The 72,089-nt window shown below is 43.1% G+C and overlaps 1 protein-coding gene across 1 annotated transcript; it reads left to right on the forward strand.

Annotated features, from left to right (window-relative positions):
* The first annotated feature begins 6,931 nt into the window (after positions 1 to 6,931).
* RfC4 (replication factor C subunit RfC4) lies at positions 6,932 to 44,698 on the forward strand. The gene is made up of 8 exons (XM_080279069.1): positions 6,932 to 7,023; positions 10,023 to 10,134; positions 20,964 to 21,172; positions 26,941 to 27,097; positions 27,572 to 27,739; positions 31,766 to 31,846; positions 35,757 to 35,870; positions 44,570 to 44,698. Exons 1-8 carry the CDS (start codon positions 6,932 to 6,934, stop codon positions 44,675 to 44,677), a joined length of 1,041 nt encoding a protein of 346 aa, XP_080135195.1. The 3' UTR covers positions 44,678 to 44,698.
* The last annotated feature ends 27,391 nt before the right edge of the window (positions 44,699 to 72,089 follow it).

Below are 72,089 nucleotides of genomic sequence, written 5' to 3' on the forward strand. Positions count from 1 at the left end.
CCTCCTTGAGCTCGGGTGCACTCCAACGCACCAATCAGCTACTGCCAGGGTAGCATGCATAAAGGTATCCCCTCGCTCAACAGATTCAGTGACAGTACTGAGTACTTCAAACCGGGTCGAGACTGCCACTGCATACTCAGTAAGCACACTCCTCATCCCTGGGTTTCTCAAGATATAACTGATTTTTGTAGACTCGTGAGCTTATTTCAGTACCGGTACTGATTTGTATCCTCAGAGTAGTAACAACACATCTGTGATCAGTAGCAAAGAACTCTGCACTCTTGAAAACTCTGCAGCTCTGAAGGGTCCTCCAGTGAGTACTAATAACGATGAGGTCATTCTCCTTTGCAACCCCTGTGGTACTGGAATACTAAGTCCAGCAGTGAAGATCTGGCCACTGGAACAAGAATCCAGCAATTCTCAACTTACAGGACTTTGTGCAGTCCAGAAAAATAAGAACTATTGTAATTCTTGCTCCAGAGCCATGAGAAACTACTGTACATATTCCTCGAAGCCTTCCTTGTCAGTGCCAGTAATTGCACTTAAGTCACGCAGGACCGAGACGGTAATCCCGCTAGGTGCACTGTTCCACTGGTGAGTCACATTTAGCATAGAATAACTCTTTCTCTTCAAGATAACTCGACACAGTTGGAGCATACACAGTATTTAGATGAAGCCCAACGAATTCTTCAACCTCACCAGCGTTATAGACTCATCAAATGGAGTAACACTGTCGACACAAGAGACAGAGTGAGCACTCTACACGAAGCATCATCATCACAACCAGATGAATAATATGTATAACCATCGCTACTGATCTTCCCATGCCTGGGCCGCCCTACATCACACAGTGCAGCTATGCACTCGTGACAACAAAGGCAATCATCTTTTGAAAGGCTTAGAACGTTCCAGGTCCCCACTTGGAAAGCCTTCCGAAGATTAAATCCGCTTGTGGTTTATGGGTTCCTGTGTCCTCTGCGCCACGTGATCAAGCTGAAAACATGATTGGGGCTAGGGGGCCCATCCCGTTATCCAGCTGCTGGTGTCTCATAGGCTTTTCCCAGCAACCATCATAATTGGTCTCAGCATTACAGGGCCCCAAAAGCCCTGTCAAGCTGGTACCCGAGGGAGAACCTCCCAGCAAAGCTGGGACAGGGTCAGGCAACATACAGTGACCCTGATCTCACTTCCTCTTCCTAAGTAGCACGAGATGTAAGTTTTTACAGGGAGGGGATCCAAGCCCCACCCAAACCTCCCATGCCAGGGGAGGAATTAAGAATTTGCATATGGACAGAGGCGTGGGATCCCTGATAAGGGCTATCCTGGTTTGATTCAGAATTTTCTCTTTCCTAGGTGGACTGCTAACAATGGCTGTCGAGCTCCACTCACCCAGCTAGATTGTCTTTGACATAAGTAACTCATCTTCCCTTTGACAGGTCTTGTTTTTCGTCCACTGGAGTGTCCAACCACCCTTCTCACTGGCCTAAGCCAGTGGAGTTGCCATTTTAGTCGCCGACGATCCGATCATTCAATGCACTATTGTGTCTTTAGCTCTTTTCTGTCGCTTCTTCGATGGTAACTGCTCTTCCGAACTGTCTTCTTGCATTCCTCCTCCATTACGATGGGCGCATAACACCAGCTTGGCAGTGACCCCTCACCCATTTTCTGTCTAGCTTTCAAATGTAAGAGTTAACCAATACTCCTTGGCCTTCATGTATGCTACAGGTCAACAGGTCAGTATTGAACTGTCTTCCTCTGTTCGTATTTCCTTCTGCGTATGACCTCGAGTCTTTAAATGCAATGTGTCCCGACGTCTCAGAATGAACAGGTTTTGAATTTGGATTTCTATTTTTTTTTTTTTTCTATGGCAGGAGCAATTTTGTGGGCTTGTAGCATTTAGCTCCACTTTTGTTGTATTAGAAATTATCACAATTTTGATGAACTTAGATAACATTGTTGTTTGTGATTTCCAACTCCCAGTACCTTGAGACCCTAGAGAAAAATCTTCGGCCCATCTAAAAAAAAAAAAAAAAAAAAAAAAAAAAAAAAGCTCGGAGAGGATCTAATATGGGACAGGTGAGAATTTATGGAATGAGCTTTTGCTGGTGTAAGAAAGCAGCGGAACACGATAGATAGGCATATGTTGAAAGGTGGTACTAATGGGAGTGGGTAGTGATGACCAAAGGATGGGCTTAACTGCCTGGTTGTTTAAAGAGGCCACTGACCTCAGTGGCACACGATCTTGAAAGAATCTTGGGAAGGATGGACGGTAGCAAAATGGTCTGACTGCACAATGGCATGTGACTGGAAACCTTGTGTAAATGTGTCGTTGCTGAACAACACGTTCTGTCTCCTCTGGATGGAATACCGAAACCCCAAGCAGGCTGTCTTGCAGATTGCAGAACTATACTCGGATCTGCACTGCGGGGCAGTAACCACTCGGCCACATTATAGCTCAAAACCACGTGTGGAGGCTGACATTGTGCCCACTCACACATACTGCATATGCGCGCACCCTGTCGGTTTTATCGATGACACATACTGTAAAGGCACACACACAACTACATTCATACAATACTTCGATTTTTTATCATTTTAACATGCATCACTTTCGCCACAGATATCCCTTCCCCCCAGTACATTATTATCATGGGGAAGGGCTACTTCTGGCTACTACTCCCTCTCCTTAGAGGAGGCACAGCACTGCGGTGGACCTTATAGCCATAGGTCACGGCTAAACCTCAGAAAATATTTCTTCTCAAAGGACTTGTTTTTACAATATCTGTGAAGGCTGTTTAATTCAAATCAATGATGGCAAAGATAGAAGCATTGTTCAGGCACTTGGAAGTGAAGGCAAAGATAGAAGCATTGTTCAGGCACTTGGAAGTGAAGGCAGAGATAGAAGCATTGTTCAGGCACTTGGAAGTGAAGGCAAAGATAGAATCATTGTTCAGGCATTCGGAGGGGCAACAAATGACCAGTGTAGGCTTACCGTCCCAGCAGATCTCAATTCCCAGTCCTAACCAGTAGAGTGGCACTCATAAGAACTGTTAAAGACACTTTATAGGTGAGCAGAGGCGGAGCACGCCGAAAGATTCCACAGCCTGGGCCTCTGTCAGATTTCAGATGGCTCACTGAAAGTAAGGCGGGCTGTGGGTTGGGTGGTTAGGGTGACGGGTCTTGAGTGAAGATGAGCAGGAGCTCTCGTACTGCACGTCACGGTGTCGGCGCGCACTCAACACATATTTACAGATAAACATCCGGATGGAAGGCTATTCAGCCTGTGAGGCCCGGCTCATAATATGCTTCCGAGCTTATCATCGTTGGTTCGGTTCGGTTTGGCTGAAATAAATCTCTATTCCGTAAATGAATTATGACTTGGGTTATAACGTGGCAGTTTTTCTGTTTTTGCCCCAAAATCAAATTTTTGTTCCTGGCCACTCCATACCCTATCTAACTCCTTTTCAAACTTCATCTCACTCACCTCGCTTACAACCTCATTTGGGAGGCTATTTCAATGTTCCACTATTCTGTTGCAGAAGAAACTCTAATGTTCAGTCTACTTTTTTTTTTTTTTTTGTACACCTTCTTGCTATGTCCCCTGGTGCGTTCATTTCCCTGTAAATGTAAACAACCTGCAACAGACCTTATCATACACTCCTTGTAATATACGTTTCAGTCATCTCCCCCCTTGATCGTCTATATTCCAGGGTTGGTAGATTTGATTTTTCTTTAACCTTCCTCAGTATGACAATTCCTTCAATGATGGAATCAATTTTGTGGCCCGCCTTTGCACATTTTCAGTGACAATAATATCTTGCATTTTATATGGGCACCACACTTGGCTTGCATATTCCAGAATGGGTCTTACCAAGGCCGTGAACAATGGTTTAAATGTTTCCTCATTTAGATTCACAAATGCTCTCCTTATAAGACCTACTACTCCGTTTGCTTGGTTAATTTTTTCTGCAATATGCTTTTTAAAGCACAGTTCATCATCAATTATTATCCCAAGTCTTTTTCTGCCCTTACTTGCTCCATTCTTTCCTGCATCGTGTAATTTCCCTGTTACCAAAGTTTTACGTATCCTCATTGATTTACATTTATCAGGATTAAACTTCAGAGGCCACTTTTCTGACCATATTTTCAAGGCCATGATGTCCTCCTGTAACTTTCTACAGTCATCATTGTTCTGAATTTTCCTAAATATTTTTGCATTATCAGCATAAAGCAACATTTCACCGTTGTTCACCACTACATGAGGCAAACAGTTAATAAACATGACAAATAGAAGAGGACCAAGAACAGAACCTTGAGGCACACCACTCGTCACATCTTTCCACACAGACATTTCCCCATTTACAACCACTCTCTGTTGTCTGCCTCTCAGAAATGACTTAATCCATTCAATGTATCCTGGTTCCAAATTGTATATCTTTAGTTTTTCTATGAGCCTTCTGTGAGGAACCTTGTCAAATGCCTTCATAAAATCACAGTATGCTACATCAACTGAATACCCCTCATCCAATGCCTCAGTCCAGTCTCCCAGCGCCCTAACCATTTGCAGTACTATAGATCGACCTCATATAAATCCAAACTGATTTGTGCTGAACAAGTTATGCCTCTTCATATGTGCCATTACATGATCTTTAATAATAGATTTCATTATCTTTCCAATAAAACAGGTCAAACTGACAGGTTTATAATTGCTCGGATCACTTCGGTCCCCCTTCTTAAAAATTGCCCTTATATTGGCCATTTTCCACTCCATTGGTACAAAATGCGTAGTGAAAGATGTTTCATACATAATTTTAAGTCGTACCGCTATCTTGTCTTTTACTTTTTTTTTTATGATTCTTGAATGGAAACCATCTAGCCCAGGGGATTTATTTCTTCAAATCTGCAATCTTACTTTTAATCACATCCTCCTACCATTCAATTTCCAATTGCAATGGCACCGGTTTTGTCTCAACCACTGGTACATCTCCCTCAGGTTCATCAGTGAAAACGCTACAATAAAAATTGGATAATGTTTCAGCCTTTTCCTTTACCGGTATCACCTTTAGTCTTACCTGTCCTTTCCTCACTCATATATATTCTGGTATACTGAACATATATCCTAGATAATTTTGGATTTCCCTTAACATACTTTGCTTCACCTTTTTTCACATACATCAACAACCCTCTTCCTCCATCGTCCCTATCCATATTTTTTGCTATAGCCTCATAGCCTTCAATATTATATTCAACCAATTCTCTCTCATATCTGAAATTTTTAGGCTTCACCTCCTGAATAGCCAATATCTGAGGGAACTGCTTCATAGTTGCAATCCTTGCTTTCAACTCCATAATTTTGTCCTGGGAAAATACATCCACATTATATACTGGATAAAACACACAAACTCTCCATATCACTGGCTGATGAGGCTACTTTTTGCTGCACCACTGTGTCATCTACAGCTGCCCCTGCATGGGACTCATCCCGTGAACCCCCACATTCTCAGCGTTCTCCCTTACTTTTGCAGGATGTTTGTCCATTTTTATAGCACTGTGCGTCATCCCTCCTCCTGCTGCCATCTTTCTCCTCACTTGTACTATTACTCTTTCCCATGGTGCCCTCTGACCACGTAAAAAAACTCTGTCCCCCGAGCTTCCAAGTTTTTTCTCCTAGCTTTACTCCTCAGCTCCTTAACCATGTGCCTTTCTTCCTTGTTCATGTCATGGGAGGGTCCTGTTCCCTTTATCACTTGGATAGTACAGGTCTTCAACTTATACGCATTTTTCATAACTCTTTCTTTCAGTATTGGCCTAGGTTTGACATCCATGTTTGTTGCCGTCGTTGTTTCATACTTGTCAAGCCTCATTGTGTTAGACATGTTCTCGTCATGACAATCCACACCAATCTCAGCACAGATATTTCTAAAAACCAATTTATCGTGTCTGATTTTCTCAGCCCTGATACTCAATTTAATGCCCTCAATCATCTGTTCTGGCACATTGTACAGCACCATCTTCTTCATTCTATCCAGCCTAGCCTGTACCTTGCAAGTAGTTTCTGCAATGATTTCCTTTCCTGGTGTTTGTTGAACCCTACTTATGTTCTCATTAGCTTTCTTTACCTTTGCCAGCAATACATCCCTAAATGAACTACCAAACTGTTCTCTTACCTCCTCGGAAACCCTTGCTTTCAGATTATCAATATCCTCCTGAACTTTCCCTATGCTCCCTTGACTGAGCTTTGCTCTCACTTCATCCAGCCCTTTTTCCAGGTTGCAAAACTGCTCATGACAGTTCACTTCCATAGCATCCATCCTCTTTTCCATAATGTCCTGCCTTTATTACAGTTCGGCAACATAAGACAGAATCCACCACTACGTTGCACTTGATGCAATATCAATGGATCGAGCTGGCATCACTCCTCATCAAAAACTTATAGGCCTACACCTCCTTTGTTGCCTTTTCACATCTAATATGATGCCAAAATATCAGAGGCCACACATAAGAACGACGGAAAGAAGAATTCCAGAAACAACAAAAACAAAAACAAAGGGCAGACACCATAAGGCGCTTACCTACGGTGTTCGTCTTCTTAACAGGCCTTTGACCCTATGGTGGAATATTCATATGATATTCAGGGATACATTGCCACTGCATCATACAGCTTACCTCACCTACGGTACTCATTTTGCATGCAGTATCAGTGGCACCAGCTTCTCGCACCAGTCAAATGATAATACCCATTTATCCCACTTAGACAACTATACAAAAAACAAAGCTATCAACTGTAACAATCTAAAAAAAAAAAAAAACTAAGCTATTAGCTGAGTGTCAAAGTGCATTTTCAGCAAGGCGTCGGCTGCAATTTTTAAATCTGGCGCGCAAGTAGACATTCATTTGTTTCATTTTCCCGCCGTCGTGTTATTTTGTAAACATGGCAGGCACGGAGGGGACGATGGAGGTAGATACGGCTACTACTTCTGGCCATAGTACTTCTTCTGGCTCAAAATCGTCACATATACCCTGGTAAGTAAGCGTCAGGAAGTTCATGGAAGAAGTATTTCGATATTCTTGTCTGTCAGTTAACAGAGGACAAGTACGGACAATTAATAGAAGACACGTACGGTACGGACAATTTTTATTGTTGAAATTGCAGGTAGGCTTAAACATAGTATTAAACAGTGTTTTCGTTCACCATCACTATTGATACAGCTGAGGTGGGCCTTTTTTAATACCAGGTAATTTTGCTGCTTATGACTATACATACTGGTTTTGGGCTTAGCTTTGGGTAGATATGGCACTGTTCAAACTGTGCTGTTTCATGTTAGACATATTGGTGAATTTAGTCACACATGTCGGTTTTTATTTGCTTCTATATGTATTGGCTGATTTACAGTAGAAAGTTTGCATTAACTTTCTATGACAAGTCCATTTAACATGGTATTTACGATACACATACCGGTACGCTTTATTTAACTTAAGGCAGTAGAGGCACCTTACCAAATCAGCTCTTCTTCTTCCTGTAGTCTGTTATAGTTTTCTTATTATTTCTGTGGTGGTAAATAAATGTTTCATGCAAAACCTGTTTTCCCATTGTTTTTAGCTAAGGTATGTTCCAGTGTGGAAAGTTTCTAGAGAAGGGAAAGTAGTTGTATGCAACCTTCATGGATTTGGAGAAAGCATATAACAGGGTGGATAGACAAGGATTGTGGAAAGTATTAAGAATATATGGAGTAGATGGGAAGTTGCTGAATGCTGCGAAGAGTATGTATGATGGTGCTAAGGCTGCAGTGTGTGTGGATGGTGAACTGAGTGAATTTTTTTCTTTGTAAGTTGGGTTGAAACAGGGATGTGTTATGTCTCCATGGTTGTTCAATCTGTACATGGATGGGGTAATAAAAGAGATACAAGGTAGGGAAGTGGATGTTGGAGTGGCCCTAGTGAGAGAGGTTAGTGTTTGGAAACTCCCTGTACTGTTGTTTGCAGATGATACTGTGTTGTTAAGTGAAGACAAAGGGGAGCTGCAAGGCTTGATGGATGAGTTTGGGAGAGTGCGTAAGAAACGGAATCTAAAGGTGAATGTAGGGAAGAGTAAAGTGAGAGGTGAAGTCAGTGAATGTACAGTACAGTGAGGTTGGCTGGTGAGGAAATGGAAAATGTGAGTACGTTTAAGTACTTGGGGAGTGTGATGAGTAAGGATGGAAGTTTGGAGGGTGAAGTGTTTGAAAGGGTACAACAAGGAAGAAAGGTTGCTGGTTCCTTGAAAGCAGTGATAAGAAACAGGGAAGTGAGCATGGAAGTGAAAAAGTTACTACATGACAGTATTGTGATACCAACTATAACATATGGAAGTGAAGCTTGGATGTTCTTGGAAGGACACAAGTCAAGAGTGAGAGCAGTGGAATGAGTTAAGAGGAGCCTGTAGAGTCACATGGAGAGTCAGGCTGACAAATGAGGATATAAAGGAGCGTTGTGGTGTGGACATGATAGGAAGCGTTAGGAGGAACATACTGAGGTGGTTTGGCCATGTGGAGAGGATGGAGGGTGAGAGACTGATGAGGAGAGTGTATGTGAATGAGGTGGAGGGGGGAAGAGGGAGGGGGAGGCCGAGGATGGGATGGAGTGGAGAGGAATATGAGAGAGGGGAGTTTGAGTTGGGAGCAGGGCAGTGAAATGGCAGGGGACAGGGTGACGTGGAGGTGATTTGTTAGTGGCCACCCCGTACGGGATTAAGGCATCTGGCAATAGATAGATAGGTGGATGTTCCACTGTGACAACTCATTTGATTCATTACTGTATAGGAGGAAGGGCTGTTCTAACCTAAGTGTTTAAATAAACTTAGCTTAACTGTACCTAAGAATCATATTTAACCTAACCTAGCATCAAGTTGGGAAATGAAATCCACCTGAGTACTTTTAGTAAGATTCTTCCATTGCACTGGAAACAAACAACCGTAAGTACTGGTACGGCTTAATGAACATGATGTAAAGACAGTAGGATTTTTTTCAGCAGGAAAAGACACCTTACCACCTGAAAATAAGCAGAAAAATACAGAAATCAAACTGGAGGGATATGAATTGAATTGTCAAGGTCCTTCTACTGCCTCAAGTAAAATGTAAATTTACCCATGGTACTTACCATACTTAATATGGAGGAGAGATTCTCGCAACTTTTAGCGCCGTCTGCTATCGTGGCTATATATAGTTAGCTTAGGCGTACGTTACCAAGTCAGATGTGCTTTCAAACAAGCATCGAATTGGGAATTCCTTCTGCCAATTGATAAATCATATATAATGCAAATTTTATTCCCTATGAAGCCTACTGAGAAATGAATATGGACAAACTGTAGGAGAGCTCCCACAAACAGATGAAAATTTTGTGGCAGATTACCTTTCCTAGTTGTGTGATTAATTTATGACACCCAGATTCTCCAGAAATAACATACAGTATTATACTAAAGTTTGCTAACACAAGCAATAGTGTCATACAGGGGTCAGTTCGGATGCAAAACCCATTTGTCCTCAAGTACTTCCAGTTAGATTAGGCTGGTTTGTCTTAGGCTGTTAGGTGAGATTAGTAGGAACAAAACACCTGATGACAGATTGCCCTTGGAACTGAATTGACCTGAAAACCTAATATGGTGGGTGGTCATTTGCTGTAGCTATGTTAATTTACATGTAAAGTTAGCATGAAAGTGTAACTTGCTGGTAATTAATATCTTTGAAATTATCCGTTTCTGCAACTTTTGATATCTATCCCTATGATACTTACATTATAGTTGAGAAAAAATACAGTTGTACAGTACCAGTACATTATATGAATGGGAGCTTTCTTACAGATTCACCTTAAATTTAACAGTAATTTCAGCCGATATAGTACCTGCCGGCATACCTGTTCTTTCACGGCTTCGCAGAAGGGAGCAAGGTAGTGAATGTGATGATAGTTGTTTATATCTGGATCTGAGTTTAGTTGCTTTATGAGTATTAACTTTAGTGTGATATTGTAGACCTGGTTGCTTTCCACAGGATTGAAAAGTACCGTCCTACCACGTTCCCAGAGATTGTGGGTAATGAAGAGACTGTGGCTCGGCTAGAAGTCTTTGCAAAGCAGGGCAATGTTCCGAACATTATAATAGCCGTGAGTATTATACTGATATATAATTATACATTACAGGGTAAATTTTGCAATGATTTAGCATCCATTATCTGCCTACAGGTGACTTTACACTCTCTCTTCTGTCTTTCTTTCCTTCATTCTTTCCTCTTCCTTCTGCCTGTGGTATTCTTACCTCTTCCTTCTGCCTGTGGGTGACTCTACACCGAGTGACAAGCCAAATGGTTTCCTGTACACCAGGAAACCATTTACTCTGCTGGGTGGTAACCATATACTGTAACCAAATTTTGGCACCTGGTGGTTTAGTGGGTAATTATTGCACTCCAGTTGGATTGAGCCGGTGAAGGTTTCTATCCAAGGGGTGGCTGGGGTTTATTGCTCACGTAATGCCACTCAGGGATGAGTGAGGCTGGTCACTCTCATCTTAAATGTCAGGACCAACTGCCTAACCCCGGACTCCTACGCTCCTCATGGGGCAACGTAGTATTGGATGATGGATGGATGTTATACTGTGTGAGCTATTCAGCTCTCTCTACATAGGCCTATATGCAGTAGCTACATGTGATTAAGCTTGTTAATCTTATTATAGCTGTGAGGACTTTGATTCCTTTTGTTTTGTTTTCATTTTTGAAGGCTCCAACATGCTTGCATGTGTCTGCTCGGTCTGTGGCGCTTCCCTATTTAGTCTCTTAACCCCTAGGTCACACTCAATGACCTCATCCCAGGTCTTTTTCTGTCTGTCTTTCACATCCCAACCCCCAGCATTAGCACTTCTCACATTCTGCACCCAGTTATCATCCCCCATCCTCTCCACATACTCAAACCATCTAAATCTGCCTCTCCTCATTTTTGTATGTTTGAGCCTGCGTATCCTCTTCCTCTACTGGCCAGGACTCACTACCGTACAGCATTACACTCCTAACACTACAGAGATCCCTTAGCAAGGAGGGAGATACCTCTCAATGTCAGGAGAAACAATAGCTCCTTGAACTTCTTTCAACCACTCACTCTAGCCACAGAGCTAGCTCCAGTCCCACCTCCAGCACATAGCATGTCTCCCAAATAACAAAACTCTTCCGCACACTCAAGAGACTGACAAGCAAGTTCAATCCTTTCACGCGTGGCAATGTCCACACGCTTTCCCCAACACACCGCACACATGAAATCAGCATTACCGGTATCTCACAGTCTACCTCTAATACCACTACATCTCTTATGCACCCACTTATCACAAACATTGCACAAGATGGAATTAATTCCCACGCTCTTGTGACAGATTGCACATGGCCACTCTCCCTCTTCTTTGACATTATCACCTCCAGCCCTAGATACCATCACTTTTGTTTTATCTTCATTTACTCTTAAGCCCTTGTGCTCCATACCATCTCTCCATTTCCTAAATCTTTCCTCTGCCTCCCTTTCATTCTCTGCAATCAATGCCAAATCATCAGCATATTGCATCTCCCACGGGAATCCACTTCTGAAGTCACGTGAGAGTGCTTCAAGTACCACGATAACCAGCAAGGGGCTCAGTGCCTCAAAGCTCATCCCAGGAGGCTGTGACAGAAATACCACCAAGCTTCTCTGCCAGTAGTCATTACCACTCTCAGCACCTTAAGCCTCATTCTTTCAGGTAGTTAGCTACTTGTATTCCTTTTGTCCATCTCCCCACTTTGTTGTCTTTTTCTCTTCATCCTTAATTTGGTTGATGATCTGAGAAATGTGGTTTATCATACCATCCAGATAGACTCAGTTTAGATAGATAGGCTTGTAATAGTGTACAGTAATCACTCGATTATCCGGACATTCCGTATATGAACTTTAGACTTTGGCTGTATTATGGCTGTATCCAGATTTCTTTGTCCATGTCTGAACATAAAATTTCCGACATCGCCGGTTGGGCAGCCTACAAAATAAAAAAATCAGTTGGGCGGCCACCTGAGGCTGCTGGGCTCTCTGGCCACACACAGGTAAAAGACAGCACCTCACAAGCTGAGCAAAAATGGCCGGCTGCCTCCTCACCGAATGGTCAAAGTCCCCCGGCCACCTGGATCACTCAGATGCTTTCGGCCACGTGCAAGTGATACAGACCCTAACCCACAAGCTGAGCAAAAATGGTCATCCACCTCCTCACGAAACGGTCAAAGTCCCCTGGCTGGCCAGATCATCCGGATGCTCCGAGGCCCGCACAATTGTCTGCATCCTTACTAAATGGTCAAAGTCGCCTTTGCCAGCCGAATTACTCGGACGCTTCCTGTGGCCATGATGTACAGTGGATCCAGTGTTGCTGCTGTGCAGCAAGCCTTGCACTCATAGGTCAGATTGGCTGTTTTACTTGTGTGCTCAGCCAAGCATGGGTAGAGACATGGCAACACTGTGTTCAAGTGGCGGTACCGCACCTCAGTTCCTGCCTTTGCCTGTCTCGAGTGTGGATGTGCTTGGCTGAGTTGTAGCCATGGCAGCTTCCATTGTTGCATTTGTGGTGTTTCCCTGCCTTTTTCAGGCCTTGATTTTCCCCAGCAGCATTCTCGTGTGTGTGATGACGGCCCCACCATCACCCAAGAAATGAAAGAGGACGGTTTTTATTTAGGAGAAGAAGCGTGAGATATTGAGCAAGGTTGATGCGAGCTGGACCACTTCATGCATTCTGCGGGAATGTGATCAGGCCCATTCAACTTCGATTGATATCAAGAAATCACCGGCCGAGCTTACTCAGTGTGAACATGACTACGGCGATGCCACTCAGATGGGTGATAGGAAGATGGTGTCTCAGCCCCGCCACACCGCCATCAGCCAGTCGACTTTGATTTGGTTCCACCAACAATGGGGTGCCAGTGTGCTTGTACATGGGACCAAGTTGAAGGCGGCAGCTAAGTTACCACACCTACACAACATGCATGACTTAAAGGCATCTGGAGGTTGGTTCTTCTGGTTCAAACTTGACATGGACTTCCTGGCAATAAGACATATGGTGAGGCTTTGGACGTGACAGCAGAGGATGTAAAGCCGTTTCATCGGAAAGTGCAGCGTCTGATCAAGGACGAGGGCCTTGCTCTCGGTCAAATGTACAGTGCTGATGAAGCTGGCCTCTTCTACTGCTCCTTGCCCACGAACACCCTGGCAGAGGAGAGGGACAAGACTGTGCCTGGTCGGAAGTTGTCTAAACAGCATGTCTTGGTTTTGGCTGGTCCAATGCTAACAGGATGCACCGTCTCAAGCCCATTATTGTTGAATGTGCAAAACAGCCACATTGTCTCCGTGCATTGATGGATATCATTCTGTGAAGGCCTGATTTACCTCTGGAATCCTAAGAGATTGGTTCCACAGACACTTTGTCGAGCATTATCATACAAAGGAACGTGGTATCTCTCGCGACCAGGTGAAGGCACTCCTGATCCCTGACAATGCCCCTGCACATATGTTCAAGAAGAAATTTGTTATTGATAACGTCGTATCACGTGCATGTTTCTGCCACCTAATACGACTGCTTTCATTCAACCAATGGACCAAGGTGTGATAGTGGCAGTGAAGAGACTACCGTCGGAGGTTCCTCGATGAGATGATGGTGGTGCTAGAGGACTAGCAGAGGGTCGACACACATGGGGAGCAGGCCATAGAAAATCTTTGGCGTTACAATAACAAGTTTGCGGTGTTCAACTGGACGAATGCTGGGAAGGAAGTTTCTGTCAAAACCCTCAACAGTGGTTGCTCTCGTCTCCTTCAGGGATACGAGGCCTCGCACAACTTTGAGGGATTTGACGTGGATGAGTTCCTACTTCTTTTACGTACAGCAGGTGAGGATGTGGACATCAACAATGTGAGGGAGTGGCTGGATGATGACAGCGGCTATCCTGGTTATCAGACATTGTCTGATGAGGAGATTGCCGCTGCTGTCTTTGCGGAACTGACAGAGGACAGCGACGAGGACGAGGACCCTAACTCTGAGCAGTCTGCCACTCCATCACTCCCATGTCTTGGTGTGCTGCTTGCCGGCTTAGAGTAGGTGCTTGAATATGCCTAGCACCTGCACTGCGATAGGGAGTTGGTGCCACTGAAGCTGACAGTGGATTTTGTGAAAGTCAGGGACGATGTCATCCTCCATCAGAATCGTCACACCTATCATCGGTCCAAGATCAACTCGTTTTTCAAGCCTGCCACCCCCGCGCGTGCAAGCCCGTTCTCCCCAGTACCACCACCTCGTCCACAGTCTTCACTCTCGGACCCACAACTGAGCACATCAACAACCATTGAGTCGCTGTTAGATGTAAGCTCGTGGCTGTCTTCAGAGTGCCCAGAGGTGGGTAGGCCTCCATCACCTTGCTGCACGTTCCCGCACTGCGCCTTCCTCCAGGAGGAGGAGGAGATGGAGATGTTTGACATTGTTAAGTGATTTTGTTAGCCACTAGACATCATGGAATCACTATGCACCGGCTAGAGACTATAGTCACGGTGCGCGCCTCTAATGGTGATATTATCGTACCCTGGCAAACTATTCCTCAACAGTATGTCCGATTTCGTGTATATTATTGGATGTATGTGATTCGTATATAATATGTTTGTGTATAATAATATTCGTGTATAATATGTTCGTGTATAATAATATGATTTGTGTATATGATAGGAAATCAGATGCACTTTTGAATAGTAGGTTGTCAGGGTATAATAATGACAACCTCAGAGTCGTGTGCCGTAACTATAGCAGGTTACATCACCTGTCCCCTGTTCACTGGGTGGTAAGTAATGTACAGTACTGTACACTACTTTATTAAAATTGTTTTTGCAGCTTTTGTTGTCTTTTTTTGTGGATTTTTATTGTTTATGCATTGTTGTCATAGTGTCTAGCATTATATCCCATGTGTGTTTTAAGGTCTAAATAACTGAAAGACCAAAGAACACTGCCACATTTAGGAAGGGTACTGTACATACTGTATAGGTTGGGTATAAATAGGGTATAGGTAGGTAGGATATTGCTCCGTATCTGGATTTCGTCCGTATCCGGACATACTGATGGCTCTGTTATGTCGGATAATCTAGGGATTACTGTATAGAGATTTTTCATGTAGTGTTGTTGCAAGTTTGTCATCAGAAAGTCATGAATGGTACTGGTTATGGAACTGAAGCTGGCATAACTGCAAGAATCAGACAGATTCTTGTGTAATGTTCAGTAAGTACCCATGTTATTTGCAAAATGCCCTTAGTACGTGAGGATTTACAATTCACTGTTATGACTGTGCGGAATTTTAGTTGCCATTTTTCTTCCGTCCCTGAAAATCAGATGATTGAGTACTGTATTTATGTTGCAAAAGCTTTTCCTGCTTCAAAACTGCACAAAGATATCCAGGTGCTGTACTGTACTTGTTTGTAATGGTGAGTAACAGTTAGTATCCTTTTAAATTTTACTAGGTCAGTCCTGTACCATACTCTTTTCTTATGCTTCTATGCTATTCAGTTTGTGCAGTACGACTTGTATTTATACACGCTCTAGCATCTGTTTATGGTGTTTATAGTGAGGGGAAGGAGCTTAAGTTGTTATTTTAGATGTTATTGTTCTTACTCAAGTCCAGTTCATTGGATTGAGCAGACCTTTAAACCACAGGTATGCAACTGCCCTTATGGGGTTGTCTGATAGGTTCCCTACATTGTTGATGTTGTGTCTGTCTAATTGTGACATAATTATCTTGTGCAGTGCTCTGTGTTTTGTGTGGGCTTCTGCAAACTGAGCACTTGTCATCTTGAATCCACCCAGCCCAAATCTAAGCTGGTAGCAGAGGAGGGCTAGGTGATATCCTGCTCTAAACCAAGCTAGGTGAACTTGACCATCTCTGTTTAAGGACACCTTCCATGGATGGATGTCAGGAGGGGTAGTGGACATAGAGTATGGTGTTATGATCAAGGTGTTATATTGCTCTGTACCCGAAGTGAGTATGAAGGCGTTTCATCATGACAAGTGCTGGAATGGCTGGATGTGAGAATGATATTGTTGTAGAGGGTTGATAATATATGTTTGCTGATTGTTTTATGTGCTTAAGTGTATTGTGTGTCTCAGTCATGTAATGACAGGGGTGTTGTGTATTATCACAGGGAACTACCTAGAATTGTGTGCTCCTCATATCAACGTAGTCTCTAACAGGGTTGACTTTAGTTTCAGAGCATGTAATAGAGCTGTGGGAGTGGTTTTGGAGCAGCCAGTGATGCCTAGTGCATTGTTCAGTATGGTTTGCAAGGTGTTTTATTGGTTTTCAGATAGGATGGGAGCCCATGACGAGGAGGCATGAGACATCACTGATTTAATTTATTGCTTGTAGAGTAAGGAGTGTATTTTATTTTGTTGTCCAAAGTCTTACCCTGTAGTTGCCCAGAGTGCATTGATTCTTGCAGTGCGCTGCTTCTTGATGTCTTGTACATGGTCCTTGAAGGTGAGTCTGGTGTCATATGCCACTCTAGGGGTCTGTGTGTGTGGCACATGTACATTGTCATGTGTGATGTAGGGGAGTACCTGTGTTCATATTTACTGCTGATGATGAGTGTGGTGGTGGATTTGGCGTGGGTGATCATTAGCCTGTTGTACTTAACCCAAGTCTGCAGTGTGATGAGGTAATCCTATTGTTGTGTGACTGTTTGCAGGCTGCATCTGCAATGTCATGTGTGGTTGCTTTGGTGGTGTCATCTGCATATGAGGCAGTGTTTGTGGGTGGGTGAGGTACGGGAATATTATGCATGTTTATGTTGAAGAGTGTTGGGGAGAACGGAACCCTGTGGAACTACATTAGTGAAGTTTCGTGTTTATGATGGCTTGTCTTGGAATGTAACGTGCATGTCTACCCGACAAATTGTTAACAAGCCAGCATTTGATGGTGTTCTGCCCACTTGTGTCATAGATCTTGGTGATTAGTTTGCATATGGGGATTGCATCGAAGGCTTTACTAATACCTGTTGTGAGAAGTGGGTGTTTGCAGGGTTCATAGTTGATTCCATATGATGCTTTTTGTGTGATATTATTTAGTAAGGTGTTTGTGAAATGTAGTGCTCTGAAGCAGTGTTGTGAAGGAGCAAGTGGGACATGGGGAGTGAGTGTTGAGAATGAGGCTTTCAGATATTTTGAATGGTGTACTAAGTACAAGTAATGTATATGGGTCTGCATGAAGAAGGGAGTGTTGGGTCTTTGTTTGGCTTAATTATAATGATGATTGTTCCGTGTTTCCAAGTACTGTATGGGGACTACTACAGTGTGCATATGAGTAATTGCTGATGATTGTGAGGACCTGTATGCCTTGTGGATCTGAATGTTTCATGTATAGGTTGTTGAAGCAGTCCATCCCCATGCTTGTAGAGATCTTTATTTTCTTTATAATGTTATTTGTCTGTTATGGAGTGAAGGGAGTATTATTGCAAATGAATGGAAGGAACTGCCTGTGTTGAGAGGGTTGTTTCACAGACTCGGTGTGTGTTAGTGTTAAGGGATGTTTGCATATTGGTGTATGAATATGTTTGCTTGTTTTTTGTAGGAAGGGATGTGTTGGGTTTTGGAGGTGATGCCAGCATTGGTCTTGGAAGTGCATGTTTGTGATGTAGTGATACTGTTGAGTATTTTGTAAATCCAAGAGGGATTTGTGGAGCAATTTAAGAGTTGTTAGAAAGGCCTTCCAGTTTTCCATTTTTTTACTAATTTTTTTGTCAATCTCGTTGATTAGTTCTTGAGGCCTTGTGATGGTGTGTGTGTGTGTGTGTGAGAGAGAGAGAGAGAGAGAGAGAGAGAGAGAGAGAGAGAAAGGGGAGTTGTGTTTAAGTCTGTCGCATTGGTGTATGAGGTGAGCAAAATCTGGTGTAATATTTGGGTTGTGATGTCTCTTACTTTGTGAAATGTGGTGTTTGTGTGCTTTGAGTATGGGAACTTTCTTATGTGCCTCTTAATGTTGGTGATGAATGTTTTTTTGTGTGCTGAAGTGTACTTCCATTTTTTCAGTTAATTTTGTCCAGTGCGCTGTCTTGTATGGTAGTTTGTGTATGTGAAGTTTGTTTCCATAGTGTTAGTAATGAGGAGATGATCTGTGGTGAGTTTGTGTTGTGCATAATGCAGGTTTGAGGATAGTCGATGGCTTCTGTTTGAATAACAGTAAGTTGCAGAGCTAATAAATATACATCCATGAGGTGTATTCTTGGAAAAAATGTTGAAGCATGCATGGAGAAGTTTAATAAAAGTGAAAGAATTTTTGGTGATACAATAGTGACGCAGAGACTGCAGTAATGCAATAATGGCCTTTGGGATGCACCTGTATCCACATTTGTACAAAGGAGTGCAATATGAATACTAACAGCAACAGACCTGTTGGTCCTTCTGAGGTTTAGTAGGGGAGGTTATAACTAGGGTATCTAGTCTATGAGTCAAAGATAGGACTGTAAAGCAGGAAAGGCAGATGGAAATGCCTTCTTAGACATTTTAGCTAGGAGAGGATTTATGATTGCCAGTACCTTTTGCAGGCACAAAATGATCTGAAAAGTGCTAAGGAAGGAAGGAAAGGGAATTGACTGAACATAAAGCAGTGGTTGATTATGTGTATGTAAATGATGGAGTGAGGTCAAAGCTTTATACTAGAGTTTATCGGGAAAGGGGGTGGCTTGTCTGGCCAGTTTTCAATAGTATCAATGTTACAAGTGTAAAAGCAGTTTATGAACTGAGGTAAGGAAAATATGAGGAAGCAAGTGTTGCAAAGAGTTGAAAAGCTGCCCGAGGGAAAATGGAGGAGTACTAGAAGGAAGTGGAGAATTGGGTGGGCAGGTACATCTTGGGCTGATGGAGAAATTGAATAAAATAAGTAAATTGTTCACAAGAAATTTATGCAGCATATTAGGTGGTGGAAGGGGTTAGCAAAAGGAGAAAAGGAATGAAAGGAACAGCTTGGTCCAGTGGTGAATTGAAACAAGCAGTGGAAGAGAAGAATACAGGGATATAATCACTAGACGGGAAAGAGAAAACGAGGGTATGACAAAAAATGAAAGTGATTGTCATATGTTGAGAAGAGGAAACTGAAGAGACTAGTGAGTGGAAAAAAAAAAAAAAAAAAAGGTGTGGATGAAGCGTGAATGTTTAGTAGCTATAAGGAATATAAAAAACTTTTGGGAGGGGGTCAAGAAACTAACAGAGGGTTATTTGGGAGGTAGAAAAGGGTTAAGGCATAAATATTACTGAATGCTGTTGGTGAAGAGAAAGTAAATCAGTGGAGAGAGCACTTTAATGAGTTGCTGAATGTTGAGAACAGAAGTAGTGCTAACATATATATTACCCCAATACTGGTATGAAGCAAAGTAGTGGGTGGAGTACTACGTTTTTATTAGTCCTTGACAACTTTTATCTTTAGAGATATTTATAGAGTCACTATTAGGAGCACTATATAAAGCACAGTTGTGCAGGCCAGGGCTGCATAAAGTGAAACAGCAAGGTACCACAGATTTTAAGAATGTCTCATTTATACGCAGTGTGGTGGTAGGTGAGGGCGTTCACCATCCAATCACTCGATGTAGTGCTGCTTTGAGTGTCTGCCCTCTCCTCTCTTCTTTCCTTCCTCTTATATCTTTCTTTCCTTCATTCTTTCCTCTTCATTCTGCCTGTGGGTGACTTTACGCTCCCTCTTCTCTCCTTCTTTCCTTTCCTTCACTCTTTCCTTTTTTCTTCTGCCTATGGGTGACTTTACACTGAGTGACAAGCCAAATGGTTTCCTGTACACCAGGAAGCCATTTACTACACTGAGTGGTAACCATACAGCCAGATTATGGCACCTGGTGTTTAGTGGGTAATTAAGACGCACCAATTGAATTGAGCCTGTGTTGGTTTATATCCAAGGGGTGGTTTGAGTTTATTGCTCACGTAATGCCACTCAAGGATGAGTGAAGCTGGTCATTCTCACCTTAAATGTCAGGATCAACTTGCCTAGCCCTGGGCTTCTATGCTTCTCATGGGGAAACTGGGATTGGATGATGGATGGATAGATGGTCACTTATAAAGAAGTACTTGGTAGTATCTAAGTTTACTCTATGGGGAGTGCTGGCACAATAGGCTTTGTATGGTATAATGAAAGTCTGTCAGTCTAACTATCTAATGCCAGATGCTTCAATCCATTAAGGGATGGCCACAAACAAATCACCTCCATGTCATCCTACCCCCTGCCATTTCACTGCCCTCCCCCCAGTTCATGTCCCCCTCTCTCATATACCTCTCCTTTCCATCCCTCCTTCTCATCCTTGGCCTTCACCTCACTCACATACATTCTCCTCATTAGTGTCTTGCTCTCCATCCTCTCCACATGGCCAGACCACCTCATTGTATTTCTCCTATCACTTTCTGTCACATCCACATCTACACCACAGTGCTCCTTCACTTCCTCATTTGCCAGTCTGTCACTCCATGTAACTCCACATGCTCCTCTCAGATAAGTAATTTCCACAACACTCTCTCTTGACTTGTGTCCTTCCAACATGGTCCAAGCTTCACTTCCGTATGTTAGAGATGGTATCACAATACTGTTATGCAGCGACTTTTTTTCTTCCACGCTCACTTCCCTATTTCTTACCACTGCTTTCAAAGAATCAGCAACCTGCCCTCCTTGTCAAGCAGTTCATCCTCCAAACTTCCATCTTTACCCATCACACTACCCAAGTACTGTACTTAGATGCACACATTTTCCATTTCCTCATCATCCAACCTCACTGTACATTCATTGACTTCATTTCTCTTGAAGACCGTAACTTTACGCTTCTCTACATAATAAAGGTAGTTGTGAATACTGACGTTAATTTTTCAAAAGATGTATGAATCTACTGTTTAACTATTATGCTGTATATGTTCACCTTTTTCTCAGGGTCCGCCAGGTGTTGGCAAGACCACAACCATACTATGCCTTGCTCGTTCGTTATTAGGGCCAAGTTATAAGGATGCTGTGATGGAGCTTAATGCGTCCAATGAGCGAGGTATAGATGTTATTCGAAACAAAGTAAAGATGTTTGCTCAGCAGAAGGTCACACTGCCCCGTGGCCGACACAAGATTATTGTACTGGATGAGGCGGACAGGTGAGGAAAACAATTTTGTACTTTAATGCTTTTTTTCAGTATTCATTCTTTTTATGTTTGTTTACCTGCAGTCCAGAAATTTTTTTTGAAAAATTGAATTACAGGAATACTTCAGCAGAGTAAAATGTGTACAGTCAGATTCACACATGCAGCGTCTCCAATGCCGCTCCTTCATAGGAAATTCTCTGCAGTTGACTGTGACAGAACTCCTACCAAGCTGCTCTATTTATTTATATATTTATTTGGTTATTCTGCTTCCTCATGTTGCTCTGATACTTGCTTACATTTTTGCTCTGCTTCATACAACATACTATACATTTTTCCCTATCCCACGTTTCCTCCCCCCCCCCCACTTGTATTGCATTTCTTTGAATACCTTTAAATCAATACCATCTCGGCATGTTCCACTTTCATCCATTCGTTTACTCCAAACTTCCTGTATTTATTCACTCCCCTTTCCATCCCTTCTTCCATCAGCCAGTGGTTTATTGCCACATCAGGAACATCTGCGCAGGGCTAGGTTGCTCATTCTATACACATAAGAGTTACCATCTGTTTTCTGTTGAGCAGCATTATGTGAGCAGTAAACCCCCATGCATATCTTGGATGTAATCCTTTGTGGGCCAAATGCATTTGGAACATCTTAACTACCGGTATTTATTTATTGGTTACCGTGTATAGTTTAGTGCAACAAAGTAAATGGCTTCCTGTGTTGAGTGACCTGAAAATAATGCGATATCAAGTGAGTGAATGGTGAGTTCTACCAACTACCACATTACCACAGTACTGGTACAAAAAATGTTCATTATTATGCTACCCATCCTGTTTATGCTTGCAGCTGTTCCAGAAAAGACAGTTTCTGCAGCTTGCTAACTAGAACCAAGTTTCACTCCATGAGAGTGTTGGAAGTAAAACATTTTCATTTAATGTCATCTTCATCTCCAAAATCATGCTAAGTTCTTCAGTTACTTATAGCTGCTGAAACGATGTTCCCTTACCTCTCACTACGTTCTGCCCCTGGTTACCGAACACAGCTCCTATACAAGATATTCATCCACGTAACACAGGTTAAATTAGGCAGCAAGAGGCACTGGGTTCAGCAAAACATGTGTACTGCAAATATATTACAGCACATGCGTTTGGTCATGAATTATATATATATACAGTATATGTATAAACACTCAATCCTCATAAATCATGGATTCGTAAATCACGGCTAGGTGGCCATCAGACTGCCGGCAACCTTAAATCACTGTTAAGTCACGAAAATTGCAGATCTAGGCACCCAAGTGGGCCTTTTCCGAGGAGAACCGTAAACCGTGGCATTCAAACTGAAAATCGCGACCCAACAACCAATCACCGTGTGTCCTTGGTGGCATATGTACATACTAATGCCGCCATGTTGTTGTTGTTGTTCTTGTTCTTGTCCCGCCAGTCCGCACACTACAGACCGTCGCCGTAGAGTATGAGAGTTACCTGCCTTTTTGTGCAACTTCCCCCTGCCTCCTACCTGCCATAGCCCCTCCCGACCCCCCAATGAAGCGACCTAAGCAGTATGGCGTCAAGAAGCTGCCGCAGTTGTCGTACAGTCAACGTTTGGAGCTCATTTGTCGTGTTGAGAGGGGAGAGAAGTTTTCAAAGCTGGTGAAAGAGTTTGGGAAGAACAAGTGCTGAGAGGTTCTAAGTTCTTCCCAACACCACCGTACTCCATTCACTTAAGCAATTTCGTCATAGGATTCAGGAGAGATCCTTTAATACATTCACTGAATATTCCTAAATTTATATGATTGTGTTTGATGGTGCCTAGATAGGTGTAGGTAGGGTGCTGTGGGGGTGAGTTGGCCAAAGTCCAGACCCAGATTAATTTTTCATTTAAGAATTATTATTCATAAATCATGGAATTCATAAATCTCGGCAGTGGTCCAGACCCAAATTGCCGCGATTTACGAGGATTGACTGTATAGAGAGAGAGAGAGAGAGAGAGAGACTGATAGGTTTGCCAGTCATTAACCCATTGGATCCCAGGGGTGCTGGGCGAGGCACGGCACTGGGTGGGTACTAAGTGTACTGCCCTCCGCCTATCAGCTCATAGTTGCGAAGCTCGTAGGTCCCTACCCGGGAGTTCCCTACTTTATGAAGACTTGAAAAATCCCAGTTCTGTCCAATATTCCGGACACCGGGCTCCAATGGGTTAAATATATATATATATATATATATATATATATATATATATATACCATATATACCATATATATAATATATATATATATATATATATTATATATATGGTATATATATATATATATATATATATATATATATATATATGGTACAGTAAAACCTCACCATAACAGACTGAATGGGGCCCATGCCTTTCCGAAAAAAAATAAAAGTCCGATAAAAACGACATCTGGACTTCCCCCCTGCTAACCCAAACTTTTTCAGATATATATTAGACATTAGTCTGGATCGCACCAACGGTTTTTCACTGCCAGTGGGTACTGTACTGTATTATACATTCACTACAATAATCTAATGGTATAATCATAATAACACTGTACAGTACACTGAGAAACAAGTCTTTTATTTACCTTATTGTGGTGAACATAGTTGAAGTGGTCAGGCAGTCTGGACCGCTTCTGGCTTTATCGGACTTTTTCCACCATGTAAGAATTTAGTCTGGTCAGCTCCTCAAGTCCGATAAAAGCGAATCCCATTATATTGCAGTCTGTAATATTGAGGTTTTACTGTACATATATATATATATATATATATATATATATATATATATATACAGTATATATATATATATATATATGTATGTATATATATATATATATATATATATATATATATATATATACAGTAATCACTCTAATATCCGGGCGCCCAATATCCGAACATCCCCACTATCCGGACATAAGAATGTTTCATACTGTACTTTTTTCCATACTATACTTACCTCATTTCACCCTTTAATGTCTTTTATTGGTGTGAATAGGGTGTTAGGAGCTAGGCATGTGCAGTAGGAAGGTGTTTTTCTGAGTTAGGCTAGGTTAGGGTCCATAAGTACCAGTCCTAGGAGCCAGTCACCAGAATGTTTATTATTGTATGAACCTACTTCTAAACCCTCATTTTATGTTTCTTTTGCATTTATTTCAGTCATTTATGTGCCTTATTGGTGTGATTTGGGTCTTAAATAGGTGCTATGCATGTCCAGAGTGAGTTGTATAGGTGTTTCTCTGAGTTAGGGTCCATAAGTACAAGTCCATAAGCTGGGGCCCAATATCCGGACAGAACCAATATCCGGACCTACCTATGGCTCTATTACGTCGGATATTGGAGTGATTACTGTGTATATATCTATCTATCTATCTATCTATCTATCTATTGCCAGACGCCTCAATCCCGTTTGGGGTGGCCACAAACAAATCGCCTCCAAGTCGCCCTGTCCCCCGCCATTTCACTACCCTGCTCCCAACTCACACCCCCCTCTCTCATATACCTCTCCACCCCATCCCTCCATCTCATCCTCGGTCTCCCCCTCCCTCTTCCACCCTCCACCTCACTCACATACACTCTCTTCGTCAGTCTTTCACCCTCCATCCTCTCCACATGGCCAAACCACCTCAGTGTGTTCCTCACAATGCTTCCTATCACATCCACATCAACACCACAACGCTCCTTTATATCCTCATTCGTCAGCCTGTCTCTCCACGTGACTCCACAAGCTCCTCTTAAATAACTCATTTCCACTGCTCTCACTCTTGACTTGTGTCCTTCCAACAACGTCCAAGCTTCACTTCCGTACGTTAGAGTTGGTATCACAATACTGTCATGTAGTAACTTTTTTACTTCCATGCTCACTTCCCTGTTTCTTATCACTGCTTTCAAGGAACCAGCAACCTTTCTTCCCTGCTGTACCCTTTCAAGCACTTCACCCTCCAAACCTCCATCCTTACTCATCACACTACCCAAATACTTAAACGTACTCACATTTTCCAATTCCTCACCATCCAACCTCGCTATACATTCACTGACTTCACCTCTCTCAAAGACCATCACTTTACTCTTCCCTACATTCACCTTTAGGTTCCGTTTCTTACACACTCTCTCAAACTCATCCACCAAGCCTTGCAGCTCCCCTTCATCTTCACTCAACAACACAGTATCATCTGCAAACAACAGTACAGGGAGTTTCCAAACACTATCCTCTCTCACCAGGGCCACTCCAACATCCACTACCCTACCTTGTACCTCTTTTATTACCCCATCCATGTACAGATTGAACAACCATGGAGACATGACACATCCCTGTTTCAAACCAACTTTCAAAGAGAAAAATTCACTTAGTTCACCATCCACATTCTCATCAGCCATTTGAGTGTCCACTGCAGGACTGGCCTATCCCTACCGAAGTGGGGATGATTCAGCCAATGTATCTCTACCAAGTGGCTTAGGCTGTCTAGTAGAGATTGTATGTGGTTGAGAAGAGCTTGTAAGTGTAATTTTAGTGTTGGAGTGGCTTTGGATGTGTGTGTAGTCTGTGAACCAAGTGTAATCGGCCCACGCAGGCCGACTGGGTGCAAGCATACTTTATAGTATGCGACACTGGTTCAAACACAGCACCCCTTGTGTCCACCAATGCAGTACGTGGCCAGAAGAATGCTCACAAAGTTAATTACCCTGGCGGGGCGCGAACCCTCGTTCTTCAGCGTACAAACACACACACTTTACCACTGTACCACAGAGGCTCATATATATATACTGTGTATGTACATACTGTATACACACACACACACACACACACACACACACACATCCATACCCCGTTATCCTGCACATTGATAACCAGCGCTTCGCTAGACTGAACACAAGAAATAGGGGATCATTCCCACAATCCGAACAATTTGAATGTCCGTTGCCTCACTAGTTCGACACCCTGCCTCTCCCTAGGTTTGAAACGAGGTTCTCTCGCCCTCCCTCCATCCCCTCTCTTCCCCCCCCCCCTTTCCCTCCTCTCCCTCCCATCCCTTCTCCATCCCCCATGACATTCAGCACTGCCAGGCATGTCTCACTCCCTGTTCCCCTGCCCTCCCCCTGCCCTCCTCCATCCCTGGTTGTCTCCCTCTCCATCCCCCTGCCCTCCCCCACCCCTGCTTGTCTCCCGTGTGTGTGTATGTGAGTGAGACTTGGCTGGGGGGGGTGGTAGGGCTGTTTGACTTTCTTGTCTCCTTCCCTGTCTTCCCGTCCTCCCCCACCCCTGCTTGTCACCCTCCCTAACCCCCATTTGGCGTACTGCCAGCTGCCTGCCTGGCTGCTTAGTTGCCCTGAAGCACCTCAACACCACACGTCCCATCACCCTACCCTCCTGTATGTGATGTTCGATGTGCCATTTTTTAGCAATAGTATTGTTTATAAGGATAGTAACATTACCTATTGTGTTTCTGTGTCAGTCTCTGTTGATTGAGTTAGGTATGTGAGTGTTTGGATTTAGGTCTGGAATGCATCTCTGGCTTTTCTTCAGTATCTTATGAGGAAAATTGCTTCAGTGTCTGACATACTCGCTGACTGAACGCCCCCACTGGTACACAACACTGCCAGATATCGGGGTATGGGTGTTTGTGTGTTCGTGTGTGTGTGTGTGTGTGTATATATATATATATATATATATATATATATAAAATATAAGATAATTTTTTGTTTTTACCAAAAAATGGGTGTTTGGCTGTTGAAAAAATTCAGATCCTAATATTAAATTTATTTAGCATGACAGATGGGGCACAGCAGGCTCTGAGGAGAACAATGGAACTGTACTCTAATACAACACGCTTTGCATTAGCTTGCAACACTTCTGAGAAGATCATTGAACCCATCCAATCTCGATGTGCCATGCTACGCTATTCCAAGCTCTCAGACGCACAGGTATGATTCATTTAACAATCATGTACATTGTAATCTATGTATGTGCTAAAGCAAAAGGAGAAATGGTTTGATCATGTATGATTCATTTAACTATCATGTAGAGTGTACCGTAATTTATGCATGTGCAAAAGCGAAAGGAGAAATGGTTTGATCATACGGAGAGGATGGAGAATGAGTTACTGGCTAATAGAGTGTAGGCTATGTGAGTGGGGAGGGGAACAATTATGAAATAGGCAAATGGGGTGGAGAGATATATGAGAGAGGAGGACTGTGAGTTGGAGTAAGGGCAGCCAAATAACAGGACAGGGTGACATGGGAGTGATTTGTTTGTGGCCATCCCCCCCCCCTCCTTTTTTTCTCTCTCTCTCTCTCTCCCAAGGAAAGAGCAAGGTATCGAGAATAGTGAGATGATTATGATCTGCTTCCTATTTAGCTGTAATTTAGATTAGCTAATGACTTAGTGTTTTTTGGCAGGTCTTGGCAAAGCTGTTGGAGGTATGCAAGAAGGAGGACCTTAGTTATACAGACTCTGGATTGGAGGCAGTGTTGTTCACTGCCCAAGGAGATATGAGACAAGCACTGAATAACCTTCAGTCCACTGCGCAGGGCTTTGGGCATATATCTTCAGAAAATGTTTTCAAGGTAAGTTTTATAAAGGTTTGTAAGTCTGAGCTGTGGCAGATAGATCTGAGTAAAAGATGGAGGAAGAGTTAAGATCAGTGAACGGGAAATTGTTGAATTTGGGAAATTGTGGAAATGATTGCCAAAGCTGTGTGTGTTGGGTTGCATGTTTGTCAGCAGGCGATTAAAGTGAAGCATGGTGGAAATATATTAAATGTAAGAAGGATAAAACAATATTAGTAAAGTAGAAAAAGGTATGTCTAATTAAGAATTCGGAGGAAATATGAATGCATACATGTGAAAGTGGGAAAATGCCCTGGTAAAAGGTATACAATGTGAATATGAGAAAATTGTATTAAAATATAAGAAATAAAAAATATAGCAATGTTAATAAATGGTAATGAAATAAGGAACAGACAGAAATGGTGTTTTGAACAAGAACAAAACTAATAGTGCAGGCGCTTCAGGCCCCTTTGGTAATGTCCTTCAGTCACTAACCTGCTTTTTGGTACGGAGTGTCGTGTGGTTTCTCTAAAATTGCTGTAGTGTTTGGGAATGAATTCCCATGTGTCCTGCCCCCCCAAAAATGTGAAAGATGGATTAGGCTACTCCTAGGGATGCTTTTCTGCCTCCTCATGATTATCATCATCATCTTTGATGCTTTGCTTACTCCTGGGAACCCCTGGACAGTATGACTCTGACAGAAGTGCCTCTAGACTACCTTAACTTCACACACCTTTCTCACTCTCTCAAACACTCTTCCTTTTCCCACTCTTTCGTCAATATATTGTTCCACTCTCTCTTTCCACACCTCATAAGTTCTGCCTCTCCCAACATTGTTCTCTGTATCACTTTCACACAATTTCTTTTGCACCCTATAGATGTGCATTCTTTGTTTATATCCATACCATCTCAGTGTATTGCTCTATCCAGTCAGCAGTTCTACACCTTACTCCTATACCTTTTTCTTCCATTCCGTAATGCCCATAAAGTTTTCTAAGTTTACTAGTTGTAAATTATTGTAAAAATTCATGAATCATAATTGAATTTTGTAAATCTGTGTCTGGGTGGGGCAGATTTGCAGTGGTCATAACTTTCCTATGGAGATGAAATATAAAGTTCTGCTTACTTATTCATAAATTCCTCTGGAAAATGCCTAACCCTGTTGTTTCCACATAATTGGCTGTAATTGTATAAGATTTATGAACCTTCTTAGAATCGTGGAATAGAATTTGGGAAGTTGATCTACAAAATCACCAGGATCAAATCAAACTTCATTTTCACTACCCAGTGCCAGCACTACCTCCATTCTGGTTTATCATGTCATTTTCTGCCTATATATCCAGGTAATGCCACATATATGGTACTTAGCAGGTACCAGATCCCAGCCTTTGTGGGTAATGACTTCATTAACTCTAATGTTACCATTCTACACAGGCTGTGTCCTACCGCGAGCGAGTACTCGAGAGGCGGATGTTGGCGCCCAAGGCCGCACACTGAGAGACCCCCCCCCCCCCCTTTTCACCGCGCTATTCCTGCTCACTCGATAATTCATAAACTATTTATCCTCACACCCTTATTTATGCTTCGATAATCGTAATTTTTTTTCAGCACAATCCTGAATTAATGTACTGTACTTCCCTGTGGTGTTGTAAAGAAGATCAGCCAAAGGTAACTCTATCTATCTATTGCCAGACGCCTTAATCCCGTAAGGGGTGGCCACAAACAGATTACCTCCATGTCACCCTGTCCCCCACCATTTCACTGCCCTGCTCCCTGCTCACACACCCCTCTTTCCTATGCATCTCCACTTCATCCCTCTGTCTCACCCTTGGCCCCCCCCCACCCTTTCCCCCCTTCCACCCCACTCACATACACTTTCCTCATCAGTCTTTCACTCTTCACTGCACATGGCTAAATCACCTCAGTGTCCTAATGCTTCCTGTCACATCCACACCACATTGCTCTGTCACTTCTTCATTTGTCAGTCTGTCTCTTAATGTGACTCCACATGCTCCTCTCAAATACTGTAACTCATTTCCACTGCTGTCTCACTTGATTTCTGTCCCTCCAACAAGGGCCAAGCTTCGCTTCCATATGTTAGAGCTGGCATCACAATACTCTCATGAAGTAACTTTTTCACTTCCATGCTCACTTCCCTGTTTCTTAGCACTGCTTTCAAGGAACCAGCAACCTTTCTTCCTTGTTGTACTCTTTCAAGCACTTCACCCTCTAAACTTCCATCCTTACTTATCACACTACCCAAGTACTTAAACGCACTCACATTTTCCATTTCCTCCCCATCCAACCTCACTGTACGGTACATTTACTGACTTCATTTCTCTCGAAGGCCATAAATTTACTTTTCTGTACCTTCACCTTTAGATTCCGTTTCTTACACACTCTCCCAAACTCGTCCAGCAAGCCTTGTAGCTCCCCATTCGTCTTCACTTAACTACACAGTATCATCTGCAGACAACGGTACGGGGAGTTTCCAAATACTAACCTCTCTCATTAGGGACATTCCAACATCCACTGCCCTGCCTTGTATCTCTTTTATAACCCCATCCTTATACAACCATGGAGACATGACACATCCTTGTTTTCACTCAGTCCACTATCCACATGCACTGCAGCCTTAGCATCCTCATACATACTCTTCATGGCATTCAGTCTTTTCCTGTCTACTCCATATATTCATAATACTTTCCACATTCCTTTTCTATCCACCCTGTTGTGTGCTTTCTCCAAATCTATGAAGGCCGCATACAACTTCTTTCGTTTCTCTAGAAACTTTTACGCTGAAGATCCAAGAATGATTATCTGGTCTACACAACCTCTTCCCTTCCAAAAACCTCCCTGTTCTTCTCCGACTAATTCCTCTGTTATTTCCTTAATTCTGTCAGTAAGTATTCTACCATATATTTTTCCTATTACTGTACACTATGACAGATTCCCCTATGATTAACACACACTTCTTTTTCCCCTTTTCCTTTGTACAGGGGAATAATTATACCCGACTTCCAATCCTCTGGGTCTCTACCTTCCTCCTAGGCCAATCTGCACATCATCCACATCCATTCTACTACTAGCTCTCCCCCATGCTTCAACGTTTCACCATACACTCCATCAATTCCTGAGGCTTTCCCCATTTTGACTTTCTTCATGTCAAGTGGGGTTGGTGGAGGATTAGTGCCCCTCCCTGTAAAACAATTAACTCTAAGCCATTGGCCACCCCGCTTGGGATACATGGCGTCTGGCAATGAATGAATGAATGAAAACTTTCTTCATTGCTTCCACAGCTTCCATCCTACTGATTTCTTCCTCTCTTCTCACATCCCAGCCGCTTATACTCGCATTGCTTTTCATTCTCCATGCCCCCAGCCACGTATACTCACATTGCTTTCATTCTCCATACCCTGATTTATTATTTTTTTTACTTAAGTTTTTCTCAGTTTTTTCTCATAGAAATATCAGTTTTATGGTAAATGTTACTGAGAAAAAGTTACAGGGAATTTATTTGGATACATTTTGGTGTATAAAGAATTGCTGTAGGTCAATTAAGGTCCATTTTACGGAACATGAAAGGAAATTAACACGCTTGAGCAAGGCTCATAGCACACTGACTGGGGCAGTGGGGCGATGCTGGGTGCTGAGTGGGTTAAGCACGGCGGAGGGATACATGGGGACACACGTAGTTCTTTGTTCTCACCCAGGAATGGACGCAAAATCATTCTATGACCAAAAAAACAGGGGCCATTTCGTTCGACTCATCCGCCATCAAATGGTAACGAGCGGGTGAGATGTGCAAAGACACAGCCAGCGTCGAATGGTAACAAGTGAATGAAATTTTCACTGCACCCATTAACACGTGAGGGTTAAATATTGTCTATGTCAGTCAAGGTTGGTAGAAGCACCACCATGCAGGGATCTTGTACTTCATGCCTCACTTTTATTCCGATAAGTGATTACTGTTTTCTATAGCACCTGTCCCTTTTATTGCCAGTTATGCATGTATTGTACCATACTGTATTGCATTTTTTTCAGATTTGTGATGAACCCCATCCAGTGCTGGTTAAAGAAATGATTCAGCATTGTGTCAAGAGTGAGTTTGATGATGCTTATAAGGTCTGTATCAATTGTAATTTTCTCTTTCTTTCCCTTTCTACTTTTTATTTGTATTAAAATATTTACTGTACAGGTAGTCCTTGACTTTCTACAGGGTCACTCTCCGACAGATCCATCGTTAGTCTATTTGGTCATGTCAAAATTGCATATATAATACAGTACAATCAGAAGTCAGATATATAGTACACACTACGAAGTCATGCATATGTCCAAACACTTTTAAAGTTAATGATAGGCGTAAATACTGCAAATAACTGTTGCCCAAAATATAGAACAGTATTCAAGTAACCTTACAATAGTAGTAATAACAAATGAATTAAAAAAAAAAAATCCTCCATGAACACCTCAGCTACCTTTACATCAGCACTTGCATCCTCACCACTCACTCTGACATTATGGAGGAAAAACAGTTTTTAAACTGCATAAACCAGACATGACTAGCATTAAATTGCGCATCACAGTCTGGGCCCACATGTTCCTTTAGCATCACAAAAAGAAAACAGGCTGTAGGTTTGGGTTTGAGTTGAAATGAGTGCATCCATGGTAGCAAACTATCATAGAGCATGATATGTCTTTTTGTAGTAGAGAAACTGTAAACAGTAACATATAACAACAAACAGTATGTTCATATATCAGTAATGTAGCTGGTTATTATAGCTGTAAAGTACTGTATTATAAATTTGATATTCTGTACCATTATTCATACCACTGGCAGCGCAGTCAGTTTGTTATATGACCATTCCTCAAGAACGTTGCCTGGTTTGCCCTTCTGCCTGTGGGTGACTCTACACTGAGTGACAAGCCAAATGGTTTCCTGTACACCAGGAAACCATTTACTACGCTGGGTGGTAACCATATAACCAAATTTTGGCGCCTGGTGGTTTAGTGAGTAATTATTGCGCTGCAATCAGATTGAGCTGGTGAAGGTTTATATCCAAGGGGTGGTTGGGGTTGATTGCTCATGTAATGCCTCTCAGGGATGAGTCAGGCTGGTCACTCTCATCTTAAATGTCGGGACCAACTGCTTAGCCCCGGGCTCCTATGCTGCTCATGGGGCAATGTAGGATTGGATGATGGATGGAATGTGTTCATGTTGCAAACACATAAGGTGTGTAGGAGCAGAGTAAACATAGTGTCAATATGGCCAGAATCAAGTCAGTGGTATAAACTACAAGGAAAGCCTCCCCTGCATCCCAGGAGGGACTTAGATGCTTAGGATGTAATACATAGTATGTATCTAGTATCTTAATGGTTGGAAATAAAATATGGTCGTCTGAATAAGATCATCATTATCATCTAATTCTGTGTTTCCCCATGAGGAGCATAGGAGCCCAGGGCTAGGCAGTTGGTCCTGACATTTAAGATGAGAAGACCAGCCTCATTCATCCCTGAGTGGCATTACGTGACCAATAAACCCTCAACCACCCCTTGGATATAAACTGACACAGACTCAATCCGGTTGAGACACATGAATAAGATACGTATGAATATATATTATTTTTAACTTTGCCTACTGCCAGCAACCTTTTATATATCTTCTGCAATCTTATCCATCCATCCATCTAATCCATTGTTTCCCCATGAGTAGCATAGGAGCCGGGGGCTAGGCAAGTTGATCCTGACTTTTAAGATACTCACCCTTGAATGGCATTATGTGAGCAATAAATCCCAACCACTCCTTGGATATAAACCTGCACAGACTCAGTCCAACTGGAGCACCTTAATTGCCCACTAAACCACCAGGCGCCAGTTTTGGTTATATGGTTACTACACAGCTGGTTTCCTGGTGTACAGGAAACGATCTTATACTGTACTTGGATAATAACTGAATCACTCAGTAACAGAATAATATGTTGTTCCTCATTGGAAGTTAAGGTAATGGGGGAGGTGGAGAAAGATGCTGTGTTCTTTGCTTTTGTGTAAATTGTGTATTTGGAACCATACTGTTGTTATTATTAATACAAATAGTTTTCTTGTTTTATGACACTCTCCTTAAGGAAAATATTTTGTTAATTGAAAACTAGGCCTTTGCTATAAACAGATGCACGTATTTTTTGCTTTTGTGCAAATTGTTTATTTGGAACCATTCTTTTATTATTACTAGTGCTTTTCCAGTTTTATGACACTTTCCTTAACCCCTTCTTTACCGAAAATGTGTTTTGATGTACCCCCGTACATCGCCAGTAAACACCCGTGAGACACTGGAACCGCTACCGTTATACGCTGGTACACCCTCTAATGAATGGCAGCTTATGGGCCTCAGGGTAGCCCGGTAAGGCTGTGTCTGAGGACCTCATGTTACCAACGCTCGTTTGTGTTTTGACAACAAAGACTGTGACGAAGTTCTGACGAATTCTGACATCATAAAATACGTCATGACTGAGTTGCAGTGGCATCAATGGCTTGCTCACTCATCTGTGATGTAACCTCTTTTAGACCAATCATTATTTTATTTATAATTTCTACTGCAGATATCGTACTATATTTGCTGCTGACATACGGCAAAATTTACACCCCTTGGCCTGCCTGAGAGAGTCAGTTACCACGCACTTGTCCACGAGAGAGGGTGTACAGGATATTTTTCTCTCATGGCATCTCTGGCAAATTTCGATAGTGACGAATTTATTCCTCATGAGGATACTTATTTAGATGTATCAGATGATGATGCAGCAGTGTCTGATGTGTCAGTAGATGACTGTGATCCTGAAAATGATAGCAGAGTTGATGTGAGTGAGGAAGGAGGAGGAAAATAGTAGGGAGCTTAGTGACGCTGCACTCTCGGCAACAAGTGGGTCAAGGTCGCCATCACCATCATGTGTGTCCACATACTTCATGCTTAGCTTACGAGGTACATAAATAAGCCATCCATCTGTGCAGGACATTTTTTTCAAGCCAGTTTGTACAGTAGTTACCTGGGTAACAGTACTTTAGCATAAGATATGTAAACTTATATACCGTAATTATTTATTTAATAATATTTTTTTATTACCAACATCATGCTGGGTTTATGTGATCATCAGTATACAAACAAATAAAAAGAGTGAATAGTTTTGACGTGGCAAAATATATACACTACCCCCTCACACTACGGGAGGGGGAGCTATCAGGTCGGTATGGGGGGTAAACGTAATGTTCACATTTGGGGGAGGGGTCGGTAAAGAAGGGGTTAAGGAAAGTGTTTTGTTAATTGAAAATAAGGCCTTCACTGTAAATAATGATATTTGGTTTTAGCCAGTAATAGAATTATATTCATCCTGTTCAGATAGAGGAATACCATTTGAGTTTTTTATGTACCACCTCAGATATACACACACATTTCAACTGGCATGTGTTAATTACAGACATTTTCATTTTTTGCTCACCTGTGTCTGAGTTGTACCTTACAGGCCTACCTACAACATCAGTCTTTTGGCATGCCTCACCATTATCTGAGCCTCTCCACCCACTCAGCAACCCATTACTCCTTAGATGTGATGAATATGAAAATGATTTCCACGAATATTGGCCAACCCACCACACCTGTATTCAAAAGATATACTGTACAGTACCCTTTTTCCCTTGTATACCTCACTGCCCATCATCATATGGCATCCCACCCACTTGTCTCTGCCAATTCAACCCAATCCTGAACGACCTGAATCAGTATGAAGAACTGTACTAATAAAACCATTAAACCAAGAGGGTAGATACATGGCACATTCCTCATAGTCACAATTTGAATCATGATCTTAATTGTTATATAACTAAAACTATTGCTCTAATAGTAATGCTTTTTGGTTAACGTTTCCACAGAGTTAGAGAGATGAACCGCATTGGTCTGTAATACCTGGAAACATTGTGGTGGACCTGGATGTGTTAGAAAATAGAGAAAAGGATGTAGGTTTCAATGTGTTGTGTGCTGTATTTTCAGATTTTAGCTCACCTGTGGAAACTTGGTTATGCAGCTGAGGATATCATCAGTATCATCTTTAGAGTCACCAAGAACATGACCATGGCCGAGTTCCTCAAGTTAGAGTTCATAAAGGTTAGTTCATTCTCTTCAGGAATCTGTTGCTTGAGTGCCACCTCTCTTAATGTTTTTGTACTAGAGGTCGGCAGGCCTCAAACTGTCTGATAATTATCTTTCTTCAGACATTGTGACTTAACCTAGTAACTTCTTGGCTGAAACCAACGATGATGAAAGTCTCCAGGTTGCTTTATCTGTATACCTGTTGTGTTCTTAAGAAATCAGTGTCCTTTCAAACTCTTTTCCCATATCTGTGTTAAATTTTTTTTTTTTTTTTACGTGTCCGAGTCTGGGCAAAGGCTTCAGGGCCTATTTCTCGGGGGCAGTGACCTATCCCAAGGCCCAGTAGTCCTCCTACACCTCCACATGTCACCACTTCGGCGCTAACACGCACCATCCATATTGAGTACATGCTAGGGCTGTCTCACAGGATTGGTGTATTGGTATTAGCGGAGGTACTTTTACAACATGTCGGTGGGTCATCTGGTGGATCAGGAAAGTCTGCATTTAGGAAATTCAGATCCTTAAACTGTTCCCTGCCCCAACCAAAATTCGATCCTGGGTCCATCAGGACCGCAGGCCGCCTTTCTACCGATTCAGCCACCGCCTTTTTAATACATATATACAGTACGTCAGTGTTATTGATTTGTGTAGCAGTAGTAATACTGGTATTAGGGGTTGTAGCCTGAGGTTTATTTGGATATGAAACCAGTAGGTGGTGGCGCTCACCATCCACTCACTCGATGTAGTGCTGCTTTCAGGTGGCTACCCTTTCCTCTCTTCCTTCCTTCTTTCCTCCCTTCCTCTTATATCTTTCTTTCCTCCTCCTTTCTGTCTACAGGTGGCTCTGCACTGAGTGACAAGCCAAATGGTTTCCAGTACACCAGGAAACCATTTACTATGCTGGGTGGTAACCATGTAACCAAACTAAGGCACCTGGTGGTTTAGTGGGTAATTAAGGCGCTGCAACTGGATTGAGCCTATGTTGGTTTATATGCAAGGGCTGGTTGGGGTTTATTGCTTATGTAATGCCACTCATGGATGAGTGAGGCTGGTCACTCATAGCATAAATGGCAGGACTAACTTGTCTAGCCCCAAACCCCTGCAGTACACTTCACATGGGGGCAATACAGGATTAGATGATGATGAAACCAGTGGACTGCAGGCTGAAATTAAACCTCTCCTGCAGCCCATCCTCCTCCTCTTAGGAGGATAGAAAAGAATTGAGTGACATTTTATAGCTAAGCATTTCCACCTCCCGGTTATATTACTGCCAGCACATGACAGCATCTCTCCAGCACCATATTAATTTGTGTACAATACATATATGACATGAAGAGAAAAACTGAACATTGTATCAGTTATAACATTCCAACATCAACAAAATCTTAAATAATCTGTAAACCTAACATGCAACCTTTATTTATCTGTGATAACTAGTAATAGGGGACGCTCACCATCCACTCACTCGATGTAGTGCTGCTCTTGGTTGTCTGCCCTTTCCTCTCCTCCATTCTTCTTTCCTTCCATCCTCTTCTGTCTTTCTTTCCTTCAGTCTTTCCTCGTCCCTCTGCCTACGGGTGACTTAACATTTCCTCTTCTGTCTTTCTTTCCTTCATTCTTTCCTGTTCCTTCTGCCTGTGAGTGACTCTACACTGAGTGACAAGCCAAATGGTTTCCTGTACACCAGGAAACCATTTACTGTGCTGGGTGGTAACCATATAACCAGATTTTGGCACCTGGTGGTTTAATGGGTAATTATTGCGTTCCAGGCGGATTGAGCTGGTGAAGGTTTATATCCAAGGGGTGGTTGGGGTTTATTGCTCATGTAATGCCACTCAGGGATGAGTGAGGCTGGTCACTCTCATATTAAATGTTGGGACCAACTGCCTAGCCCAGGGCTCCTACGCTCCTCATGGGGTAATGTAGGATTGGATGATGATGATAACTAGTAAAACACTGTGTGTTAGGTTAAATGAAAATCTTGAGAACATTAACTATGATGTACTCGGAGATGGATGGAAAGGTTATCTTTTGGTGTCGCATGGAGAAAGAAAAAAGAAATCTTCTTGGATAAAAGCATCACAATAAAAAAACAAGAAATGAAAAAGTCATGTGTTAGAATAACAGATGAGCAACCAGAGCAAAATAGTGAGGGGAAGAAGCTGATTGAAAATAAACTTACGAGGTGAAATTTGTCCTTCACTGGGTTATTTTGGAACAGGGTAATAGCCATTATGTTAGAGTGGAGAAAGAAGAAGAGATCATGTCATACTGTTGACTGATACAAACAGTTGTTGATAATGACCACCAAAAGAGATAATATTATGATGTTATATGAAGTTGTTCTAAAATAGGATAAAGTTGCGAGAAAGCAAATGGAGGATGAGCAAAATTATTACTGATTTTGACAACAAGCAGGCAAAGAGACATTGCGTTTGCCATCTTATTCAAGTTGATTTTATCCTACCTTTCTAATGTCCATCACTGATAACTAGGTAAATTGAATAATTCAGTCAAGTAATGAACAGAATTAGTGCAAGTTAACATACAGTAATGTAAGTTTATGATTATTACAAGTGCTACATGGCTAGTATAGTATATACAGACGCTTGTGCATAGATATTGTACACTTGATATTGTGATGGTTAAACTATGTCAGCACAAATATTGTTAGGTGGTAGATGGTGATGACCGTCATCCACTCACTTTATGTAGTGCTGCCTACTTCTTCCTTAGCCTTTATCATTCTTTTTCTGTGTCTGCCCTCCTCTCTTCCTATTTCTCCCATCTTTCCGGTCACTTCTTATTGCTTTTCTTTCCTTTACAGGTGGCTTTACATTGAGTGACAAGCCAAATGGTTTCCTGTAATTCAAGAAATCATTTACCAAACCATAACCAAACCATACGTGCTCCCTACATGTCAGCAAGTGGGTTGGTGGAGGGTTAGTGCCCCTCCCCGTAAAACAAATAACTCAAAGTCAAATGGACATCCCTTACAGGATTGTGGCATCTGGCAGTAGATAGATAGATAGACAAATATTATTTAAGCTTGTTAGATATATTAACAGAGACAGCATCCAAGAGATGTTAGATGCATGAGTCTTTTTTTTTTTTTTAGGTTTAAGATGTCTGCATTTTGTTCCAGCTACTGTCAGACATTATCATTCTTTTATCATGGAAGATATTCCCTGTAGTACTGTAATGGAGTTACCATATCATTTTTAAAGGCATCAACATGCATGCATGCATTGGCCTTGGTCACCTGAGGCAGCTCTCCTTGCTGCTCGATCTCTGGCAGCCTCCTTCAGACCCTTATCCTTGAGATCACATTCTGTGACCTCATCCCAGAACTTTTTAGGTCTGCTTCTTGCAACCGCACCCCCGATGTTCACACTTCTTACCTTCCGCACTCTCCTCCATCCTCTCAACATGCCCAGACCATCTCAATCTACTTCTCATCACAGCACCAATACATTCCTGTCCTATCCATCTTCTCAGCTCTTCCATGTTAATTCTAGCCCCTCCCCCTCCCCCAGGCCTCAAATACGTTTGAGCCTGTGAATATCCTCTTCCTTTACTGCCCAGGTCTCACTACTATACAGCATTACACTTCTAATACTTGCCGCATACAAAGATCCCTTAGCATGGAGCGAGATCCTTCTCAGTGTTAGGAGAAGCAACAGCTCCCTGTACTTCCTCCACCCATTCCTTCCCCAAGCCACACAGCTACCTCCAGCACATAACGTGCCCCCCAAATGGCAAAACTCTTCCACACGCTCAAAAGACTCTTCACCAAGATCAGTTTGTTCACGCTTGCCAATCTCTACATTTTCTCCCCGACACACCGCACACAGAAAATCAGCATTATTTCGCAGTCTACCCCCATTACCACTACATCTCTTATGCACCCATTTATCGAAAACTCTGAACAAGATGGAATTACTTCTCACACCCTTGTGGCAAACTGCACATGGCCACACTCCCTCTGCTTTGGTAGTACCACCGCCACCTCTAGATAACGCTTGTGTTTATCCGCATTTACTCTCAAGCCCCTGTGTGCCATTCTTTCTCTCCTTTTCCCAATTCTCTCCTCTGCCTCCATTTCATTCTCTGCAATCAGTACCAACTCAACAGCATATGTCTCCCATGGGAGTCCATTTCCTAAATCACACGAGAGAGCTTCAAACACCATGACACCACGAACAAGGAGCCCAGATGCATGCTAACATTCATGGAAAAGCCATCACTCAGATTTCCATTCACTCTCACCTGGGTGCAAGCACCCACATACTAGCCACGCCTCAATCTCAAGATTTCTCATTGCCCACCTCACCACATCTGTAGGGACTCTGTCAGAGGTATTCTCCAAATCAGCAAAAACAAAGTACAGCTCCCTTTTTGTTCCTATATACAGTACAGTACTGTATTTTTCTTGAAGCTGTTTGGCAAAAAAATATGGCAACAGTGGTTTCTTTGCTGAACAGAAACCCAAACTGCATCTCATCATCATTCACTCTTTCCCTGGTACATTCTAGGACTCTCTACATTACTTTCATTATCTGGTCTAGAAGTTTTATGCCTATAATTCCCTCTTTTGAGGGCATCAGTCTTTTCTTTATACACATTTACAATCAGTCTTCAGCCAGTTATCTGGGACAACGCACTCATATACAGTATAATCATATTTATCAGATCAATACCACTAACTAAGCCCACTTCTGTATCTCCTGAGGTCTTCTGCATTTCAGCAGTCAGCCCAGACACATTTGCCACCTTCCCCAACTGCATCCTGCCTATTACCCTGCTTACAGTAGCAGCATAAATCAAAGGCTAAGGGCCTGCTCCAAACCTTCCCTGTTCCAGTCAAACTCCTCATTCAGCTTTTGGGGATAACGTCCTCTCCATGCGTCTTTAATATCCTCACTGTCCGCCAGTACCTTTCCTTCATCATTCTTCACACACTGGTCATCTGTGATATCCCCGTTTTCCCTGTTCATCTGATTAGCCAATTGAAATACCATATTCTTCCTTACAGCACTGTTTAGGTTCTTCAGTAAAGTGAGACTTGCTCAATACAGTATACTTCGTCCTTTCTAGCCCTATACTTGGCAGCCAAGAATTAGATTTAGGACTGAAATGTTTAATGTCATTTTAGTCACTGCTAGAAGTTTTTGATAAGATTTTGAGACCTCTAATCGTAAAGATTTTAGGACCATGAAGTAGACACTGAGGCTTGAATATTAATTTTGAGTCAGTCATTGTACAGTCCACTGATTGTAGAAGAAAGTAATCACATATCCTTTTCATACCTTTCTGTATGTGACCAATTACACTTTTACATGATACAGTAAAAGTCCAATATTTCGGCATCCAATTCCCCGGCAAATCTGACATTTCGGCAGTTTTGAGAAATTGTCCCATTTACGAAAATCTCCGATCGTTCGGCAGATTCTCCGATTTTTTTTCGTCAGTCTTGAAATTCTCCATGAGGCTCGCCAGCTAGCTACCCGCCTTTACCCGCCTTAGTGAGTGAGATAGTGAAAGTGATGGAACGAGTCTACCACTGCCATGAAGCTCAGAGGCTAGCTCTTTCTCCTATAGCATAAAGAGAGGACAAACATGTAGTGAGTCTAGCATGGGAAAGAGAATCTGTTTCGCCATTCTTCCGCCATTCTTCCGAGTTGTTGCCGTGCTGCTGCCGACTTCTCTTGATTCTTCTGTGTGCTTTGTGAACTTCGTACCAAAATACCTCTGAAATTACTATTCGAGTGTGCTGGGGACTTCTTCCAGCAGTAGCAGACTCCAATCAACCCCTTCTATTGTACATATGTAAATAAGGAACCTACTATAAGTTTAGGTAAGTGCATGTGAACTTGTAGGCCTACTGTACCATTACATTTATTTACAGTATGTTCACTAATTTCTTTATTTTTCATATTCATGTACAGAGATAGCCCGATTATCCGGGCTATATGGTGTTAAGGGGTGCCTGATTAATCCGAAAGCACGATTAATCCGGCGGAAACACAAGTACTGTACTGTTAGACTGATTTATTTACTGGTAAATGTACACTTAAGTACCAGAAAGACCTTTCCAGTTCCAATGTATATTCCTCCAGCTTGTTTCAGTATTTTTCAGACTATATTCAGTTCGGTAAATCACGTTTTCTTACTGAAAGATTTCCTCCCTGTTAGTATCGTCACGTTCTAAAGCTGTACCTACGATTGTTTCCAGCACAATGGACGAAACTCATCGTACTCAAATGTGGACTTCGTTTCCCAACTTCCCAACTGAAGATTAGGTTAGGTTACATTATTAGGTGCAGTTAAGCTAGGTTAGGCCAGGTTTAAACACTTAGATTAGAACAGTGTCTTCTGCCATTACGTTAACGAATCAAAGAGTCGTCACACCAGAACAGATAAAAACAGCGGGGAAAGATTTAACAAGAAATGTTTATTTACCAACCCAGAAATAATCAGAAAAATATAACAGACTATCAGGATGAACTGATTTGGTAAGGTGCTTTTACTGCTTAGAGCAAAGCGTATGTTTACCCCCCTCAAATACTCAATGTTCGTGAGTTCAGAAATTTGTGTACTCCCGTGGCAGACCTTGAAACCATTTTTTCAAAGTTATAAAGTCAGTTTCTTTTTCTTACAGATGTGAAAAGACTCGTCTGGTACACCTGGCTTTTTCCCCTCCTCCCTAAACCCATCTTGTGATTTGTTATGATTCGTGAAAGAAAATTAGGGGGCATGTTACATTAGAATTTAAACATAAAGTTTGGGTGCATGTTACTTTAGCATTTAAACATATCGGCGAAAACATCTGGGATGAAAGGACCGCCGAGCTGTTTGGGATTGTAAAGTAGGGTCGTATAAACATACCAGTGACCTTGGTTCCCTTCCCATAATTGTTCGCAGTTTTTATGGCTCTCCCTAACTTAACGTTACTGACACCGGTACAGTAAAGCATTGTTCAAGGCTAACAGCCATAAGGGGTTAATGGAATACATTATTGTTTGTATCAATACTCTCTTTCACACATACACGAACAAACAAAAGAATGTGCAATAAATGTACACTTAACTGTAAGGAGCAGAAATAACTGTATGCTCTGTCGGTCCGAAATGTGTTGGGAAGCGACATCGAACAATGAATGTGGAACTGAATGCCACCTTACAAGAACACTTGAGATGAAAGTATTTTTTCTTATTAGTAAACATAATTGTTCCATTTCGTCCCCTATAATTGTGAAACTCTTAAATTTTCGTCCAAGCATACAGCGTAATAACCTTACCAATTCAATTCATATTCTCTAGTTTGTTTTTGTATTTTTCTAGTTTGTTTTCTTATTATCATAACGTTCCTTAAGCCTTACCTACGTTTGTTTCCGGCATATTGGAAGAAACTTACTCATAATTAGGGTGCATGTTACATTAGCATTTAAACATATCGGCAAAAACATCTGAGATGAAGTGGCAGGCCGCCTGACTGTTTGAAATGGTAGAGGAGGGTCGTGAAAACATACCAGTGACCTTCGTTCCCTTCCCATAATTGTTCGCAGTTTTTTATAGCTCTCCCTAACCCAACATCCCTGACACCGGTACAGTAAAGCATTGTTCGAGGCTGACAGCTATGATGAGGTTAATGGAATGCATTATTGTTTGTATTAATTCTCTCTTTCACACATACAGTACACTTAAGAACGAACAAAAGAGTGAACAGTAAATGTAAGAGGAAGAAATAACAATGCTCTGTTGGTCCGAAATGTGTTGGGAGGCACGATACCTAACGAAAAATGCAGAACTCAATGCTAACTTACGAGAACACATGAGTATTTTTTTTTTTTCTGATTAGCAGACATTCTTGTTTCATTTCGTTCCCTAAAACTAGGAAACCCATTACTTTTCGTCTAAGCATACAGCCTAAAGACCTCACCAATTCACTTCATATTCCTCCGGTTTGTTTTCTGTGTTTTTCTATTTTGAGGGTAGTAAATTACCTTCTCTTGCTGAAAGATTTTCTCTTTTATCACGTTCTTTAAGCCGTACCTACGATTGCTTCGGGCATAATGGATGAAACTCATCGTACACAAAAGTGGATTTAGTTTCCCAATTTCCCAACTGGAGCCCAGGTTAGGTTAAATTATTATGTAGTTAAGCAAGGTTAGGTTACGTCAGGAGTAACAGTTGCCTCACCAAACTCCATCCCACCACCCTTGTGATCGAGTTGTGAGCAGGAGGTGTGGGTGGGGGCAGGGTGAGCAAGACTCTCTCTGGTTTATCCATGCCTCTCTCCCTAGAAACTGGATGCTTCCTGTTTAAACCGGAGCTATCGTACGGATAATTCTATGAATTACTATACCACTGAACCATTGGGTCACGGCCCGGATATACCGAAAGCTGGATAATCCAAGCCTGGATAATCGAGCTTCCACTGTATAGTACTGTATTCATTACAGTATTGTACAGTAACAAACAGTATACAGTACTCTCTCCAAACACATTTGTAATGATATGAGTAATGATGATAGTGTTCACCGAAACATATAAGGTACTGAGTGGGTAGGGTTTTCGATAATTCGGCAATTTTGATATTTCGGCACTTGCCTGGTCCCATAGATGCCGAAAAATCGGACTTCTACTGTACCCATATTAGTCATGTTTTTTTTTTTTTTTCCCCCAAAGCCTAAATTACTGTTATCTTTGCAGGAAGCAGGACACACTCACATGCGCTTAGTAAGAGGTACATCCTCACTTCTTCAACTCTCAGGACTGCTGGCTCGGCTGTGCTCAAAGGCACTTACAGCTCCGGTCTAACACTTTAGTTACACCACCAGGCTCTTGGTTTCATGCTCCAGTCTAACACTTTAGTTACACCACCAGACTCATTATTTTTTAGAGTTCTAAGCACAGATGTTACCTAATCTAATTACTGTAATTTTATAGCCATTTAGGTGTACTGTAAGTTTTGTACTGTACTGTAATTATTGTACCAGTACAGTACAGTATATCTCTTGTGCCTTGCTAAAGTTATTATTGATTTTGTTGGCAAGATAAGTTTAAGCAGCTTTTGTGTATGGAATATCTTTTTCAGGTACCTGCCTTTGGAGGGGGGGGATCTAGATTGTTGTGGTCATATGCAGTATTTTTGGTACTTTACTGTGTTATATGTAGTAATTTTTTGCACTATACAGTGGTCATATATAGTGATTTTTTTTATACTGTACTGTAGCCATATGTAGTAATTTATTTGCACTGTATGAAAGGCACCATGGACATGGGGTGGTTATCTACCCTAAGTTTTCGGTGCTGTTGTAACTGAGCCATTGGACCCTTGTATTTCAAAGTGAGTAATATGGGATTGGCTGCTGTTTCTTGCAAGTATTGACATACTGTAAAAGATTTTATATAGTTCAAGTATATATAATGGAATCTCCTAAATTGCAGCTTTATGAGACTGAGCACATGCCGCGACTTGAGAATTCCACGAGTTAGAAACAACTACTGTAATCTTATGGGGACAGTTATTTATGGGTCTGCAATCTCGGAAAAGTTGCCCCCCTTACCCTGAAACCTACTGTACATCAAACTGGTCACCAGCAAACACTGACAACCTGAAAAAGAAATTAGTAAAACATATTTACTGGGAATGAACAATATTGTAAGATTATCACTTAACCCAAACTGACAACATTGCTTGAATGGACAGCGGAGCGGGTAGTGGTTCACAGGCTTGTGGTGGACTACTGCCTCTCAGCACAAGGTGTGTGTGCTGCCACCTGTATGCCGCTTTCTCCTCATCAGCCTCCCTCAGGGAGTCTAGTGTGCAGGCAACGAAAGTGGTGTTGTCATCGCCTTCAGCTGTTTCCATGTCATTCTAAGAGTCGTCGATTCGTTGTTTAGATTAATTCTTTATCAAATGGGCGCTGCCTGTCCGTATTTTCTGTAGAAATTAATCTTTCTCAGATCACTTATTATTCTTGGATTACCACAGCTACTGGGCATTTCATAAACTTACCTCTTAAAGCCATAAATGAGAATTTGGAATGCACGATACACTGACACTTCCAGTTGGAGCGGTGGTTAGTAAACAATGCCACCAGTTGGAGAGATCATCAGTAAACACTGCTGTGGGTGACCTGCCCACTTCTTTAAATACCCCAAAATAGGTATATTCAGTTTTTTTTCCAATCACCTCTTGCAGTCACAGTTCAACAGTTAACCATCTGAGTTGCACATGTACCAAAATTAGTTATCTTGAGATCGTGAGTTTCTTATAATATAAGTGGAATCGCTGTGCCTGTTTGGTAAAGAATTGCTTCATTGAGATCATAATGGTGGACAACTTTGGCTTTCTTCTTACTGCCATCAGTCTTACTTATTGTATCTAATTTTGGGATGTAACTTAATGTTCGCTTCTTCTCCTTCCCATTCTTCAAAGAAGTTGTAGGGTTAGGAGGGTTATAATCAGCCATGGTAACACTGGGCAGACGGAGGAAGCACAGGGGGAAAAATGATATCCTTTCATAACAAACCACACCGGAACCACACGCTAACAATGGAGAGGAGATAGTGCACTGATCCAGTTGCTGGGGCATCAAGCACATGTTCATCCTTCATGCTTGGCATGGGAGGGAAGCGCTGTGATTGGCTTATAGTAAGTGCTATGCTTGAATGTGAATGGTTGAGTAATTGCCATGCTTTACTTCGATTGATTTATGCCCGGTTAGACATGTAGGCTTGAGGTAATGGTGGCACGTTTTACACGAGGCATCGGAAAAGCATCACTTTTGAGGCTGCATTCGCGAATTTTGTGTAATTTCTGTGAGTTACCGGTATGTAAACATTTGCATGATGTTGCTGCGTATTATGAATCACTATTTAGGATCGTGCAATTTGGGAGATTCCACCGTACTTGTAATATGAGCTTAGTTACTGATTAGTGTACTGGATATCTTTTGTCCGTGCAAACAGTGAGCAGTAATATTTTGAATTCATCCATTTTATATTACATTATAAATATGTGGACATTTATATAACTGAAAAATAAAACAGTTTGTATTACTTGCTTTATTACCTTCCTGTTTCTGGTATAGACTGTGGTCAGTTGTCAACTCTCCACTTTTGTGGCTGATTGTTAAATAAGCTCCTCATGTCTGTGAAGACCACATCAGCAGGCCTCTTAAACTATCTGTCTATCTATTGCCAGACGCCTCAATCCCGTTCGGGGTGGCCACAAACAAATCGTCTCAGTGTCGCCCTGTCCCCCGCCATTTCACTGCCCTCCTCCCAACTCACCCCCCCCTCTCTCATATACCTCTCCATCTCATCCTCAGCCTCCCCCTCCACCTCACTCACATACACTCTCTTCGTCAGTCTTTCACCCTCCATCCTCTCCACATGCCCAAACCACCTCAGTGTATTCCTCCTAATGCTTCCTATCACATCCACATCCACACCACAACGCTTCTTTATATCCTCATTCGTCAGCCTGTCTCTCCATGTGACTCCACAAGCTCCTCTTAAATAACTCATTTCCACTGCTCTCACTCTTGACTTGTGCCCTTCCAACAACGTCCAAGCTTCACTTCCATACGTTAGAGTTTGTATCACAATACTGTCATGTAGTAACTTTTTCACTTCCATGCTCACTCCTCTGTTTCTTATCACTGCTTTCAAGGAACCAGCAACTTTTCTTCCCTGCTGTACCCTTTCAAGCACTTCACCCTCCAAACCTCCATCCTTAATCATCATACTACCCAAATACTTAAAGATACTCACATTTTCCAATTCCTCACCATCCAACCTCACTGTACATTCACTGACTTCACCTCTCTCAAAGACCATCACTTTACTCTTCCCTACATTCACCTTTAGACTCCGTTTCTTACACACACTCCCAAACTCATCCACCAAGCCTTGCAGCTCCCCTTCGTCTTCACTCAACAACACAGTATCATCTGCAAACAACAGTACAGGGAGTTTCCAAAAACTACCCTCTCTCACCAGGACCACTCCAACATCCACTACCCTACCTTGTACCTCTTTTATTACTCCAGATTGAACAACCATGGAGACATGACACATCTCTGTTTCAACCCAACCATCAAAGAGAAAAATTCACTCAGTTCACCATCCACACGCACTGCAGCCTTAGCACCATCATACATACTCTTCACAGCATTCAACAACTTCCCATCTACTCCATATATTCTCAATACTTTCCACAATCCTTGTCTATCCATCCTGTCATATGCTTTCTCCAAATCAATGAAAGCCGCATACAACTTCTTTCCCTTCTTTGGAAACTTTTCCACTAAAGATCTAAGAATGAATATCTGATCTACACAACCTTTTCCCTTCCAAAAGCCTCCCTGTTCTTCTCCAACTAATTCCTCTGTTATTTCCCTAACTCTGTCAATAAGTATCCTACCATACACTTTTCCTATTATACTAAGAAGACAAATGCCCCTATGATTACCACACACTTCTTTTTCCCCTTTTCCTTTGTACAAGGGAATAATTATACCTGACTTCCAAACCTCCGGAACTCTACCTTCCTCACAGGCCAATCTGCACATCTTCCACATCCATTCTACTACTCTCTCTCCCCCATGCTTCAACATTTCACCACACACTCCTCCAATTCCTGGGGATTTCCCCAATTTAACTTTCTTCATTGCTTCCACAACTTCTATCCTACTGATTTCTTCCTGTCTTCTCACCTCCCTCCTTCTCCCAGCCATTCCCCAGCCACTTATACTCACATTACTTCCATCCTCTATGTTCAACAATTCCTTAAAGTGTTCTCTCCATCTGCTCACTTTTTCTCCCTTCTCCACTAGTAATCTACCATTTTTATCTTTCATTCCCCTGTTAATTTCACTTCCGCCCTGTCTTACTCGCTTCACCTCTTTTCAGAAAATTTTCTTACAGTCCCTCCACTTTACACTCAAATTCCTTCCAAATTCCTCATACACTCTCTTCCTACTCACTCTCACTAATCTTTTTACATTCTCTTTCTTTCTACATATAACTCTCTCTTCTGCCTCTCAACTTCTTCCATGCCCCTATTTCTCACCCCCCTGGTGGGAACCGCCTTGTCGTGGTGGGGGGGCTTGCGTGTCCCTGTGACCTGGCGAGCGAGGCTAGAGGGGGCTTCGACCCCTGCTCCGCCCCTCTTGGGGGGAGAGGGCTACCCACGCTAGTAAGGTCGTCAGTGAGAGACCAGACTAAATGGTTCCCGGAGTTAGGCTGCCAGTGTGGGTCAACAGTGCTGCCCGCCAGAGGGATCACCTTCTGGGGTTGTCCTGTGTTGGATGGTTGGGTGTCTGGGCTGGGATGCGGTGGGGAAGGGGGTCTTAGCTCCTCCGTGGGCAAACTTTCGGATCATGTGGGGTTTCTTCTTAAACCGAGAAGCCCCCATGGGGACGAGGTACCCTGCTCACGGCGGCCAGCGCTCGGTCCCCTCGTATTCCCGGTAGGCGGTTGCTCCTGGCCCCTGGAGCCATTTATTATCAACCCATTCTATATGGATATAAACACTAAAAATACCATTGGTCCTCGAAGGGAGGTCAACCAGACCCTCGAGACGTCACCCTCTGGTCGTGATGGTGGTTCTTTGCAAGTGCAGGCTGGAGCTCGCACTCCTGCTGCTGCTACTAATGATGCTGGTAGACCCCGCGAGTCACCTATCAAGTCTTCCGAGATTTCTTATAATCTGGATACGCCTAAGCTGATTAATGTGTTTACATCTCTTTCCTACCGTGCCATTCACTCTCTCTTCAAACCATTTGGAACAGTTGTTCGTATCCGTCTAAGATATGATGACTGTAGGTCCAATCGGTGTTACGTGACCTTTACTTCTGGCAGTGCTGCCAAAGCCGCTTTTGAGGCAAGGAATTCTCTTTCTCTAGGGGAGGCCAACTGTACTGTTGAGCTGACCCGATCAAACAACGTAATGGATTGTGAAAATGACTATTGCCCCAACATCTTTGATGATGCTGAAGAGCGAGTTCCTAAGGTGCGCCACGCCCCCACACCTTACTGGTTTGTGGCATATTATAGAGAAGGGAGAGGAAACTTCATCCACGCTGGTAGGTATCTAGAGAAAGAAATTGGAGTGCTTCCTGAGGGCAAACTCAAGAAGTATGGTAAAGGAGTGTTAGTTTGAGCAAAGGATCTGACACAAGCCATGATGCTTCTCCATCTACCTTGCCCTTCTGATGGCCTCTTTGAGACCATCAAACCTCATCGAACATTCAATTACAGCAAAGGGCGTGTCTATAATCAGGATTTGTATGCTTTTTCAGAAGATGACATTCTTGATTTGTGCCCTGATAATGTCCAGCGAGTATCGAAGATCAGAGGAAATAGTAACATGATCGTCTTCAGCTTTTATGGTCCTTATCTCCCAGATCGTGTTAAAATTGGCCCTCTGTCCCTTCAAGTAAAACCTTTTGTTGACCGTCCCCTGCAGTGTTACTCATGTTATGAGTTTGGTCACGGGAGGAAGAACTGTACAAATCGTCCCCGGTGCGGTCATTGCTCTGCCCTGGACTCACATCCTACTATTGAGTGTGAGTCAGATCCCTATTGTTTTTACTGCAGGGAGGCTCATTCCCTAAGTTCTTGACAAAGTAGGAGGTACTGCCTTGAGCAGGATATTCTTCAGTTGGCTAATTCACAGTTCATTAGCCTGAGTAGTGCCAGACGGGAACTTCTGTTTAGACGAGAAGGATGGTGGGGCTAAGACATTTGCCTCCTCCCTCTGCCCTAATTCTTCCAACTCTACATCTGGTTCGGCTTCAGCACCTTCTCACCTTCCTCAACCAACAAAAGTTTCTTCCCGCTCTCTTCCAATTGCTTCTTGTATTCCTGTCCGGAAAAAGTTTACCGTTCTGTCAACCGTGTCAGACAGGCCCTCCACAGCATCCTCATCTGAAAGACCGGAAACATTAACTACAAGAGTTCATGCCGTAGAAGTCCATGCCCCCATGGATTCTCCAACAAGAACACCTAAAATATTTACATCGCATCAGAGGCACCTTGGACGTTCATGTGAAACAATTGACTCACAGGCATTCGTCCTAGCCCGTCAGTTGTTTCTCCTGAATCATCAGCTGCCCCCTCTGTTGAGTCCTCAGAGTCTACAAAGACAATCACACATATACATTCTCCGACTAAGCAGTCTCCAAGTTTTTCATCTCAGTCACACCAGAAACGTCCCCGAGGGTCTACTGAGTCTCTTGACTCAACGGACGTTCCACCTAGCAAGATTCCTCTGGGAGTATCAGATGGCCATCAGCAGAAGACACCCTATTCATATGTGAAATGTGCCCCTAATCGAGAGAATAAATTAAACGCTGCTAGGCCTACCTTTTCTTCGGAGTCCCGTGTGCGAGTTCCGGCTACTGCACCAGGTACTTCAGCACGAGTGCCGGTCTCCCCTCTGGAGGCTCGTCAGGGTCCCCGCATTCCCGCAAAACTGTTGACATACCAAGTAAAGTTGGCACCGGGAAGTACAATTCTTGGACTCCCCCAAAACCCCGCACTAAATAGTCAACTTCAAGTTCCTCCAGTGGAAGTTTCGTCTGTAACTTCTAAGATCCCAGTCACCAAATCTGTTGTTGACAAGTCCGTGAGGATCCGTCGTCTGCCATTGCACACTGATACCAAACGTGCGCCTTCATCTTCCCAACCGCATAAAGGAAAGGTTGGGGCTTCCGACATTAGTAGGTAATTTTCCATTATGAGTTCTTAGAGTGGAATTGTAAGGGTCTTCGCTCTAGGTCTGAGCAACTAAAAGTTCTGATACATGACTGTGATCCAGGTATCGTTTGTCTCCAGGAGACCATGTTGGGCTCTGAGGTATACAATCATGGATTGAATTATGCCTTTCTCCCCCTCCGCCAGGAAATCGTGCGCAGGGGGGTACAGCAATAATTGTTCACAGGTCCTTGCAGCACTCTTCTGTTCAGTTGCAGACAACTCTTCAAGCCGTTGCTATTACAGCTATATTGGAATATTCGCTCACGGTGTGCTCCTTGTATCTTCCACCTGGTGGTGGTTTCAGTGAGCATGACATTGAAGACTTAATCCGTCAGCTTCCTGTCCCCTTTCTCCTTCTTGGAGATTTTAACGCCCATAATCCACTATGGGGTGGTACAATTTTGGATGCTGGTGGGAGGATTATGGATTACTGTACATACTCCAATCACATAATATCTCATTTTACAATGATGGCTCTATGACTTACCACAATGTCTGTAGTGGAGCCTCCTCCGCTATTGACTTGAGCTTGTGTTCTCCCTCCATCCTAATGGATTTTCGTTGGTTAGTAAATCTCTTTCTGAATGGAAGCGACCATTACCCAATCCATCTAAAGTGTGTGAAAAATGTTCCTGCTCATTCTTCTCCTAGGTGGAGGGAGCGGGAGGCTGATTGGTTGAATTACAAAAACGGTATACTTCTGGCTAGGCTTTTCGAGTCCTTCTGTAGTCACTTGGAAGCCTATGATTACTTTGTTGTTGTGATTATGGGCAGTGCCCGTGTGGCCATCCCTATGTCGACAGGTAAACCGCTTCGACCTGCGGTCCCCTGGTGGAATAAAACCTGTGCCATACTAGGGAAAATTACGAGAAAGTGCTATCGTCGTTATAAGACCAGAGCTTCAGCTGCCACGCGCCAAATTTACCAACGTGCCATGGCAAAGCAGCGTCGCTACTTTCGAAAGGCCAAGCGGGACTCCTGGATATCTTACATCAACGGCATTAATTCCAAGACTCCCTCTAAGGTTATATGGAGGAAAATTAGAAAGCTTTCAGGCAAATTTATCCCATCTCCCAACCCGACATTGAAAATAGGTGACAGCCTCATCACTGATCCTGCTGAGGTTGCGGAGACCTTAGGGAGGCATTTTGCTGATGTCTCCAAGTCCTCTCGAATATCAGGGAATGGTATTCCTGACATGCCTCCACCTTCTCCATGTTCTTCCATTGCTGCCCATAATGCTCCGTTCACACTCCGGGAACTAGAAGACGTTCTGTCATCGACTACCTCTACATCTCCAGGTGAGGACAACATCCTCTATTCAGTGCTCACAAATTTGCCTGTTATGGCTACGAAGTTCCTCCTAAAGATCATTAACAAAATTTGGGAAACGGGCATTTTTCCTGCCGGTTGGAGAGTTTCCCTCATCATTCCCATCAGCAAGCCAAACAAAAATCCTCTTTTGGCCACCACCTATAGGCCTATCGCATTGACCAGCTGTGTTTGTAAGATGATGGAAAAGCTAGTTAATGCAAGGTTAGTGTGGTACTTAGAATCCGAAAAGCTGCTTTCTCCTTACCAGTTTGGGTTTCGGAAGAACCGTTCGACATTAGACCCCCTCCCGATCCTCTCAAATAAAATCCAGCAAAGCTTTGCCAGCCATTGTCAGACTATTGGGGTGTTCTTTGACCTTGAGAAGGCGTATGACACAACCAGGCACACTAGTATCCTTCTTCAGCTGTCTCGATATGGCATAGAGGAAAATATGTTTCGCTTTATCCGTTCCTTCTTGTCGGAACGTTACATTAAGGTTCGTGTCGGAAATGTTGTATCCAGCCCTTATAGGCAAGAGGAGGGTGTTCCCCAAGGCAGCATTCTTAGTGTCATCTGTTTCGCTGTGGCTATCAATGGAGTTCTCGATCAGATCTCCCGCCCTGTGTTGGGCTCCCTGTATGCTGATGATTTGGCAATTTGTGTGTCTGGCTACGACGCAGTCCAGATTAGTCATCACCTGCAGAAGTCCATATACACTATTTGTCGTTGGGCTGATGATAATGGTTTTTGCTTTTCACCTTCCAAGACTGTCGCAGTCCGCTTCACTAGAAGCACACGCCAGGAGGTTGTCCCACACTTAAAGTTAAACAACGACATCATCCCTTTTGAGAAGGAGGTTAAGTTTCTGGGTATGATCTTTGACTCACGTCTCTCCTGGTCACAGCACATTGATTATCTGAAGCTTAAAGTCAAGAAATCATTAAATATCCTTAGGGTGGTTTCTGGTTTTGATTGGGGTGCTGATAGGAACTCCCTTCTCAGGCTCTATAACTCTTTGTGCCGGTCACAGATTGACCACGCATGCCAAATTTATTCCTCTGCATGTAAGACCAAACTTCACGAGCTTGATGTGCTCCACAATACGGGACTACGACTGTGCTCGGGTGCATACTGCACTTCCCCTGTGGAGAGTTTATATGTAGATACAGACCAGCTTCCTCTGGACTTACGCAGGCATGAGTTAGGGCTTCGCTACATTGCGCGAATTAAGAGCAATCGTTACACCAATCCTTGTGTTGATGTTCTGTTGCAGTGTGACCCGTCTAAGTTCTATGGTCCTAGAGCCTCTATACCAGTGATTCCCAAACTGGGGGCCATGGCCCCCTTGGGGGCCATATATCAGAATGTAGGGGGCCATAATCTGAACCGAAGGAGTTTAGCGAGTAGGTTACACAGAAACAAAGAATCAAGAAGCTTATTGATAATCTGCAACAACACCCTTCACACTGAGTGGAATGGGGATTCAGATGAAGGAAAAATGAACCTGGCATGAATGTTCAGAAGCAAATGGTCTGGGAGGAGGTGGGTGTGTCGCAATTGAAGGCCATGGTTGTGGCAGATAATTATGACTCACTATGATAGCATATCACTTCAGAATTATAAAGTTATCAGATTTGTAAGATTCAAAGATCAGATCAAATTGCGTGGGATTAATACACTTTTTCAATCCAGTGAATTTTTTTTTATTGCTGAATCACCTTTTCGCAATAATGCAGTTTTTAATTACTCTAAGTATGGATTTTTTTAATGTGCATTTTATTATTCCTTTAGTACCATTTCAATAATTATATAAGATTCAGCTAAGACAAAATACACATTGCTTTATTAATACTTAACAAAAGAGAAAATAACAAATGGAATCAATAAAATTACAGGATGTGCTAGAGTGATTTTTATATGGACATGAGAGTAGGACTGTGGTGTAGACAGTCACTGTAGTCATGGGTTATGGTTGGGGAAGGGGGGCCATGGACAAGGATCATGTATGAAAAGTGGATAACGACCAGAAAAAGTTTGGGAACCACTGCTCTGTACCATTCCAGATTCGCATGCTTCCTGTGGGTGACGCATCACTGAGGGAGCAAAAAATTGAACCAGTAAGCTACAGCAGTTTCCCTTCTTGGCTCATTCCAGAACCTAATGTGTGTCCCAAAACCATAGGTAGAAAAATCTTTTCGGATGAAGAAACTAAATCGAAGTTTTTGCGTCATGACCTTCTCCACAGAGACTCAGTAAAGTTGTATACTGATGGCTCAAAGTCACCCCTTGGTGTAGGCTGTGCTGTCGTCCATGAAGGGGGTGTACGTCTTGGACGGCTTTCTAATAATGCGTCTGTTCTCACTGCTGAACTAACTGCTATTGAGAAGGCTCTTGAAGAGGCTTACTCAATGCCGGGAAAGACATTTACAATATATTCAGACTCCTATGGAAGCTTGACCGCCATTAAGCAGTTTAACACATTCCACCCTATAATAAGGAAGATTCAGTCTTGGCTTTGGCGCCTGGCTACAAAGTATAAATTTGTTTCGTTCTGCTGGATACCGTCACATGTTAATCTCTATTGGAACGAATTTGCTGACAAAGAGGCAAAATCGGCATGTTCTCTTCCTTCTGTTGGGTATAATAAGGTTCCCTATTCTGATTTGAAGACCGTTATCCGTAACTTTGTTTGGTCTGAGTGGCAGGCGAGATGGGCTTCCCCCTCCCTGGCCAATAACACGAAGTATAAAGAGATTCGGCCATCGGTTTATGCCTGGTCATCCTCTTCTCAGGCTTGTCGGGGTTTTGAGACGAGGTTGACTAGGCTGCGAATTGGCCATACGCGTTTGACTCACGGGTTCCTTTTGGACCGTGGGGTCCCACCCCAGTGTGACATCTGTCAAGTCACAATAACTTGCAGGCATTTCTTATTGGACTGTCCGACCTATGCCCGCTCTCGGGCGAAATTTTTAACAAATAGGGGATTCCTATCAGTTGTTTTAGGTAATAGGGCAAGTGTTTCTAGCCTTATGGCATTTTTAAAGGAGACAGGGCTATACTGCAAGCTGTGATTGGTGTTGTCATAGTTATGTTTTAGGGCTTGCTGACTACATCTGTTTTCATTTTACCTACGATTTTAGTTGCATGATTATTGTGTAGTAGTTTTCTCAATTTTTATACTCATTCTTTTAAACTATCGTCTTTCATATCTCACTCATCAAAGCGCTGAATGACCTATCAGGTCCCAGTGCTTGGCCTTTGGCCTAAACTTCATATTCCATTCCATTCCCTATTTCTCATCCATTCATTGTATGCTTTCTTCTTTTCTGCCACAGCCTGTCTTATCTCTTCATTCCACCACGCTGTTCCTTGCACCCCCCTCCGTCTTCTCTTCATCCCACACACCACATCACATGCTGCACATATTTCTTCTGTGAATATCCTGCACACACCTTCCACTTCCCCCATCTGCTCCAATTCATATTTGCCCAATCGTTCCTCCACTTCTCTCTTATATTCTGCCTTTTTCTCATCCTCTTGTAACCTTTCCACTCTCCTTGCAAATACTCCTTCTTCCTGTCCTTCCCTTCTTTTGTTACTCCATCTTATTTGTATCTTGATTCTTGCCACCACCAAGTAGTGGTCAGAAAGTCCACTCTCCCAACCTCTATAAGCTCTTGCATCCATTACACATCTTCGCATCCTTTCATCCACGCATACATAATCAATCATTGCCTTCCTTTCATTCAGTTCACCACTCACCCTTCTCATCACTCGCCATGTATACCTGTGGATCATTTTGTGCCTGAAGAGGGTATTGGCTATCACCAACCTCCTCCCAGCACAAATGTCCACTAACGCACTGCCATTCTCATCTATCTCAGCAGGCACACCCCACTCACCAACTATTCCATCCACCTTCACATTCCCTACTTCACCATTCAAATCACCAATCAAAAACACTCTCTCATTCCTTCCAAACTTTTCCATGCACACTTCCACATTTGTCCAGAACTCTTCTCTCACTCTGCTTGCACGATCTTGCTTTGGCGCATACATGCATACAATCGCCCACATTTGTATTCCAATTTTTCAATCTTACCCACGCAATCCTTGACCCAACTGATCCATACTCTCTTATGTTCTTTCCATCTTTTACTCATAACTATACACACTCCTTCTTTTGCCCTCTCATTCTCACACTCCTGCACATATACCCCATCCATACTCCCATTCTCTCACCTCTCCATTTAGTTTCAGTTACTCCACGTAGATCCACTTTCGCACCCATGTTCCAATTACCATGTCTTTTGTCCGGTCCTTGGTCGTCATCTTTTGGTCAGTACTTGTCCGAGGTTTCTTGTTTATTTTTTTAGTTAGTTGTTTTCCGGGGAGGGTCACTAACCCTCCAGTCTGGCGACCTCTTAGTACAAAAACTCATAATGATCTCAACTTGTGTACTAATATACCCTACATTAGAGGTAAAACAGACATAAGAAAGTAACATTAAACAAATAAAACAAGATTTGAGACTTTTTTCCCAATTTCTGCCTGTGTTCATAGTGACAACGTTGCATACTGTGTGAATGGTTCACATTTTGGCTGACCGTGAGGAGGAAAAAGCCATTGTCATCATTATTATTATCCACACTTCCTCTCCCACCCTAGGATGGGGTGCAGTAATGTCCAGAGAGACAGAAAACACCTGATAGATTGAGAAGTTAACCAAAGTCTTTCCCACTGTATGGGCCACAGTCTTACCATTTAAGCATCCGGAATCCTCCCTCCACGTAACACAGGCACACACACACACACACACACACACACACACACACACACACACACACACACACACACACACACACACACACACACACTTCATACCACCTATCAGCTTGAGTCAACACAACAATTGACATTTTACTTGAAAAGAACAAGAAAAATGCACACCCTGAAAGTTGCAATTTCTCACCTAGCATTCTTTTCTCAGTGTTAATTATATGTTGTGGTAGGTGAGGGCACCTACCATCTACTGTAGTGCTACCTTAAATGAATCTACATGGTGAGATAAACCAGATGGTTCCTCTAGTCTGGGAAACCATTAACTATGATGGGATGTAACTTAAGAGCCAATTGGACACCTGGTTATTTAGTAGGTTAAGGTATTCCAACTCGTTTTAGACAAAGGTTTTCATTCAAATCACTTTCATCTTAAATGTCAGGACCAACTTGCCTAGACCCGGGTTCCTACGCTCCTCACGAGGCGACATAGGATTGGATGATGGATGGATTTACATTCAAATGGTGGGAACTGGATTTAAATGAAGGTTTACATTCAAATGGTGGGTTAGGTTTACTGTTGACAATGCCACTTGTTGCAAGCAGTTAGCCACTCTTGCCTAAGATATCTGAACTGAGTAGCCCAACATTTCTGATGGGACAGCATAGGATTGGATAATAAGACAGATATATACTGTATTCATTCTATCTATCTATCTATTGCCAGACGCCATAATCCCGTAAGGGGTGGCCACAAACAAATCGCCTCCATGTCGCCCTGTCCCCAGCCATTTCACTGCTCTGCTCCCAGCTCACACCCACCTCTCTCATATACCTCTCCACTCCATCCCTTCATCTCATCCTTGGCCTCCCCTTTCCTCTCCTCCCCTCCACCTCACATACACTCTTCTCGTCAGTTTCTCACTCTTCATCCTCTCCACATGGCCAAAGCACCTCAGTGTGTTTCTCCTAACGCTTCCTATCACATCCACATTCACACCACAACGCTCCTTCACATCCTCATTGTCAGTCAGTATTTATGTATAACACATATGTAGGAATATTGTACTTGTTTCTTTCCTTCATTCTTTCCTCGTCTTTCTGCCTGCGGGTTACTTTACACTCCCTCTTCTGTCTTTCATTTCTTCATTCTTTCCTCTTCCTTCTCACACACACCACAAAGCCATCCAGGAGACAGGACGTGTGTGCTGGGCAATCCCCAAGTCCTGTCGTTCCCACTTAGTTTTTTTTTTTTTTTTTTTTTTTTTTTTAACCAGCCCATACCCCACTGACCGGGCTAATGTATTGCCCGGCCTGCACTATAGGTGCAGGGAATCTTTGAACGAACGAACGAACTCTTCCCTCTGCCCGTGGGTGACTCTACACTGAGTGACAAGCCAAATGGTTTCCTGTACACCAGGAAACCATTTACCATGCTGGGTGGTAACCGTATAACCAAATTTTGGCGCCTGGTGGTTTAGTGGGTAATTAATTGTGCTCCAATCGGATTGAGCCGGTGAAGGTTTATATCCAAGGGGTGATTGGGGTTTATTGCTCACGTAATGCCACTCAGGGATGAGTGAGGTTGGTCACTCTCATCAAGAGCAACTGCCTAGCCCCAGGCTTCTACGCTCCTCATGGGGCAACGTAGGATTGGATGATGGATGGATGGTCACATTACTTTTGATAACACTTTGGAGAATGTATAGTTCTGTCAAGTTTTTGGATGAAACAACATATTCAGAATGAAGTTAGTGTTATGCTAGGTGTTTAAGGGTCAGCTTCCCGTCCCTTGAACGCCTAGTATGCAGCTGGGTTCTCTTTCTAGACCGGAGCTTAGACAAATAAGAGAGGCAGGACACAAAAACTCAAGGCAACAACCTTACACGTGTATTGACTAATTCTGTTTGTGGAACAGGTAGATGTCACAACAACAGGATTCTGGGTAATTATAAGTCACATACCCGGTATCGTAGTATCGCGCTGAATACTATTAGGTCAATAGTTCAAATAGCAGGTGAATGGCACAATAAATAGTGTTTGTAGTATTTCGGGCAGGGGTAATAGCTTGCTGTCACTTGGAGGGAAATAGAAGCTGTACTTAGGCTGGGCAAGTATTACACTGGTCTTGTAGTGCAGAGGAATTACACTATAAAGGCCGAGTCTGGTGTTCACTGAAATCACTGCACTCTTATTAAATCTCTCTTCTTACTCTCACTGTGTCACTGCCTGGATCTTGATTAGTACATATTACTAGGCCTTGGACTTATATTCTATTAGATACCACCTGCCCGATATTCAAGTCACTATCAAACTGTCACTGCACTATTCAGTGTCACTCACTGTCGGTGGGGCGGTGGTGTGGTTAGTTGGACGGCAGGAGGACTCACAGCCTGACTCCTGATGGGAGCTGAGTCCCACCGTGGCCTCTGTATCCAGCGGCCACGGACTCACTCGTTGTGGCGTCCTCTCTTGTCCAGGGCTAGGGGTGGCAAAGGGCCCTGCACTGTCAGGGCCGGGGGTTGGAGTGTGGCCCTCAGGGCTGGGGCCGAACAGCTCCCTGAAACGTGCACTCAGGCACCTGATGGAGGATGAGGGTTGTCAGCGTTAGGGTGGGGAAAGGCCTCGCCTGGGGGTCCTGGGGGCAGCTGTAGGTGCCCGGTGAATGTGGCCTCCTGCCATTGGGGACGTCATTAGGAGTGAGTTGCGGCGTCTGTCATCGTCGGAGTCTGTCAGGTAGGGTACCTCTGGAGTTGGCTGGGCGGAGTACAACTCTGGGGATAGCACAGGGCCTCTCCAAAGGTCCTCGGGACTGGGACCCTCCTCCAGGAGGATATCATGGCGTGGGGGTGTGGCAGCACCTGATGGAGAAGCAGCTGCTGGCCGCCTCCTGCCATAGGGCCTGGCTACTGGCCGTGGCCTGTGTGGGGGAACAGCTACCGGCTGTCTCCTGAAGGAGGGGTGAGCAGCTACTGGCCATCTCAAGAGCATCTTCGGAGCGACTACCGGCCATCTGAAGACAAAGGCGGGAGCAGCTACCTGCAGTCTCCTGAAGGAGGGGTGAGCAGCTACTGGCTGTCTCAAGGGCACCTTCGGGGTGGCTACCGGCTGTCTCCTAACGAAGGTGGGAGCAGCTACCAGCCGTCTCCTGATGCAGGGGTGAGCAGCTACTGGCCATCTCTTGAAGTAGGGGTGAGCGGCTACTGGGCGTCTCAAGCGCACCTTCGGAGCAGCTACTGGCCATCTCAAGACAAAGGTGTGAGCGGCTCCCAGCCATCTTCTGAAGAAGGGGTGAGCGGTTACTGGCCATCTCAAAGGCACCTTCGAAGCGGCTACCGGCCGTCTCAAGACAAACGTGGGAGCGGCTACCAGCCATCTCCTGAAGAAGGGGTGAGCGGCTACTGGCCGTCTCATGGGCACGTTCGGAGCAGCTACCAGCCATCCCAATACAAAGGCGGGAGCGGCTACTGGCCATCTCCTGAAGAAGGGGTGAGCAGCTGCAGGCCATCTCAAGAAGGGCGCAGCTATCGGCCGTCGCTGGGGAACTGCCTGGAGCTAGAGTAATAGCTCCACCCCAATCCTGTTGAGGGTCAGCCTGTCTGCAAGGTAGTGTCCTTTTCCTGCTGTGGCGGCGGCGAGCGAGTTCCGGGTCATAGGGGAGAACGGCCTGGGTGGACTTATGTCCCTGTTGCCCGGGGTCGGGTCACGCTCTGTCTGCCCCTCCGTAGACTGCTCCTGGGGGTGTTGTGTTGTCCTCAGTCGCTATTCCCGGCATTTTAGTTAGTAACAAGGATTATTGTGTCAAAATATCTTTTAGTCCTATGTATTTCATAATCATCATCATCATAGTCATCTTTCCCACTCGTCCATATCACAACCTCATTACTTTTATATAACGTTGGAGAATGTATAGTACTGTAGAGTTTTTGGACGATACAACATATTCAGAATGATGCTAGCAACCAGGCTTATTGCGTCAAAATAGCTTTTAGTCCTATGCACTTCATAATCATCATCATCATCATAATGATCTTTCCCACTTATTCATATCACAACCTCTTTGTCTCATACCATCACATCTCACTTTCCATCCATTAACACCGTCACTAAGCCTTTCACTTTTTTTTTTTTTATTCAGACCTCGAGTACATTACACAGCCACAAGGGTCAGACATAGTTTACTTGGCCATGGTCAGGCTTAGGACCTATATGTGAAGCTTCCAGGGGTTTGTAAAGTGAGAATATCAAGGACCACAGATTGATAGGAAAGTATATGCTAGACCAACATGACAGAAACTAAGATCCAGAGCATGGTTACCATTCATCCATCCATCATCCAAGACTTGTCGCTCCATGAGGAGCATTGGAGCCCGGGGCTAGGCAAGTTGGTCCTGACATTTCAGATGAGAGTGACCAGCCTCACTCATCCCTGAGTGCCAATGCATGGGCAATAATACCCAACCATCCCTTGGATATAAACCTGCAGCAGCTCAGTCCGACTGGAGCGCAGTAATTACCCACTAAACCACTATGTGCTGTAATTTAGTTTTAATATTACCACCCAGCGTAGTAAATGGTTTCCTGGTGTGCAAGAAACCATTTGGCTTGTCACTCAGTGTAGAGTCACCCATAGGCAGAAGGAAGAGGAAAGAATGAAGGGAAGAAAGATAGAAGAGGGAGTGCAAAGTCGCCTGTAGGCAGAAGGTCGAGGAAAGAAGCATAGTCATGATGTGGTTCAGGCACAGAATGGGTCAAGTTCCTCTGTCACCCTTAACAAAAAAAAATTCCATCCAGATGGTTTGCTGATCCCTTGTTCACATTCAAGTATAGACCATCTCAACTGGGTACTTGAGCTGTGGGTCCATACTAAAAGATCAGAGTTCAACAACTGGTGCCAAGCACAGCAAACCACGCTTGACAGCAATTATATTATTTTCAACCATTTTCAAGTTATAACCCTCTGAAAATCCGTGGTCTTGCATTTGACCTTTCAAGGTCAGAGGTCATGGTGGCAAATGAAATCCTATATGAGACTTCCTGTATCTTGATAATGGTAAATGTCTCTGTCTTCGACCAGTTTTGAGTTAGAGCCTCCTGAATATCCGTGACCTTGAGTCTAACCTTTCAATGTCACTTAAGGTCAAAGATCATGGTACCAATTAAAAACCCATATGGGTACTTCCTATAAGTTGATAATAGTAAATATCTCTCTATCTTTAACTAGTTTCGAGTTATAGCCCCCTGAATAACCGTGACCTTGAGTTTGACCCTTCAAGTTCATTTTAGGTCAAAGGTCATGGTACCAACTAAAAGCCCATGCGGGACTTCCTGTATATTGATAATAGTAAACATATATCTCCAACCAATTTCGAATTATAGCCCCCTGAATATCTGTGACTTTCAGTTTGACCTTTCAGAGTCAAAGGCTTGGTGCCAAATGAGAGTCCATATGGGAGTTCCTGTATGTTGATAATAATCAGTGGTGGGCAGCGCAAATGAAGAAGGACCTTGCGCAAGTGCAATGCGCAATCCACAGTTCACTACCTTGCGCAAGCGCAAGTGCGCAATCTGACAAATATTTAGCTTGCACAATGTCGCAAAGCGCAAGCGCAAACCATTTGCATATATTTGTGGGAATTACTGTAAAATATTGAGATGCTTAAATAAAACAGCATACATACTTTTATTTATTAATATTATTTTCTATTATTTGTAATTTGCGCAATTGCTCAATCCAATATTTAGCTTGCGCAATGTCGCTAAGCGCTAGCGCAAACCACTTGCATATATTTGTGGGAATTACTGTAAAATATTGAGATATTTCAATAAATTAGCATCAATCAATCAATCAATCATTTCCTGTGGCACCCTCGGGGATGCATAGGGCCTCGATGAACTCACACCACCACATCCTATCTTGTGCTAACTCCTCAAGATCTCCCCAACACTCATCTCCAGCTTCCCGTCTCATTGTCCTCACCCACGTCTCTTTTGGCCTTCCTCTACCTCTCCTACCAAGTGCCACCCACCCTGGTGTACCTCGTACTATTCCCTGTCTCCTATACACATGTCCTAGCCACTTCCATCGTGAGAATCTAACATATTCATCGATCGGCTGCACTCCCGTTATTTCTCTAATTCTACTATTTGGTATCCTTTCCCACCACTTAACTCCTAATATTCTTCTAAGTGCTTTATTTTCAAACACCAAGAATTTATTTTCCATAGTCACTGTGCTGTACCAAGACTCGTGTCCATAAATTAAGATACTCCTAACCATTACCTTATAAAGTTTGATTTTTGTATGCACAGAGAAATTGTTATTATTCCAAATATTTTTAAGCATTCCCATTGCCTGATTAGCCTTTTTTAACCTTTCCTCGAATTCAAAGTTCAAAGAACCATCCTTGGCTAAATAAGTACCTAAATATTTAAACCTATCAACTTGCTTTACAACCATACCTCCAATTACACATTCCTGTGCATTTTCCATATTCATACTTTCATTTATTATTATTCTATCTATCTAGCTATTACCAGACGCCTTAATCCCGTAAGGGGTGGCCACTGGCCACAAACAAGCAACAAATCGCCTCCATGTCGCCCTGTCACCCGCCATTTCACTGCCCTGCTCCCAGCTCACACCCCTTTCTCTCATATACTTCTCCACTCCATCCCTCCATCATATCCTTGGTCTCCCCCTCCCTCTTCCTCCCTCCACCTCACTCACATTCACTCTCCTCATTAGTTTCTCACTCTCCATCCTCTCCATATGACCAAACCACCTCAATGTGTTTCTCCTAACGCTTCCTATCACATCCTCATCAACACAACAACGATCCAAAACGTCCTCACTTGTCAGTCTGTCTCTCCACGTAACTCCACATGCTCCTCTCAAATAACTCATGTATTTCCACAGCTCTCACTCTTAACTTCTATCCCTCCAACAAGGTCAAAGCTTCACTTCCATACATTAGAGATGGTATCACAATACTGTCATATAGTAACTTTTTCACTCGTGGAAGTTCAGAGGAGTGAGCGGGCTGCGAAGTGGAGGGACAGGGAGATGCAATGTTACCAGTTTTACTTTTATCTGCATTTTCGCAAGACGTTTTATTTAATAATTCAATATAGATATACAATAGCATGTGTAGTTCCTTACAAAAATCATTAAAACTTATTATTCAAATAGGCTGTGGATGTTCAATTTAAATAATGTTTTAATGAATTTTGTAAGGAACTGCATATGCTACTCTTAATAAATAATATATTTTTAATTTATTATTATTTACTAATAATAATACTTTTAAAAATATTAAAATACATTATCTCTGTTGAAGCATTTTAAGAAATGCTACTACCCTTTGTCCCCCCCGCCTCCCCCAGAACCCTCGCGACCCGCCCGAGCCTCCCCCACCCCTTGTCCAGACATACGGGTAGCTCCCAGGACCAGGTGTCTCTTGGATCCACAGGACAGGTGCACAAACTCAAATTTAGTTATGGAAGCACAACTAAAGTTTGCGCTTGCGCACATGAAAAGGCAGGTGCGCAAGCACAATATTGTGTATGGTCTCGTATAGTGCGCAATGCGCAAACAATATTCACTGAAGCGCAACGGTGCCAGTTGTGCTTTGCGCAAGTATTTGCGCACCTGTCCAGCACTGATAATAATAAATATCTATCTTCAACCGGTCTCAAGTTATAGCCCTCCAAAAATCCGTGACCTTGATTTTGAGGGTCACTTGATTACCTCCAAAATCTAATCACTTTCTTTTGAGACAAGTGCCCACATATCCTGAAAGATTCATGTAATTTCATTCAGCCATTTTTCCATAATGTTGCTAACATACAATGAAACTTGACCAAAAACAGTACCTTGCTGGACTCCGTCTAAGTGAAGTAATGAAGAAAACTGGATTTCCAAGGAAGACTATGCCCAGGCACAGTTCCATCTGTTCCCATTACATGTGCATTGTTGTTGTTGCTGCCAGACTTGCCATTACCCGACATGGAGGAATTGCATGACAGGCTACTCTCCTATTGTGTGGGAAGCATTGATATATGAGTTTCCACGGCCCCTAGGTGAGATAATGCAGAAGCTGCTTGGGATGTTCATTCGCAATCTAGAGGAGAAGAAGAGGTTAAGAACTGTAGGGAGGACTTATGTATCAGATGAATGGTACCGTACAGTAGCTTCGATTGTCATCCTTGTCTTTTCCCATGTTTTAGCTTCATTTCTTGGAACTTAGGGGTGATCAATTATCGTCTGCAAATCAGTTACATAATGAATGGACTAAAAGGGACAAGGCCACAGTATATTAACCCCCTCACTCATGATGATTACGAGTCAAAATCCTTGCAACATGAAGAGTAACTGATGATGCACTATGATGCAACTTCCCTATAAATGATTGTAAAAACTTTTCCTGTGGCTGAAAGTAGGTTAAATTTTGGTGATTCAAAGGTGAGGGTGGCCAGGACTGAGGGAAATATATGGCAACACCCACAACCCTATCACAAGGACAAGTGGCCTATTTTTAGCTCAATGTCTTCTCGGCAGTCAGACTAGGAGGGTGTGTGAGCAGACGGCCGGCCATCTTATTCCTCATTTTCTGTTATGTCACCATCCATACCTTACGTGTATTGTAGTGATAGTGTGTTATATATTGTGCAGTATGCCAGTGAAGAAGGTGTATAAGTGTTTTTTTATATACTTTCATAGAAATGCAAATTTGAAATCCATAACCGATCGTGAACATTCCCCTGCAATACTAAAACAACCACGATGGCAGGCAAGGGCTTATCTGAGGAAGAATATTTGAAATACTTATTCAGTGAGACAGAAAGTGAGGAAGACAGTGACAAAGAATCTGGTGAAAGTGAATATGAAAGTGACTGGGGTGAGGAGGAAAGGGAGAGCTAAGCCCTCCCCCAGGGGACGCAATAAACCCAAAGCCGCGGTCAAGACCACGGCAGTTATCACAACCACAGCCAGTAGCACCATCACTGCCACCACTGGTATCACCATTGGTATCACCATTACCACCACTGGTATCACCACTACCAACACTGGTATCACCACTACCACCACTGATATCACCACTGCCACCACTGATTCCATCATGACCACGGAGACTGAGCTGTTGCCACCTCTCTTCCACCCCCCCACTGCAAACACAGACCTCATTATCCCCACAATCATCCTACACTCTCACAACACTCCAACCTGCCTGTATTTCACCACCCATCCAAGATATTTCGGTCTCATCTTCTCCTACGAAATCATCAAATTCTCTGTTCCCTTAAGACTTCATTCCCTCTGAATTTCAGCCATCATCATCATCATCATCACCAGCAGCACCATAACCATCTCCACCACAACCACCTCCACCACAACCATCTTCACCACAACCATCTCCACCACTACAATCTCCATCACCATGATCACCTGAACCTTCATCAACTCAACCATCATCAATACAATCATCATCACCATCTCCCTCCCCACCATAAAGACGAGGGCAACATGGGTCTAGGCGAGGGAGCAGTGGGCGGTCGATAGGTCGTTGTCTGGCTTGGGGTCGTGTGTGTACAAAGCAAGCATTTCTCCAGGTGAAGACCTTCAGGATGGAACCTGGAGTTCTGGGTTATTCACACCCAATGCTGGCCCCTTCACTGAAACTCCTGGTTTGAGAGTGGCGGCACCAGCAACTCCACTCTAATATTTCCAACTTTTTTTTTTTACCAGGGAGTTGCTGACCTACCTGATGGTCGAAACAAACAACTATACAAAATTCCTGGGAACTGCACTAGATGCTTGGTATCTCTGCAATGAAGAGGAGATGGCCAGGTTCCTCGGGCAGTACTTCCTTATGGGGATTTGCGACCTGCCAACTATAAGACACTATTGGCAGTCCACGGAGGTACACGATTATCCCATATTTTGGCAGACAATGAGTGGAAAGTGCCTCAGGGCAATCCTAAAGCACTTTCATGCATTTAATAGTCTTGCCATACCCAAGGACAATCAAGACTCGCTAATAAGGATTCGCACAGTGATGCAGTATCTCCTTCAGAGGTTCAAGGGGGTTTACATCGTATATGAACATCTTAGCCTGGATGAGGGATCTCTGGGTTGGAAGGGGTGGCTCTCTGTGTATATAACCCTATGAAGCCCCAAAAGTATGGCATCAAACTTTACATCTTGGCTGAGGCAAAGAGTGGCTACATTTGGAATTTTGAGATATACACGGGTGAGATGAAATCTCCAGAAAACACAGTGTGGGGCCTCGTTGAACCTTTGAAGGACAAAGGATACAAGTTGTATATGGACAATTATTACAACTCTGTATCACTGTGCAAACGCCTCTTCAGCAAGAGAGTGTATGTGTGTGGCACAGTACGACTTGCAAGGGGAGCATCGAGGGAGCTGCATGGCATCAGCAGTGCTAGGCACCTTCCTGATGATGGAATGGAAGCTAGGCACAAGGGCAATGTAATGGTGTTGCTGTGGAAGGACACACATATCGTAAGTATGGTGTCCACTTTCCAAAGCGACACCACCATCCCTAAGCAGATGCATGAGAAGGTAAAGGGTCCAGACGGGAAATTCCAGCACATTATCAAAACCGTCAACATGCCCGTCATGGTGGAGGACTACCATCAGCACATGGTTGGGGTGGATCATTTCAATTAGATAATCCAATACTACCCTGCCCAAACAAGAGTGGTCAAGTGGACAGAGAAAATGTCCTTCTATTTCATTCACATGACCCTCTTCAATGCCTACACCCTGTACCAGGCCTATGACTCTCCTAGAATTCCAGGAGCACATATGCCACAAGCTCCTGACATTTCGGCAGGAGGTGTGGCCTGGATTGGGTCTTGTCCTCCACCATGCCCCTGACCTTCCTTCACAACGATGATCACTAGTACCTGCAGCAACCACTCCATATCAACTGCAACCTCCACTCTACCTGCAACAATCACTCCACCTCCTGCAACCATCGCTTCACCTTCTGCAGTAGCTGGTCCGTCAGGAGTAACTCGGCCAATTACTGCCACTGCTGCTCCACCTCCCACAGTAGGTGGCCCATCAGGAGTTACTTGGCTGGCTCCTCCCACTGCACCTCCAGCAGGAGTACGGAGGCGAGGAGATGGAGGAGCATTGCCATCCAAATGCCGTCAATATGTGAACGACAGGACACACTTGGACTCAACACTGCACCACACCCTGGAAAGACTTCCCAACAGGAAAAGGCGCAATGTTTGCTGTGCTATTTGCACAAGAGGGGGAAAGACACCAGCTATATATGTCCTATTTGTGATGTGCCGCTCTGCACAGGACTATGCTTTCATCAGTACCGTACTGATGAAAGCATACAACAGTAAATTACATTGCAAACACACACACACACACACACACACACACACACACACACACACACACACACACAAACACATCCCAGATACTCACACACACACACACAGGCTGTGATCTTACCTTTCCTCCTCTCTGCAACTCCATCTCCTCTCCAGAAACATTACAACACTGCTAGAGGATGTGAGTAACCAACTTATCTGTCTAGTTTTTATACTATTGTACTGTAAGGTATAAAATGTGTATTTACTATATACAGTAATCCCTGTAATATCCGGACGCCCAATCACCGGACACCCCACTGCCCGGACATTTTGGGCCCAGGTCTTCATAACCCAAAAATGGCCAAAAAACGTAAAAAGCAAAAACAACAAACAAAAAAACAAATTTTTTTTCAACCGTACTTTGAACTTGGCGTGTGGCGTTGAACAGCTGTGTTTACGTGCACCCCTTGCTTCCCCCTCCCCAATTACCACCTAACTACCATTTTGACTAGACACTCATCGCAATGGATGCTGCACGTGCTCGTTTTTGTGAATAAACTGCAATACCTCACCACTAGACCACATGAGAATTTACAGTGTTGGGCAGTGTTATGAAATTAAAATTCAGAGTGCAAAGATCAAGCACAAAGTACAAACTGGCGGTTGAAACTGGCTTGGTGCAATCAACCCGCGGCGTCCCGTCGACGTTCTTTTACGTCCACACGTTTTGTCACTGCCAATCCCATCGACGTACATAAACGCGAAAAAATTGCAAGGTCCCTAATTTGCACAATTTTAAATTTTCGCGAGTCATTTTTGGCACGTATACACGTGACACCTTCCTCAACAAGATGCCAGGCAGGGACAATGCCTTACCCAGCATGACCTCCTCCCCCCCCCCTGCATGCCATTGTCTCAGCAATTCACCTGTTATCAGTGACCTGGCCAGCATAGCCATGTCATGCCACGGTACGAAATTCTGGGCCAGAGTGATTCCCCAATCAATGACAATGTGGAGGACAAACTTTACATAGCATTAGAGGAAGAAACAGTTAGAAATGATGATCAGGTAATGTGGCAAAAAAAGGTCAGGTTTTAGTGAGTGAAACTATGCTTATAATGCCTATATTACTGCTTGAAAACCAATATACTCTTGTACTACATATAAATTCGTAACAGTAAATAAATAAATACCATTTATGAGTGGTGTGAAATAGTTATCCTCCCATAGAACTCGTTTTCTTTGGTGCCAGCCTGATAGAAAACCCAGTAAGGTAAGGAGGCATTTTAAACCTCAGGTGAGCGATTTCTCTATGAATTTTCGATGTTTCTCACCAAAAGCGAAGATTTGAGCCAAAAAAAATTTTTTCCTAAAATGGTCGGGATTGGGGGGAGTCAGTGGAGGAAAAGTGGTCGGGATAGGGCGGGTTAAGAACAGAACGTGGAGTGTTAAACAATTGTTACGTCCTCACCCCACACTGCCACAAACTCCAACAGCAGTAGTTCAGTACAGGAAGGACATTGCCCGGTGAGTTGTTCATCCTATGGTCAGCCTCAAAGTGTACAGTACACAAGATCAGCTGAGGAAAAAAAAAAAAAACACTGGCTCCATAAAGTTCACTGTCTTAATTTTCCAAGTAATTCTACTTAATGCTTTCCAACTTCTCTTCACTATTCTCACAAGCACTGGAGCTACTGTATACACATTTTACTGATTGCAATTACACTTAACTCTTTCGCGCGCAGATAAGTTAATAAGTTTTGCGGGACATGACGCACCGGCTTTTCTCCCCCCCCCCCCGGCTGCCACGCACTCCAAAAATGTATATTCTTGGCTTATTTTCACCACCCAAACATATTCATTTTGCCACAAAACAAACATATTCTTATTCGTCGATGTTTGTTCTACATGATATGCAAAAAAAAGAAAAACACTATACATACATTAGAGCCCTCGGAATAAACATTCGGGATCATATATTTCACTTCCAGCATCATAAGTTGAATGTTTACTAATTAATCTCCACATGTTATACAATCAATCAAGAGAGAATTTTATTAGCTTTCGAATGTGGGGGGGAGGTCCTAGTTTGATATGAGGTATGATCTTCGGGTAATAAACGAAAAAGTAAAACCCATTTCCGAGACAACTTTTTTATTCGGGGAGCTTCAGTGAAGAACTTTTCCGGCACTGTTATGTTTGTATTTCACCATCCTGTGCAGAATTTCATTTGAGCCTAGAACGGTGATCCTAGGCCTCATAGTTTTCGAGAAAAATGAAAAAAAAACAAAAAACTATGGTGTATTTTCCTATGCGCTGACCCACCATCAGCTGCGCACACGTACATTATTTTCCCGTACCGCGCTAACACTTTTATGCTTGCTGGCTACACTTTCTTTGGTTTTATATCAACAACTGTTTTGTATAATTACTTCTGTTTTGTTTTTAGTCCTCTCTGAAAATACACATGAACACCAAACCTGTTGCTAGCAACTGAAACTGAAGCTGTACTTATTTCCGTCATTTAAATTGAGGTTAATAACAATATACATGTATATGTAAATATACTGACTTAAATAAAGGTAAATAAATAAATAAAAAAAGAATATCACTTACATCTCCAGTGGCGATGATCTTCCTGCAAGACCTGATTGGTTGGGAGGTGAGAAATTTTGTATTGTGTGTGTGTGTGTGTGTGTGTGTGTGTGTGTGTGTTCTCCACTAGTGAAGGTATCGCTTGGTATGGTACCGGTCAAAACAATCACCTATGCAAAGCAGCACATCACATACAGGACACATGTTCCTTGTGTCCTTCCTCACCGCCAACTTGAAGCACAAGGTATACCTGAGCCTCTTCTTGGGGATCCTCGCCCGGTGGTGGCCCAGAGTGCGATCCAACCTCACGTCGTCGTCAGTTACCTGGCGACGCTTGCTTGAATACCCTTGTCCTCTGTGGTCCTGTCGTGCGGTAGATGCAGGCCCAGGCATGGGTTCTCCCGA

The sequence above is a fragment of the Coenobita brevimanus genome, chromosome 76 (assembly GCF_032717465.1).
Source record: "Coenobita brevimanus isolate Jiangsu-jjx chromosome 76, ASM3271746v2, whole genome shotgun sequence".
Classification (NCBI taxonomy): Eukaryota; Metazoa; Arthropoda; class Malacostraca; order Decapoda; family Coenobitidae; genus Coenobita; species Coenobita brevimanus.

What these genes read in the sequence shown, in the direction of transcription:
- RfC4 (XM_080279069.1), top strand. Translation starts at nt 6,932, where the DNA reads ATGGCAGGCACGGAGGGGACGATGGAGGTAGATACGGCTACTACTTCT. An exon ending in TTCCGAACATTATAATAGCC is followed by an intron (nt 10,135 to 20,963) that starts GTGAGTATTATA and finishes CCTTTTTCTCAG; the next exon opens with GGTCCGCCAGGTGTTGGCAA. An exon ending in CTTCAGAAAATGTTTTCAAG is followed by an intron (nt 27,740 to 31,765) that starts GTAAGTTTTATA and finishes CATTTTTTTCAG; the next exon opens with ATTTGTGATGAACCCCATCC.